Source organism: Eptatretus burgeri, chromosome 1 (genome assembly GCF_056783735.1).
Source record: "Eptatretus burgeri isolate ZD-2024b chromosome 1, Ebu_testis_v1, whole genome shotgun sequence".
Classification (NCBI taxonomy): Eukaryota; Metazoa; Chordata; class Myxini; order Myxiniformes; family Myxinidae; genus Eptatretus; species Eptatretus burgeri.
Window position 1 is genome coordinate 102,313,708 of NC_140961.1, and position 69,758 is coordinate 102,383,465.

Sequence of the window (69,758 nt, forward strand, 5' to 3'; positions counted from 1 at the left end):
GCAAGGCAGGGGTGGGGGCCGGGGGGGATGGTAAATCTGTGTGCAATCAAATTGATGAGGGGTGTGTGTGTGTGTGTGTGTGTGTGTCGATCAATGACATATCTCTATTCATTAATTATGCACCATTGGTAGGTACCTTTTGACCCTTCAAACTGCTGAGACCCCTTTAACCTTTGAAGACCCTTTAGACCTCATAAGACCCAGATGGCCCAAAAAACCATGAGGACCAAAAAGACCCAAAATAACCTGAGGACCCAAAAGACCCTGAAGACCAAAAAGACCCAGAGGATGCAAAGGACACAAAATACCCAAAAGACCCAAAACACCCAGAATACCCAAAATACCCAAAATACCCTGAAAACCAAAAAGACCCAGAGGATCCAAAAGACTTGTTCACCATCTATCTGTTCTATTCACCTTCTCATTTTCTCCAGGTCACCTGCCATCTGCATGGAAATCAGCAAACATTACCGCTCTGCATAAAAAGGAGCAAAAACTGATCCCTACAACTGCAGACCAATCGGCCTTCTCTCAATCATCAACAAGGCCATGGACACAATCATTGCTTCCGACATCAAATCCTTCCTCTTCTCCAATGGCTTGATTTCCAATCATCAATTCAGACCAGGTCAGCCAACACTGGACAAGCTACTTCTGCATTCCCAACAATGGATGGAGGTCCTAAATGCCAAACATGAGATCAGAGCCATCTCCTGAGACATATTGTGAGCTTTCAATATGGTCTGGCATCCCGCACTGTTCACCAAACCCTCTTCTTGTGGTATCCAACGCAATCTCCACTCATGGCTCACAGACTTCCTCTCCTGTCACAGTCAATGCATGGCTCAATTGAATTCTCTCATCTCCTCTTCTCGACAAGGCTGGGGTTCATCAAGTTCGTGTTCTTGGCCCTGTGCTTTTCTGGTTTTCAATGATTTCTCAGATTCCTCAGAAAATCCACTTTATCTCTTTGCTGATGACTCCACCCTCTGCTGTACCATGTCATCCCTCAGATCAGCAATCAGCAGCCTCATCACTCTCTGCAGGCCTGGATAAAATCAAAAGCTGGTCAAACACTTGGAATGTCTTTCAATCCTGACAAATCTCACACCCTCACCATGTCTCTCTGAAAGGACAGTCTGCAACGCCACCCCCATTTACTTTATCAACAATCCCCTTGAAGATGTCCTTTCATTCAAGCTTTTGGGTCTCACTGTCTGCCACTATCTTTCCTGGGAAAGCGACATCTCCAAGCTGACCTCCAAAGCCAGTCACCGACTGGGCATCCTTAGTCATGCAAAGTCCTTCCTTGGCACTCCTGAGCGTCTAACCATTTACAAAGCTTTCATCCGCAGTCTGATGGAACACTGCTCCCGCCTCTGGGTGGAGCTCCTGCCTCACAGCAAGCTCGATTTCGCACTGATGAAACCAAGGCTTTTATGATCATTGGTTTTTGGGTCTTGCACTTCTCCTGTCTCCTCTCTGCCCCCCCCCCCTGCTGCTCTCTCTGTGATCTCCCATCCACTATATTTCCTCAGGGCGCTCAAGGTCTGCCAGCAACCCCCTTCTGGTAAAACTTTCAAAATCACGAATCACTGCTCACCTTCACTCTTTTATTCCTCTTCTTTCCCGCCTTTGGAATAAACTCCCACACTCGCTTCAATCCCTTTCTTCCCTCCAAGCCTTCAAAACAGCCATTCACTACCACCTCTTATCTCCCCCCATCCAAAACTATGATCTCTTTACCCCCCCATGAATCCCCCCAAACCCAACTCCTTCAAATTCCCTGCTTTCCTTCCTGAAAGTCCCTGTACTGTCCATCTTGTATACCCCCATGTTCCCCGCTCCATCCCTCACCATTCCACAGATCTCCTAATGTCTCTGTTCCCCACTGTTTTGGCCTTGCCTCTCCCGCCTCTCTTGTCTCATGCCCCCCCCCCCCTTGCTGTGTGTTGTGTGTTAGTTCTCATACGAGCCTTCACAATGTAGACAAAAAAAAGTGAAAGTGTGAAAAGTGAAAGTGAAAAAAACGAAAATTACAAAATTTCCATATTTTCACCTTTCACCTATAAAGGCCAATATTTCAGATTCGACAAAATCGATCAAAATTATACACATAAAAAGGAAGATAAGACTTTTGAGTTGTTCTGTCACAAAGAAATTCAAAAAACATATTTTACTGTTAGAGGTACTGTATACTTTTTAAAATCTGTACTGAATTTTAGGGTGTTGTCATGTTTTTTGAAAGAAAGAGAAGTTAAATGCTGATTGGGATATTAAAAAAAATTGAATTGCTTGTCTTCGTCAAGTGGGAAAGACATATTCTGAAGTCCACAAGCTCCTGGAGGAGAAAATCACTATTTCTCTGCCTACCTCAAAGAGAATACATCTACAGTTCCAGAAAACTGGTTCGACTGCAAGGAAGAAGGGATCTGGAAAGCCTTGAGCCATGACAAGTAAAGATGCCAGGCGACTGAAATTCTTAGTTCTCCAATAAAGAAAGAAAAGCCTGCAGAAACTGTCAGAGGAGTTCAGAACTGCTGAAAGCAAGATTTTCCAGAAGGACTACCTCAAGAATGTTGACTGATGCTGGTTTTTCCTCAAGAAGATGCGCTAAGAAGCCCCTATTATCGAAGAAAAACATTCAGGACATATTTCACTTTTTGGCTGAATATGGGAATGTGATTCAGACTGGTTTTCAACAACTGTGAAGCATAGACGAGGTGGAATCATGGTCTGGGGTGCATTTTTAGCTGCTGGTGTTTGTGAGCTGATAAGGCATGGTCATTTACTGCCAACGAATAGCAGAAAATATTTCACAAATGATTACTTCCCGGCCTCCAAAAGTTATTTCCTGGAGAGAAAAGCAAAGAAATCATTTTTCGACAAGATAATGCCCCTGTCAAAACTGCAAAAGCCACCAAAAAGTGGTTGAAGAAAAAGTTCCTGACACTTATTTTCTCGCCTAGTCAGAGTCTTGATTTGAATCCCATAGGGAATCTTTGGGCCAATATTCAGTCAGAGAGATCATTTTTGAACATCAGGAATAGCACTGGGCCCAGCACACTGCCTTGGGGGCACTCCAGCTTTGACAGGGAGATGAGATGAAAGGATTCTGTTGTTCCTCGTTTCTCGATAAAACTAAGTTTTTCCTTGAACATAAACTGATGATCATAAACTCATAAGACAGACAGACGGACGGACATGAATCAATTGCTGAAACCCACTTTTCGCTTCGTGTGTGTGGGATAATTAGTTTGAAAAAATATGTGGAAACATCATTAAAATTAATTTTCTGGACAAAATAATGCTTCAAAAGAAACCTTCATTTAAAAGCAAAATCATTGTTAACAACTATTTTCTGAAAAAATAAGAACTACAGAAGCCATGCCTGGGAGAAATCACATATGAGGGCCCAATATATAAGTTATAAACAATTCATATACAGTTCACATATTATAATCTGATGTCAATAAAAATCCGTTTTGTTTGAGTTTTGGTGTTTCCCTGTCGGTGGACCAATCACTCGCACTCATTGATTTGCATCAGTGAAAGTGTCACATTTCAGTGAAAGTGTCAGTAAATACTCCAACAGACTGTCACATTGGGAAAAACAGCTGACAGTTTGGCTGCCTTTTGCTGTCTGACTTGCTTCCTCAATGGAATAATTTGGAGACTGGTTTCATGCAGAACCATTGACTAATCCAGAGATATACAAAGATTGGTGGAAAGGTTTTGATCATCAGGCAATCAAATAAGTTTCTTATATGGTGACCCATCGATCCATATTTTGGGACCACACTCTGTGCAGAGCATTGGTGCTGCCTAAGCAGTCTCCTTGACTATTGGGCATAATCCTGGACAGGTCGCCATTCCGACACAGGATACCAGCAAGCTGGCACTCATTTTGCCGACCTCGGAAGGATGACAGGCAGAGTCAACCCCAGCTGGTATTAATTAAACAGCCAAGTGGGATTTGAACTCAGGATCCTAGGATTCCAAGCCCACCACCCAAACCATTAAGCTAACACCAGGCATATATTGTGATGTTCGTTTTAAAATATAATCTCAAATTATTTTGTAGTTCAGAAAATTATCAGTAAAAGTTGAAAAAACAACTTTGAAAAATAGGATTTAAAAAGAGTAAAATAACATGAATTACTTGAGGTCCTCTGCCTTTTGGGTGGTACGAGGAATAGATCTGTGTAATATGAAAGCGCTAAATCTTTAATGGTTTTTGAAATATCACTTACACAAGCCAAGTTACCAAAATGATTGGCATGGCAACATAATTCAGCCTATCACAGCCATGACTTAATCATGTTGAGATAATGTCATGAGGAAGAGATAACTGCAATATAAAAGCTAAATGTTCAACATTTTTTGAAATAGTGCATATACAAAAGTACAGCACATGGATGGATTATCGGTCCCCCCACCTCCCCCATCTCTGACACCACAAGTCACTGTAAAAACGCATTTATGGAGGCTCTGATGATCCAGCCATGTTGTACATGTGAAATAGCATCCATCTCTGTTTTTAATTGATGCCTGAAGCATTTCACTGCAATACATGGTGGTAAACATTCTTATGCTCCATATTTTGAAAATAAGACCTGATCATGAAATACATTTAATGCATTATGACTCCAACTGAAGTTAAGCAATGACCAATATGGTTACTTTATCCTGAAAATTTGTACATTTGGAATAGTGAATTCCATTGCAAAAATTAGTTTTTAGCCTGAAAAGCGTTAAATTTATAATTAACAGTTATACACAACATGAATTACATGGGTCAGAACTAAGATCCAGGCTTTCAATGACATCTTCGATGCTGCTGTTCTGTCTGTGCCTGTTTGTGGTGAGGATGTTGAGGTCGTGGAGAGAATCACTTACCTTGACAGTGATATTCATGTCTCTGCTGGCTGTGAGTTAGAGGTCAATAGACGTCTGGGTCAGGCCTGGGGAGTTATGGATTCACTGTATCATGGGGTGTGGCGCTGCCGGTACCTATGCGGGAGGACGAAAGTCCGAGTCTTCAGGGCCTTGGTGCTTCCAGTCTTGCTCTGTGGATGTGAGACTTGGACTCTGACCAGGGTCTGAGATGGAGACTTAATTCCTTTGGTACCAGGTCTCTTCGGAGAATCCTTAGCTATTGCTGGTCGGACTTTGTGTCCAATGAGCGGTTGCTGAGAGAGACTCAAATGAGATTTGTTACCTGCATAGTCCATGAGCGTCAGTTACAGCTGTATGGACACGTGGCTCGTTTTCCTGATGCTGATTATGCTCACCAGATTCTATCAGCGAGGGAGACTCGTGAGTGGAGGAAGCCAATGGGCCGACCACGTGCCTCATGCTTGCAGCAGGTTGATCGGCATCTCAAGGAGATGGACATGGGCCAGGCATCTGCCATGGGGAAGCCCCTGGAATACCGGCAGAAAGTGGACACAGCGGCGCGCTGCTTTGGTGCATGCTCCCATACCTGACCTGACAACATGAATTAGTAAATATTTACAATGACCTCAAATCAGCTTAGAATAAATTTATAAGAATCTAACTTCAGGTTTGTATTGAATGAAGTTTATACAATAATAAAAAAATTATCAGCAATGTACTTTTAAAAAGCAGAATAAAAGAAGTAAAACGAAAATTTTCATACTTACTCACGGCAAGCTCGAGGAGGAGGACGTTTGGTTAAAGTCAGATGCTCATCTGAACCAGCCATTGACACAGGGCAAAATGCTGCAAGAACGATATCTCCAGACAATGACAAATCACGTATACTGTTTGTTATCAGTTGTGCGCAGGATCCTTTACATGCATCATGCATGAGAGAAAATAACAGCACAATTACCAAAAGCATATCAAATGCAAAATTACAATTTATATGTTTATATAATGATATACATTTACTCTCACGAGTATCGTGCCTCTTTGAGGATATATATATATATATATATATATATATATATATATATATATATATATATATATATATATATATATATATATATGTATATAATAAAGTTATATAATTAACAAACTGCTTTGTAGATTACATGTTTAGAATTTGAAAAAATATTATCACATGATTTAGTCAATTTTGTACTGAATTAAAATATGAATTAACGAAGAAAATTTATGCATCCCTAATGCAAATGAGAGCCAATTGATCTGCATCATCAAACTTAAATGCGTATCAGCACTTTGAAGTCAGATAGGATTTCAGAAAAGTTTATTTCTCCATTTGATAAGGTTGAGTCTTTCTGTTTAAGGTTTATAACATTGGATTTTGTAATCTTTTTTGCAAAGGATAGCTACATGTTAAAATATTTCAATTTTCTTCATATTGAACTAGTGTTAACATATTAATGATATATGTTGGTCATAGCTCAGGTCGATATTAAGTTGTTTGTAGCTTGTGTTATGAGCGACGAGGGTGAGATATAGCGTGTGATTTGACATATATATATATATATATATATATATATATATATATATATATATATATATATATATATATATATATATATATATATATATATATATATATATATATCTTCTTCTTCTTTCGGCTGCTCCCGTTTGGGGTCGCCACAGCGGATCATCCGAATGATCCGCATAGTGATTTGGCACATGTTTTACGCCGGATGCCCTTCCTGACGCAACCCTGGTCGCCTCTTACGACACAGGGATATGGTACAACTATTTTAACCGGGGTATACATCGGCCCAGTATACTGGTATTCATTTCGCCGACCTCGGAAGGATGACAGGCTGAGTCAACCCCCTGGTGTATTAATTCAGTGGCCCAACGGGGCTTGAACTCAGGACCTTTTGGATCTCAAGCCGCTGCCCTAACCACTGCGCCAACACCAGGCTATATATATATATATATATATATATATATATATATATATATATATATATATATATATATATATATATATATATATATATATGTGTGTGCTCTTAAAATACATGTACTATACTCTGTAGGATTTCCTCCATTTGTTAAACCATACCTTTGTCTTGTCTATATCATATTTTGGCTGAATCTTAACGTGCAAATACCGAAAAAATTGGTAAATGTTAACCACATTAAATTTCAGCCATTGTTGTGGTAATGGCTTGTTACAGCGAAAACTTTTTCCCCAAGACAATAGCTAAACAATCAGGCATTGCTCATCAGGCATTGTCACAAATTCTAACAAGAAAAAGAGCAACCAGAGATCGCAGACCCTTGCCAGGACTTCTTTTGAGTGATGTATTTTTATAGGTTTTGGGTAAATCCAATATTGCTGGCAAACCATGTGACATATGACATCATATGTGTGAAGCTTTTGTTCCTCATGGACAGGCGGCCATACGTGTAAAGTTTCATCTCGATCTGTTCAGCCATTTCAGTGAAGATTTTTGAAAACATGTAACCGATGACATCATCAATTTTCTTTTCTGTGGACCATTTTATCCCGAGATGACCCTCGAAAATTTTCATACTGATAGGATGTGGCGTTCTACATATGCAATTATAACATCATAACAAAGGCACCTCTGATGTCATGAAAAAAAATCACTCATTCCCCATGAGGAGAACTTGCCATGTGCTAAGTTTCAATTTTTTCCTTGGTGCGGTTTCAAATACAGAGATCCAAAGTTTTCCGTTTTTCCAATATGGCTGCCACAGCACGTGACCTATGACGTCATAATTATCTCTAAACATGACATATGAGTCGCCGCACCAATGGTGGAAATTTAGTCTTAATCCGACAAGCGGTTGCCTAGAAAAACACAAAAGTTCTGTGCGGAAAAACAATCAAATAAACAGACAAGCCAGTAGGCGGCGATGGGTCGCCGAGCAGGACTGTTAGTATTGCGACAATCGTAGGTGTCGAGAAACGGTGTTTGTATGATCATGTAAAAATACACTTATTGACCTTTGACCGCTGACCTAGTGGAGATAGGTCATTATGCAAATGAGCAAACTTGTACTACTCATTGGGGAGTATTCAGGTGCAAAAATTTGTTTGGATCGGTTGAGCCGTTTTGCCGGTCGGGGGACTTGAATAGACATTTTGACCGAAAAATGCACTTATTGACCTTTGACCCCTGAAATAATCGAGATAGGTCATTATGCAAACGAGCAAAGTTGTTGTACTCATTAGCGTCTCTAAGTATGTAAAGTTTCATTCAATTTGGTTCAATCATCTTGGAGCTAGAGTACTTTGAAGTTTCAGCAGGAATACTCAATGGCCCTCGGACACCCAAGTTGAGAGGGTTGCCATTTGGAAACTATAAGATATAGAGCAAAATGGATGTCATATAGCGGATTGGGAATCACCTTAAGATTATGCATATAAAATCTCATCCAGTTCCATCTACTGATAACTACTCGGTATCCATTTGAATGAAAAGTACCGAAAATGCGGTTTGAAATCGGAAATCCCCAAAGTTCGAGAGGGTGCTGTGGGTGAACAAAGATCTAAATCGAAAATCCGGCTCGATCGTTTGTGCACAATGTATTCCGGACGATGAGTGTGAATTTTCATGACCATCCGACCATAACCCTAGGAGGAGTAACATTTGACGCGAAGGCACCTCCAGCTCTCGCATATTATCGATTTTTGCACTAATTGACCTTTGACCCCTGACCTAAGCGAAATCAGTCAATATGTACTGAGGCAAAGTTTTAGTACCATTGAGTACCAGGAACCTGCAAAGTTCCATTCGTATCGATGCACTCACCTGGTCGCAAGGGGGCCTTCAATTTTCGCCAATTTTCGCACATACCCTAATTGTAGGGGGTGCTGCGGGTAAAGTATTCCATATATCACAAAAACACGGAATATATTTGATAGAGCATCACCTGTAGATCATTCGTGGCAAATTTCATAACCCTACGTGGGATAATGGCTTTCGGAATTGATTTCGCATGAACGGTACCAATTTTGAAGGTTTTTCGGTTGTTGCTAGGGACAAAAAGCGTCTCTAGCAACCATCACAATTTCCAAAGCACGATGTCCTAAGATGTACCTACCACCCGAATTTGGTCAAAATCGGCCCACGTTTACTACCAATTATGCTGATGACAAACGAACAAACATCCAAACAAACAAAAAGACAGAATTACTGACAATAAGGGTCACCTATTTCGGCGACCCAACAAACAAACGGACCCAAATGCATCACCCTCTCCTTCGGCGAAGGTAACAATAACGACACTCGGGGAAGTGCATACCTCCACCAGGCTGAACAGTTTACATTTTGTATCAAACTGAAAAGTTGCATCTGCATTCAGACCTCAAACAAAATCGAATCGACTTCATCCTGTTACCTACCCAACTCATCCACCAAGTTTTGTTATAATCCATCCACAGCTTTTTAAATATTTTGCTATATAACGTTTTCGGCACTATCTCTAAATTGTGAAGAATAACTTAATTTCTCGGATCAGGATCCTCACCAAAATCTAATCAAATCGTCCTTTCACAAATCCAATCTGTCCTCCAAGTTTCATATGAATCAGTCGATAAACTTTTGAGATATTGTGTTATCCAGTAAATGCTTAAATATCGTAGGAAGTTACGTCCCTGGAAAAGGTTTTTGGTATGGTTGGGTGTCCCAGGGGCAGATTTTGATGGGTTTACCAGGGACGGGTGTGGGTGGAGGGTACCAGTGGTGGGTGGAGGTGGGGTGTACTGGGATAGGTGTGGATTGGGTGTACCAGAGGTAGGTGTGGAGGGGGTGCGCTGGGGATGGGTTACCAGGGGTGGGAGTATACCAGCGGTAGGTGAAGGTTGGGTGTATCGGTAGCTGGTGGAGGTGTGGTGTACTGTGGATGCAGTGGTGTACACCAGAAGCAGGGCACTTGGGTACCAATGGGGATGGGATGAAGAGTGCACAGAATTGGGGTGGTGGAGTGTCCTGCTTGAGTTTGAGGCTATTTATTTACTTGCCTGGGGAAATAAACGTTGAGGGTGATGGTTAAAGATGAAAGTTGTGGGCTAACCAACTATTGCGTGAAACTCCCTGTCGTATTATCTTGAGCTTGGCCCTCGAGTGCCCGCTGTTGTTTAAAACACAGGAAGGTGAAGTGCCCACCCATTCCCTTCAAGTGGATAGATAATCTGTCAGGGGCAGGTGTGGATAGGGTGTACCGTAGGTGGGTGTCGAGGGGTGACCTGAAGAGGGGAGGAGGTGGTGTACAGAACTATGTGGGGTTGGGAGGTAACAGAATGGGAGGGTTGGGAGAACCAGGGGAGGGGGGACCAAGGGTGGAGCTGTGCCAGAGGGGAGCAGAGGGAGCGCTCCAATGGGAGCGGGAGGGGTGAGTTTTGGTGTTTCAAATGTGGGGGTGGTGTGTGGAGTGTACAGGGAGTGAGGGGAGGGGGGTGGAGTGTGCGGATTTGGTTTGATGCTGTTTTTTTTACTTGATGGGATAATAGTGGTTAACGGTGAGGATTAAAGGTGTGGGCTAACCAACCATTGCACAATGCTCCCTGTTATATCATGCCGGGCTTGGTCCTCGAGTGCCCACTTTTGTTTTAACAGAGGAAGCTCAAGTGCCCACCAACCCCTCCAAGTGAATAATCTGTCAGGCGCAGGTATGGATGGGGTTTACAAAATGGTGAGCTCAGGGGACCTTTGTCAGGTGTACAAAGGGTGGATGTGAGTGCAACAAAGGGGAGGGGAGTGTACGAAGAGGGGAAGGAGGGGGTACAGGTGGATGTAGGTGTTCTGAAATAAGAGGAGGGGGGAGTGGAGTGTATCTTCTTGGGTTGAGGCCATTAATTTAATAAAGAAAATTTGTTAGCACACACCTTGAAGTGTCACCCTCAACCTTTTGAAATTAAGGTTGCAGGTGAGGGTTAAAGGTGTGTGCTAATCAATCCTTTAATGATGCACCCTGTTATATCATCTGGGACTTATCCCTCGAGTGCCCACTGTGGTGTGTCTCTGGGTACCTTCATGTATGGCACTGGTTCGAGCAGTTCCTCCCACCAGCTTATCAAAGCAAAGTTTCCTGGATCAGATGTTTTTTTTTTAAATCAGATCAGATACTGTTTTATCTTAATTCCCGTGTTGTTGATTGTGTTTTCGTCCAGTTTTTTGTGTCAAACCACACATTGTTGTGTTCATTTGTCAAATATATGTCCCTGTTAATTCTGGCCCGCTTTCCGAGGGCTCGGCGAGTCGGCTTATTCCTTCTATCTCTGCTTTCACCCCAGATTATTTGTTATGGCTTCCCTCCCCCTCCCTCCACCCCCCCCCGAGTATTTGTAGTTCGGGGTTTTCTCCACATGGTGTTGGAAATCTGAGCTCCTCATTTCCACTTCATAAAGCTGAGTTTGCTGAACCAGATTTGTCATGTTTTAATGTTGTTTTGTCGTCTCGGTGTTGCTGTTGTACCCTGTGCAATATTGTGCACCCTCCATATTCCATCTCCAGGCGCTGCATGACGTCATGGCCCGCCCCCCCGAAGGTGCATAATCAGTTTTCATTCCGGTTGTGTTCTTGATGTTTTTGTTTGTCTGGGTGATATCTCAGCCATCCTTTGCGCTAAGAAGCTGAAATTTGGGCACAACAGTACACAAGTGCTTTTACAAAATCGTATTTTTTATGTTTTTATGAATCAATTAATTATCAATTTATTAATTACTTATATATTTTCTTTCTCATCTGGGCAATATATTGGGCACTTTCTGAGCTAGGAAGCTAATATTTGGACACAACAGTGACCAAGTGATTTGGTCACAAAGGGTATTTTTGATTGATTGATTACTCAATTAATTGATTGATTATTTAATTTTTCGATCACTTAATTTTTAAAAACTTTCAGATTACAATGAAACAGTGGTAGTTTAGGATTGCTCTTAGCCAATTAATTTTAATTATGCAATTAATCAATCAATTATTGTATTCCACTCCCTCCCTATTCCGTCTCCATACGCTGTACGGCCTTTTCTGTGTCCCTCTCAATGCTTCCCCATCAATCCACCTTCTCAAACCTTCCCCTGCATCCCACACCATAAATCCTTCACACACACACACACACACACACACACACACACACACACACACACACACACACACACACACACACACACACACACACACACACACACACACACACACACACACACACACACACACACACACACACACACACACCCCGCATTGCTCATACTCAAACCTTCCCCCGCATCGCTCATTCTCAAACCTTCCCCTGCATCGTTCACCTCAAACATTCCCCTGTACCTCTCACACTCAAACCTTCTCCCTCACCTCATCCTCCCACCACCCTCCCAAAGCCTCACCTTGCCCACACAAAGCCTCTCTCCCCATTTTGCACCCTCTCAATGCCTCCTCCCCATATCTCTAACTGTGTGGACCTCAAACATCCGAGGTCTCCACTGTAACCAGACAGATCTCTCAATCCAAGCTGCTGGCAATTAACCAGACATCATCTGTTTAACAGAATTCTTCCTCCCACAGGACACCCTGATAACCTAGTCTCTCCCCAGTTATTGTCTCCTCAGATTTGTTAGGCCTGAATCACGCCCTGTGGCGGAGTTGCACTTTACATCAATTACATAATTTCTCACTGCCCATATACTGACATCACACCACCCAACCCCCAGCCAACTGACAAAGCCTCCCTTTTGGACTGTTGATGACTGACTCAATCTGTGAACGATGTGAACCCCTGTCCAACACAGCCCTCTCCCAGGAACCATAGGATTCTGGGAAGTTTCTCTTTTGGGAACCCAAGATGCTGGCCTTCACACACCAAATTAAGTTATTCATTAATTAGAGAGGGCTGTAGGAGGTAGTTAACTTTTATAATTACCCTTTACAACCCTTTAGAAATACCCTTTACAACACTTTATAATTACCCTTTATAATGCTTTAGAATTACCCTTTGGAACACCTTGGAATTATCCTCTAGAGCCCTTTATAAATACCCTTTCAAACCTCTTAGAATTACCATTTAGAATCCTTCAGAATTACCCTTCAAAACTCTTTAGCGCCCTTTAATATTGCACATTAGAGACATTTATAATTACCCTTTATAATCCTTTGGAATTACCCTTTTGAAGCCCTCAGAATTACCCATTGGAACCCTTTAGAACCCTTTAGCATTACCCTTTAGTGTCCTTTGGAATCCTTTATACTTACGTTTTAGTGCCCTTTAGAATTACCCTTTTAAACTCATCTGTAGTGCCCATTGGAACCCTTTAGAATTACCCTTTGGAACCTTTCAGAATTACACATTAGAACACTTTAAAATTACCCTTTGGAACCGTAAAGGAATACCCTTTACAACCCTTTAGAAATACCCTTCATAATCCTTTAGAAGCCTTTAAAATTGCCTTTTAGAACCCTTTATAATTACCCTTTAAAATGACTCTTTAGAACCCTTTAAAAGTAGTTTAGAACCATTTATATTTACCCTTGAGAACCTTTTAAAATGAACCTTTAGACCCCTTTATAATTATCCTTTAGAGCTCGTTATAATTGCCCTTTATAATAATTTTGAACCTTTTGGAATCATGCTTTAGAATTACCCTTTAGAATTACCATTTTGAATCACCCTTTAAAAATCACCCTTTCTATCCATTTTGAATTACCTTTTGGAATGCTTTAGGCTTAGAATTACCCTTGATAATGCTATATAATTACCCTTTTTAACCATTTGGAAATACCCTTTAGAAATACCCTCTGTCATCCTTTAGAATCACCCTTGATAATCCTTTCGAAGCATTTAGAATTACCCTTCATAATTACCTTTTATAATCCCTTAGAACCATTTAGAATTCTCTTTGGAACTCTTTAAAATGTACCATTCAGAAAAATTTAGAATTACCCTTTGAAACCACTTAGAATTACCCTTAGAACCCTTTAGGATTACCCATTAAAACCCCTTAAAATGTACCCTGTAGAACCACTTATAACTACCATTTATAATTACGCTTTAAAACCCTTTAAAAATTAACCCTTAGAACGATTTAGAATTACCCTTCAAAATTAACCTTTAAAACCCTTTAGAATTAACATTTAAAACCCTTCAAAGTTTACCATTTATATCCCTTTCCCATAAAGTTTACCATAATCACCCTTTGGAGAATTTTGAATTACCCTTTAGAATTAACATTTAGAACACTTTGAGATTTACCCTTCAGAAGCATTCAGAATTACCCTTTAGAATTCCCATTTACAACCCTTCATAATTCAGAATTACCCTTTAGAATCCTTTGGAATTGCCCTTTAAAACTGTTTAAAATTTACCCTGAAATCCAGATGGTCCGGAAACTTGATGCAGATGGGGGAAGAGAGAATGGCAAAGAGAGCAAGTAGGTTGAGGGAGAAAGGTTGGAAGAAAAGAGGGTGACCACAAATGAGATGGGAGGATTGTGTGAGAAGGGATATCCCTAAAGTAGGGGTGGTTGGAGAGTGGCGAGAGCTGGGTAAGGACACTGGGAGATGGAGGATTATCATGGTCAAGACAGGGCAGAAGCATGATGCCATTGGAACTCACCCCATTTTAAAGGGAAGAGAAGAAGAAGAATTACCCTTTATAACCCTTTACAATTACCCTTTCAAACCCTATAAGCCTCGAGCATGTATGAACCTCTCCACAGATAGAAGACATACTTGGCGAACATGATGACCCAGCAAGGACTCAACAATTAGTTTGTTACAACCATCCACAATAATTTAAGAGATAACCGTGATTGAAGAGTTGCGGCCAAAGAGTTCCTCAAGCAAGTGAAACACAAATACGTTTTGGGTCATTTGTAAAAGATTGACTAGAAAACTGGTAACTGTCTCTCTGTCCTCCCTGCACTGCACTCCACAGCTCCCAACTCAAAACATCTTCCTCTGCTAACATTATAAATCTGTGAAGAAAAAAAAATGCCAGATCAAATTTAAACAACCCGATTATTATAACTTGACTTGTGAGAAGAGATAATTTGAAAAGTCAAGGAAAAAAAAAAACAATTTGTGTGAATGGATTTTTATTTCACAAAGATCATGTAAAACTTTGGCAAAAATATGCAGCCGAATATACCATAAGCTGTTATAGTCACAGCAACCACTTTGACAGCAACAGCCATCTTTCCATGAATGCTGTTGTAGGCTGGTACAAAAGCTAAGCAAACCAAGAAACAAAATAAAATGCTGAAAGTTATGAACTTTAGCTCACTGGAATCTGTGAGAAGCTTACGAGCACTCAGAGCCAAGTACAAGCTGAGAAACATCATCAAGCCAAGATAGGACAATGAGCAAGAGAGCCAAATGGTGGATGTCCTTCCACATTCCAGAATGAGAGAACCTGGGCTGGAAATTTCATCCTTAGCAGTTTTTGTGCTTCCAATCAAAACCCAAGCCACACACAACAACATTTGTGGCAATGCACAGATGGAACACACACCCTTTTGCTGAGTAAACCAAGATAGGACAACATAGCTTGATGATGAACCTGCAAAGAGAAATATTTGTTGACTGTTTGAAAGAATTGCACGAAATTACTTTGAATGTCACATGCAACCAGAGTGTGTCTGAAAAGAATGTCTTGTGTTTTGACACCCTGTTCAAATTCTGAAATATTACTGAATGTTTTATCTGTAACTTGTGCATCGTCACCAGAGATACAATAAAAAATAGCGGCAATACCAGGGCACTCACCTAGTAGCGGCTGGATAAGATAGCCAGGGAACCACTGGTAGGCATGGATGACCCACAAAATATGTAACGGAGAACAAAGTAAATACCTATTTTGGGAGGGAAACGGCTGATTTTTTTTTTTAATGCCATGAACAAACTTGGGTACATCACAGTTGATGAAGGCTGTGGTCATGTTTCATCAAAATTGTGTGTGCAGATTCTGAGAAGAAAGCAAACACCTATTTGGGGGAGCAACCACCTCCCCTCATAGACCTCTTTGAACCTCGATTTTTAGTCCCCATTGGACTTAGTCCGAAATGGAGGCTTATGGATTTGGTCTCAAGTTTTGTGTTCGTGCATCCGCAACCATCTCTCGGCCATGTATTGAGTGATTTAATTCGTACTCAGCAGAAAGACAACACATGATGGTATACATATGCACGTGATTTTGTTTTGAGATCATATCCAAGATGGCCAACTGGCAGACATTTTAGTTGTAACCCCCCCTCCCCGGATGTTGAACATGTCCTCAACCAATTCTCGGACATGCATTTACTGATGTTATTTAAACTTGGCACCTGCATAATGAACTAGAACGGGCACTCATAGAGCGCATACCTTCGCCGCCACTACTTTTTTTGTTCTTGGTATGAGTGTGGGGAACTGGTTTCATATGAATGGTCTTATGACACAAACCACATATCTATAATGTCATGACCCCCCCCGAATTTCGGGGCTACGGGCTAAACAACAATCAACTCACGTCGTTTTGGTGAGTCTTCACTCGCAAGCTCGGTGAATACAACGTTTCAACAAGAGAAGGTAATCTCGTTTGATGCTGGTTTCATGCAAATCGAATAAGAATTGACTGAGTTATGCCGAAAACTGAATATTTTTCAAGGGCGTGACCCCCCCCCCGAAATTTTACCCCAACCGGTGACATGTGTTACGACGTCATTGTGTCACAAGATTGGGCATTAAATTCTGAACATTTTGGTGCTGGGTTCATGTAAAGCGGACAAAAATTGAACACGTTATGACAAAAAACGCATATTTTTCAAGGTCGTGACCCCCCCTGACCTTTGACCCCTAACCGGTAACAAGAGTATGGGCGTCATTGTGTCATATTGCATATCGCAAGATGAGGCGTTGAATTCTGAACATTTTGGCGTTAGTTGCATGCAAATTGAATAAAAATTGACCGTGTTATCGTAAAAAAGACGATTTTGACCTTTTCGTGACCTTGACCTTTGACCCGAATGATCCCAAAATCTAATCGAATGCTTCCTGGCTAATAACCAATCATCCCACCAAATTTCATGCAATTCGGTTTAATACTTTTTGAGTTATACGAATCACAAGATTAGAAATAAATAAATAAATAAATAAATAAATACACGCCGACCAAAACATAACCTTTCGCAGAATGCGAAGGTAATGATGGTTTACATATGCACATCATTTGTTTTTGAGATCACATCCAAGATGGCAGACTGGTGGCAATTTTGTTAATTATATGTATCCCCAACCATTTCTCAGACATGCATGGTCTGATTTTTGTTCAACCTTGACACAACCAGACCAGACGATGATATACATGTGCTCCTCATTTTATTTTGTGATCTGATCAAAGATGGCCGACTGGTAACCATTTTAGTTGTACATAAATACGAGCTTGCCCTTTAACTCCATGCAGCAATAATACTAAAGCAAAGGGGGCTATGATATTTTTTGTCTTTTTTACTTGTTTATAATGGTTGAACAAACTTTGGTACATTACAGGTGATGAAGGTTGTGGTGAAGTTTCATCGAAATTGTTTGGGTAGTTTCAGAGAGGAAGTTGCATGTGATTACGGATGCATAGACAGATGGATGGCCGCTGCACCATCCCATAAGCTCCCCGGAACTATGTTCCAGGTGAGCCAACAAGTGTTATCTGTGGTGAATTGAGGTGAATTGAGGGACATGACGCGGGATCACATGTTGTGCGTCTCGCGTATAAGGGGAGGTCTCCGCGGTGCGGGGTGATCGTCCCCGGGGCATTGCCATTTACATCGGCTGTTCACTTGATGCTCGTTAACTGAAGGTGCTCATTGACTGGTGAGAATGGAGATTATATCGAACTCCGTGCTTACGCGGATTTATTCTGCGGTGATTAATTGCACATGTATACGTTACTGCTTATGTACTCCTAGCTGAACCTGTATTCCCCGGTGTGCCCACAGAAGCGGCTCCAATCAAATGGAATAAAGCCTAAACTCTGAAGGTTCTTCTCTCGCTCTCATTTCAATTTATTCCATTTAGTTTTCTCGGTTCTCTCAACCAACGATGGACAAGATCTACAAACCAGAGAGGTTCGACGCAGACCCAAACGCGACTGACGCAGAAATGAAATGGTCGCATTGGTTCTGTTCCTTCTCACACTATCTGACCATCATCGAGGAAGGAGCCGACAAATTTGCCGCTCTCGTGAATCATGTCTCGCCCAGCGTGTACAGGCTCTTCTCGGAGTGCGACACTTACGAAGCAGCGATTGACGTGCTGCAGGCGCTCTACGTGAAGCCCAAGAACGAGGTATACATACGACATCTTCTCAACACACGCAAGCAAGCAGCCGGGGAGACAATCGATCAGTTCCTGCAAGCTCTGAATCAGCTGGGAAAAGACGGCAGCTTCCGGGCCGTAAGCGCCGAGGAACACCGAAAGGAAGCCACACGGGAGGCATTCATCCAAGGACTCAGATCAGCCCACATACGGCAACGCTTACTAGAGAAAGCGCAACCCACTCTTGACAAGGTAGTCGATCAGGCACGAGCGATGGATACGGCTCAGCAGCAATCTGAGTCATTTGGGACACCGATGCTGCTAATGAACGCTGCTACGGTGGGAACTCAAGGAACCCCACTGGCACAGACACAGCCAGACACAGGGGATGGAGAAACACCCGAGGAGCCGGATACACAGGCCACGTCAAACTCCTCAGCAACTGCTCCGGTTGGTAAATGCTTCTTTTGTGGGTACAAAAGGCATCCTCGTCAAAAATGTCCCGCCAGAGATGCCACATGCATGAATTGCGACAAGAAAGGGCATTATGCCAGGGTATGTAAATCTACTCTAAGGAGAAATAAACCCACTTCTGCGGCTCTCTACTCGCAGAATAAATTAACTGCAGCCTCCCCGGGGAATCTATCCAAGGCTATCATCAACGTACGAATTAACGGGCATATGGCTGAGGCACTGATTGATACCGGTAGCTCTGAAAGTTTCGTCAACAGCTCGCTAGTGAAGGGCAGGAAATGGGTAATCCACCCGACTGACAATACGGTATGCATGGCCGCCACCTCACTACAATCCCGCGTACGAGGGTACTGCAATGTTGAATTGGACGTAAAAGGGTACACGCATCGGGATGTAAGGGTACTGGTGCTTCGTGATTTGTGCGCAGACGTAATTCTGGGTCATAATGTCCTCAAGCAGCACACGAGCGTCGAAATACCCTTTGGAGGAAGCAAACCTCGTCTAATTTTAAATGCGTTGACCACCGCGGAGGTGACGTCCCCCCAGCTGTTCGCTAACTTGTCGCCGGTCTGCAAACCGATAGCGATTAAATCGCGGCGATATACCACTGCTGACATGAATTTCATCACTTCAGAAACCAAGCGATTACTGGAAGAAGGAATTATAGAACCGAGCGACTCGCCATGGCGCGCACAGGTGTTAGTAACCAGCAGTCAGAACCATAAGAAACGAATGGTTGTCGATTATTCCCAAACGGTCAATCGCTTCACCCAACTCGACGCCTACCCCCCTGCCGCGCATAGATGAGATGGTCGAACGCGTGGCCAATTATAAGGTATTCAGTACCATCGACTTGCGAAGCGCCTATCATCAAATTCCCATCCGAGAGGAAGACAAACCTTACACTGCATTCCAGGCAGGGAGGCGCCTCTACCAATTCAGGAGAATACCTTTCGGTGTCACGAATGGGGTAGCTTGCTTCCAACGGGTTATGGACGACATCATCTCAGATGAAAACCTCAAAGACACTTTTGTTTACGTGGATAATGTCACAGTGTGCGGTAGGGATCAGAGGGAACATGATAGGAATCTAGACAGATTCTTGAGCATTGCTAGAAAATATAATCTGACTCTCAACTATGAGAAATGCGTATTCTCGGCAAGGTCAATTGACCTTCTCGGCTACACGATAGCCGACGGCACAATTAAGCCTGATCCTGAACGATTGCGCCCGCTCCGTGAGCTTCCACCACCTCAGGACTTGCAGACAATGCGCCGGGTGATCGGGATGTTCGCTTACTATGCGAGATGGATTTCGCAATACTCCGAGAAAATACATCCCCTAGTGCATTGCAAAAACTTTCCACCAGATGCCGCTGTTGTAAGAGCTTTCCACAACCTCAAGGATGATATCAGTAAGTCCGTGGTTTTATCGATCGACAGCTCGGTGCCCTTCGTGGTGGAAACCGACGCTTCAAATCACGCCATAGCTGCTACACTTAATCAGTCTGGGCGGCCGGTCGCGTTCTTTCTCGAGAACTCTCTCTAGAAGCGAGCAGAGACACTCAGCGATAGAGAAGGAAGCGTACGCCATCGTTGAAGCGCTGCGGAAATGGAGACATTATTTACTGGGAAACCACTTCACGCTCGTTACGGACCAACGATCCGTGGCATTCATGTTTGATGGGAAAAATAACGGGAAAATTAAGAATGAAAAAATTATGAGATGGCGGATAGACCTAGCTTGCTACAGTTACGACATTGTTTACCGGCCCGGGAAAGAAAACCCTGCTGCAGATACCTTCTCTCGGGTCTACAGTTCGGCAACAATCAGTCAGGCTTTGCAAGACCTCCATGTGTCTCTGTGCCACCCGGGGTAACCAGGATGGCACATTTCGTGCGCAGACAAAATCTTCCCTATTCTGTTGAAGATATTAAACAAATGAATGCTTCATGCCCTGTTTGTGCTGAACTAAAACCCAGATTCTTTGGCGCGGCATCTGGCAGACTGATCAAGGCCACTTCCCCCTTCGAGAGACTAAACATCGACTTCAAAGGGCCCTGCCGACCGAGACAGACAACAGATACATATTCACTGTTGTTGATGAATATTCAAGGTTCCCTTTCGCATTTCCGTGCTCGGATATGACCTCGGGCACTGTCGTGAGATGTCTCTCTGACCTCTTCGCTATGTTTGGGAGACCTGCATACATACATTCAGACAGAGGGCCGTGTTTCATGTCGGCCGGGCTAAAACAATTCCTACTAGAGCTCGGCATAGCAACTAGTCGAACGACGGGTTACAACCCACAGGGAAACGGGCAGGTGGAAAGGTATAATGGAGTTATTTGGAAAGCCGTAACTCTGGCGCTGAAATCGAGAGGACTGGGCCCCGAGCGGTGGGAGGTTACTCTTCCCGACGCTCTGAATTCCATACGCTCTTTGCTCTGCACGTCCACCAATGCAACTCCTCACGAACGAATGTTTACTCACCAGCGACGTTATGTTGACGGTCAAACGGTGCCCAACTGGCTGACCCATCCCGGTACAGTGTTCATGAAACGCCCGGTACGACAAAGCAAGTATGAACCCCTGGTGGAGGGGCTCGAACTCATTGACACTAATCCAGAGTATGCTCATGTCAGGCTCCCGGATGGCAGGGAGACCACTGTGTCGGTTCGCCATCTGGCTCCCTCAGGTACTCCTCCCGCCGGTACACCACCTTCTGGCACTCCTCCTTCTGACATTTCCCCCCCAGGAACTCCGCCGGGCGACGGGGCTGCCGCGTTCCACCCGAGAGCGATCGAGGAGTCATCCCCGGCACAAGTCGAGGCTCACCAAGAGGATCGGGAGTCTCCCTCAAGTGAAACTGCCGTTTACTCCCGGAGAGGTCGACGAATAAGGCCCCCTCGACGACTCAATCTGTAAAGGGGATTATCGGCATTCTCGCTGCTCATGCTCTCATATGCTCATTATATCATATATCGATGCTCATTTCCATGCTCCTACAACTCAAAATAATCACTGCTTGGCATGTATGCTTCTGTAGACCTATTAGTCCGCATTGCTTGAAATGTATACTCCTATAGTGCTAAAGCAATCATGGTGTGTAAGATGGGCCCCTAGTTACATTTTAAAGGTGGGGAGAATGTGGTGAATTGAGGTGAATTGAGGGACATGACGCGGGATCACATGTTGTGCGTCTCGCGTATAAGGGAAGGTCTCCGCGGTGCGGGGTGATTGTCCCCGGGGCATTGCCATTTACATCGGCTGTTCACTTGATGCTCGTTAACTGAAGGTGCTCATTGACTGGTGAGAATGGAGATTATATCGAACTCCGTGCTTACGCGGATTTATTCTGCGGTGATTAATTGCACATGTATACGTTACTGCTTATGTACTCCTAGCTGAACCTGTATTCCCCGGTGTGCCCACAGAAGCGGCTCCAATCAAATGGAATAAAGCCTAAACTCTGAAGGTTCTTCTCTCGCTCTCATTTCATTATCCAAACAGTACATGGCATGTGTGCAGTGATGGGAACTGAGTACTGCATTGGAACAGGTGGCCCTGAAGGGCAAATCGCTAATTCAAGAGCCAATACTGTTACGGATTTGGAAAACTTGTGCACACAACAGCCAGGTCCTATAGATCAATTATATTGGTAAGTAAGTGTTTCTAGGTAGGGTTCTGTCCTCTGTTTAATGGGTGATTAAGTGTACGTGCGCAATGAAGTTATTTTATAGATAGGATTTTTACCCCAACAACAACACTCTGCTCATGGCATTCTTCGCGTGCTCACCGGCATGCGGCGTATGCATGGGCAGAATTCCTTTGAAATGGATTTCCATTCCAAATATGGTCACAAAGCGTTTCGCTTTGGCTGCATGCCAAATAAGGGTATGCATCATTTTCCGCCCAATGGGCGATGAGCAGACCAGAGCCGGGGCGGTCCTTGGCAAGAAGGCGGAGCCGTGACATGCCGTCCACCCAATGGGAGCAGGCCACGGGGGAGCGGACCATGCCCCGAAGGACGGAAGAAAGGATTGATAATTACTTTCCATCTGGACCAGAGTGCTTCTGTCTGGGTCTGCGGCGGACTGCATCCCGCGCATCGGAGGTGTCTCCTCTGGCGCATTACAGCGAGCGGTCGACCATCTCATCAAGGGAGACCACCTCGTCTCGCCTTCTCTGGGTTCGGCTGCCCTGGTCCGTGCTTTTGGCGACTGGAGCTCCGGTAAGGTGTGGACGTCGAGCCGCGCAAACGCGGCCAGGTAGCCAGCACATTCTCTCCCCTCAGCTCGTCTTCCATCAGAGCTGAAGGGGGCAATAAAAGACCCGACGGGGTCCATTTCTTTGGGTGTGTGTCTGAGTGTGGGCCTGTCTCTAAATATAATTGTTAAGTGCTTTTGTTGTACATTATTTGCATTGCTGAGTCGGATAACTCTGCCCTTATGTGCTCCCCTCGTTCCCCAATTATTGTTGTAAATAAATTCCCCATTTGTTGAATGTACCAGCTCGTCCTTGTCCTTTCTACCATTGGTTTTCCATGGTGCGTAATGGTGATTTGGAAGGCCGATGCTGCCGTAATTGTGCATTCAGACTGATGGACCTCGTAAACATCCGCTCGGGTTACACACGGTTCGAGCACGGTAACGGCTTGTTCCGCTCGAGGCCTGCCGAGGGTGTGGTTCCCCGGTAGTTGGACTGCGTGGGTACTTAGGTATATTCAAGTTGGCAATTAAGGCCTAAGTCACATTTGCCACAGCGGCCGTGGGGTCTCCAAAATCTACGGCCACTAGCAATTATACGGCGGCCGCAGTATTTCCATGGTCACACAATGTAGCAGTCACATATGTTTTTATTTTTCGGGGAGCCGCACGGCGTATTTAGGCCTAAGTCACATTTGCCACGGCGGCCGTGAGGTCTCCAAAATGTACGGCCATGAGCAATTATACGGCGGCCGCAGTATTTCCACGGTCGCACAATGTAGCAGTCACACATGTTTTTATTTTTCAGGGAGCCGCACGGGATATTTATAAATTGTGGAGACCGAAAACGTGGGGGTGCCGTACGGTCTTTGATTTGATGTCGCACGGTGATCTTAGGGCGTTCCTGCGGCGGCCATAGAATTTTCAAGGCAGAAGCAAGGTGCCCACAAGGCGACCACAGGGAGGCCCTAAGGCGAACGTGCGGCCAGACGGACGGTAAAGAATGGGTTAATTTTTTAATTTTTTTTTTCGGCTTGTCGAATTGCTACGGCAAACATAGAAATGAAAAAGTTATAACTCCGCGTTAAAATTCCACGGCGACCTTACGACCTGTAAAATATAGCCAAACAGCGTAGGGCCACCCTGAGGCCACCGCAGAAACTCTGCGGCCGCCGCACGTTTCCGTCAATTCAGAGGGCGTACGGCCGCCGTATCCTCACCGTAGAGCAAATCTGACTTAGGCCTAGGTCTCAGAAATTGTGGAGACTGAAAACGTGGGATTGCCGTACGGTCTTTGATTTGATGTCGCACGGTGACCTTAAGGGGGCCCTGCAGCGGTAATAGAATTTTCAAGGCAGATGCAAGGTAGCCTCAAGTGACCCGCAAGGCGACCACAGGGGGCCCTAAGGCGAACGTGCGGCCAGACGAACGGTAACGAATGGGTATTTTTTTTTTTTACCAGGTTTTTTTTTTTCTTCAGCTTGTCGAATTGCTACGGCGAACGTAGAAATAAAAAAAGTTATAACTCCACGTTATAATTCCACGGCAACCTTACGATCTGTAAAATATAGCCAAACGGCGTAGGGCCACCGCAGAAACCCTACGGCCGCCGCACGTTTCCGTCAATTCAGATGGCGTACGGCCGCCGTATCCTCGCCGTAGAGCAAATGTGACTTCGGCCTAACCCTACTCCATGCGGTCGAATTATTGGCGATTCATAGTCCTGTAAGGGACCAGTACCTTCGGACTTATCCGAGGGTCTTGACCTAAATTCCGGTGTGTTCGGTGGAGCCGACTCTACTGCTCCCCCTAGTGGTCGTGCTCGCCACCAATACCCGGCCCCACAACAATACTTCTCAAAGACCCATAGAAGACCGAGAATACAAGACCCATAGTTTCACTGATGGAAATACCAATCTTTGCCTTGATGACTAATCAATAAGGCAAGAAGAAAAATGATTTCTGGGAGTGCAGGGATAACCAGCGTCGCAAGTTGGTGTTTGCAGTTTTGCCTCGTGTACCCATGTATGCAATAAAAAAAATCAATAAAAAATTCATCACAAACCTTGGGAGTTCTCTGATTCCACCGTAGTTCGATTTATTGAAATCCATTAATCTGCTCTCAAGTTATAACACAACAAACAAACAAACAAACAAACAAACAGATACACAAACATGGCTCCTGTTATAATATAGATTCAGAGAAGATACAATTTTTTTTTCATGCTGAAGGCTATGGTCACAGACTGTGGCATCCTAATTGAGGGAGGGCCTTAAATGAAACAAAAAATAACTGAAGAAATAGAGAATTCAAAGGATTGAAAAATAATCTAAGAGATTTTGAGGAAGTGGAAAACCCACCTTTGGAAAAGGAGGAAGATTGTAAAGATTAGGAAAGACATGCGAAGGTAAATAATGCCAGAGCTTAGCGGTGAAGGGAAAGAAACAAACATATCATAACGGCCCACCCTTGAGTTTCCAATGGCTGCACAATTTTCTTGCGACATCGTGGCTTGCCGAGTATTTCTCTGGTCTAGCTCATGTCAGCGGTATACTAGCAGCCAGTTCTCAGGAGCAGAAACCAAAATAATATCGAAAGAAAAGGGGGAAAGAGCCAACTTATGGCACAATTCAAGCAAGTTGAGTTTTGAGGTCAGATTGGGAGAGTTAATCAGTTGGATTACTTTGGACTCAATTCTATGTTGAGCTGGGACCTCGCTAGATGTGTGAGCAGTACAATATACAAGGACGAATCAATACCTTATATAATCGGAGCAACTGTTCAGACGAGAAGACTGACATCTGAACAGGAGTTCTTCAGAGGCAGACTTAGCTGACTATTTATCATGTGAAGTTTCCAAGATATATTTGGTTTGGTGATATCAAGAATGTTTACTGCATTGAGTGAGCCTTCAAAGGAGATGGGAAAGTTGAGAAGAATTTTTTTAGATGTAGAAATGGAAAGAAATTGAATTTTAGAAGCAGGAAATTAAACGTAATTAAATTTGTCCCAATGACAAATCCTGTCCAAATCTGAACTTATAGAAGTAGTTGTGAAAAATTGAGATGTAGATGGATCAAGAGAAGACGGAATAGATGTGAAAACATAGAGGAATGTAATATTGAGTTGCCATCATACAAATGCATTTGGTTATTTGCAGAAGAAAAAAGATCATTGATAAAGAGAAAGACAGATGGTAGACAGCAGACCTCCACCATACAACACCTGATCTACAAGAACATATCAGGCCAAATACATTTTTGAAATACAGTATCATGCTATGTATAATTTCTGACCCAATCTTTCAATGGTAAAGAAGCACTTAAAAAAAACAAAATGTTCGTATCCGGATTCGGATCTTCACCAAAATCGAATCAACTCATCCTTGTCACAAACCCAACCTGTCCACTAAGCTTCATCCAAATCCGTCCAAAACTTTTTTAGATATCGTGCTATATATTGGTTTAGCCAAAACTCTCAATGGTGAAGAATCACTAAAAAATTATCGGATCTGGATCCAGATCCGGATCTTCATCAAAATTGAAACAATTCTTCCTTGTGACACATCCAACGAGTCTACCAAGTTTCATCCGAATCCGTCCCTAACTTTTTGAGGTATCGTGCTCTATATCATTTTTAGCCCCATCTCTCAATGGTGAAGAATCACATAAAAATTCTAGGATCTGGATCCAGATCTGTATCAACACAAAAATCGAATCAGTTTGTACTTGTCACACACCCAACCTGCCCATCAAATTTCATCCAAATCCATCCACAACCTTTTGAGATATTCTGAACACAAACAGACAAATAAACAAAAAAGTTGTCATGCATTGTATGACACTTGTGAAATCCATAAAACCAATTTGACCTCAAAAAATAATTGTTACTTGAATTCAATGACAAGATACACAATTCCTCCTCAACCGGGCGTCGTGGCGTGCGCCTGTAATCCGGCTACTCGGAGGCTTGGGTTGGAGGATCGCTTGAGGACGGGAGCTCTGTGCTGGGCCGCACGATGAGAGTGTGTAGGGCAGCCCGGAATCATGGCGAAACCCAATCCTTATCCCTGTGTCGTAAGAGGCGACCAGGGTTGCATCAGGAAGGGCATCCGGCGTAAAACCTGTGCCAAATCAGAATGCGGATCATAACGGATGATCCGCTTAGGTGACCCCTAACGGGAGCAGCCGAAAGACGAACAACAACATACACAATTCCTCCTCAAATTTCAAGTCAAATGGATGAAAATTGACAATTTCAGAAATGACTACGTTGATTTTTGGCTGATTTTGACCTTTTGGCTAATGTTGACCTCAAAAATACTTCGTTGAATTCAGTAACCTGACAAGCAAATCCTCTTCAAATTTCAAGTCAATGGGATGAAAATTGGGGATTTTAGAAATTTCAGCTTAGTTGTTGACCTTTGGTCCATGTTGACCTTTTGGTTTATGTTGACCTCCAAAACTAGTTGGCTGGTTGAATTCAGTGACCTGGAACATAAATCCTCTTCAAATTTCAAGTCAAACGGATGAAAATTGAGGATTTTAGAAATGTCACCTAAGTTGTTGACCTTTGCTGTATGTTGGCTTATTTGCTGATGTTGACCTCAAAAATAATTGGTGGTTGAATTCAATGAGCTGATGTGAAAATCCTGTTCAAATTTATTGTCAATCAGATGAAAATTGAGGATTATAAAAATTTGAAAAATTTATTGACCTTTGGCCGACGTTGACCTTTTGACCTCAAAAACAATAGGCTTCTTGTTTATCAAAAACTTTACCATGTGGTGAAGTTTCATGAAGATCGGTTTTAAATTTTGATCTATAGGTGATAAACATAGAAAAAACAGACAAGGAAACAAGAAAAATACGCTATGCAGAGCACGATAATTGCAAAATCCACCCCCTTCTCAAAAGGTTGCCATGGTTACATCAAATTGTCCATTTTATTGAGATTAAAATTGACAATCTTAATCAAAGCTCAGGCCAATTGGATGAAAATTGCTTATTTTTCAGATTGAAATTTAAGATTTTAGAAGGTTGACCTTGAGTTGACCTTTGACCTTTTCCCTGAAAAATAGTTGGTTTCCAAATTCAGTGATGCTCTATGCAATGGCTGTTTAATTTTCAGGTTAATTGGATGAAAATTGATTATTTTTCAGATTGAAATTGATGATTTTAGAAGTTTGACCTTAAGTTGACCTTTGACCTCATAAAATACTTGCTTTCCCAATTCAGTGATGGACTGTGCAAATCTTGTTCAACTTTCAAGTTAATAGAATGTAAATTGATGATTTTTCAGTTGAAAATTGATTTTAGAAGTTTGACCTTTCGATCTCAAAAATAGATGGCTTCCCGATTCAGTAATGCACAACGCAATTGCAGGTTAATTTTCAAGTCAATCAGATGAAAAATTACGATTTTAGAAATTCGACCTGAAGATGACCTTTGACCTAAAAATCAATTGGCTTCTCAGTCAAGACTACCTCTACAACTTGATGAAGTTTCGTGAAGATTGGTTTAAAATTGTGACCTGTAGGCAATTGTCAAACAAACAAACAGACAGATAGACAGATAGAATAACAAAATCGACTGACCAATATTATTGAAAAATCTTCCGATTTTGCAAGTAACAAACAGACAGACAGAGGTGAAAACACAATCTCCTTTCACCTTCGGTGGCAGAGGTAAAAATAAGGAAAAGTTTCAGAGATGAGACTGAATCCTGTGAGACATTGCTGTTGGTAGGAAAGGAGGGAGAGGTTGAACCATCAACCATTAGTCCATTATGAAAATAGAACGGCTTGCTGCTATGAGAGAACAGAGTGAAGGAGGAAAGCAGAAAGGGGGCAGCTTGGATATCAGACCCCAATGACAAACTCTCTCAAAAGATTTTGAGATATCAAGAGCAACACCAAAGGATTCCCCAAAGTCTCTCAGAGAAGAAGACCAGACATTTGTAATATGAGAAAGGATATCACCGGTAGATCTCGTCCGATTCCCCAAATGATGGCCACAGAGAAGGCTGTGAGATTCAAGAAGCTTGAGGAAATAAGAATTGAGAAGACATTCAAAAACCTTGGAAATAGTACAAGTTAGAGCAAAAGGATGGCAGTTGGAAGGATTTAAACAATCACCCTTCTTTAGAAGATGTTGTATAAATGCATGTTTCCAAGAAGGAGGAAAAGTTTTGGTTTTAAAACAGAAGAAAAACGAGAGGGGGAGCACTCGGTAGAGTGCAAAACCTCCGCCGCCAATACTGCTGGGTCACTTAAGTGAACCTGATAACCCATTCATTGTAGATCAAAACGGATCAGAATCTACTGAACCATGATTGAATAAACTAAACTAGATCGACGCGCATGTAGAAATGCCCCCCCCCCAAAAAAAAAATCGAAATTTTTTTGAAAAAAAAGGTGCAAAATTTCTTTTTTTCTCTCACAATTTTTTTTGGGGGGGTTGGAAATCACTTAAAACATGTAGAAATGCAAAAAAAAAAAAAATTCAAATATTTTTCAAATAAAATTGAAATTTTTTTGAAAAAAAGTTGCAATTTTTTTTTTTTCTCCAACAAATTTTTTTTTTTTTTTGGTTGGAAATCACTTAAAACATGTAGAAATGCAAAAACAAAAATTCAAATATTTTTTCAAAATGGCTGCCATAGGGGCCATATTGGACTTTGGACCAAGTCCAAAATCTAATGGCATGATCCTTGGACCATACCTAATCCCCCCCCCCCCCAACAAGTTTCGTCGAAATACGTCCAGGAGTTTTTCCGTAATACTGTTCACAAAGAAACAAACACAAACAGACAGGGGTGAAAACAGTAACCTCTGTCCATCTTCGATGGCGGAGGTTAATAAAGGAGCCAGCATAGGTGCAAGTTCTGAAGCACTCGCCTTCAAGATACGAGGAGGAATGCCATTTCGTCATTACACCTTGCTTGCATCAACAGAGAGAAGTACTTTTTTGACAGTATGAAATGAGATTATCGGAAGAGATAGGATTGGTAAGGGGTACATCAGGGGTGTTAGAATGGTAGTCTTCCAATATAAAATTAGAGGAGAAAAGAGAAACGAAAAGAGTTGCTTTGTCAGTCAAAGAGACAGCCATCGTGTCATCGGAATGGAAAAGCAAAGATACTGAATCCAACAAATTAATACAGCGAATATCAACTTACACACAGTGTCTGGGTAAGTGGTTCAGTCTTCTTCTTACTCGATCACCACGAAATGTAGCACAATAAGAAAGTACAAATTCACTGACTTTAGCAAATACAGAAATAATCTTACGTTTTGAATTATTTACAAGGTGAAGTGTCATGTTCATTACACAGATAATGGCCAGTGTGAGGCAGGCACAAGTTGTAGCTTCATTGAACTTGCAAGAAACTTCACTGGGCTGGCCCATGAAGGACAAGCTGCTTAGAAAACAAGTAGATATTGCTAATAACAGTGGTATCCAAACAGTCAAATCTGTATCTTTCATGATGTGCAGGTTACGATTCAGAAACATTTGAAATCCAATTGCCATTGTTAGTACATTTCCCAGCAAAGCAAAAGTCAGAAGTGCAAGAGCCAAGGGGTCAGAGAAGGCCAAAAAAACCTCTGGCATTGGGACACAACCATCATGCATCTCTGTAGACCAATAGTACTGCACACACTTGTGGCATTCAGTGGAATCTGCAGTGTAGCGGTAAATTATACTTTGACATTCAACCACAGAAATGCTTACAACCTTTTAAGAAACAAAAGTCCAGGTAACATTTGAACAACTCATTTATTATATCTTGTCCTGTGGATGAGTGAACTTGAAATGGCAAATAAACACGTTTTGGAAATGCATTTTACAAAATATTTTTATGTGGTGTCGCTCCACTTTATGGAGTGTCGTAACTACCCTAAAATATCACGAAAAAATAGCTCCATAAAATATCACTTTAAATTCCTGTTGGTAATCACATAAATTATTAATTCTCAACTTTATCGAGACCAACAACTTACATAAAGATTCATTCTCTATGTCTTCTTGGCTTCCCCATAATGTGTGGCCTGTTCTGGAAAGACTAACTCCAGATCGGCAAAAATGGATGCTGCCATCGTGTAACCGGAAGAGGTGGGGAACTATCCTGCTCAAGTTGGAGTCATCTGGTAAGTGATACAATGCAACTTCCAGTGATTATTACATGTTAGTAATCCATATCACGAAATCTCATGAGATTTCAGAGGATGTTCAGTTCATCACAAAACGTTCGACAAAAAAACAACACATGCCGAGATGAGGAGCTGGTGGCCTAATGGAGTTCAACCAAGTGCATAGAATGACGACTGCGGGATTTCCCAATTATATGAAAAGCTTACCAGCCTAATGAAGCCAATTTGTACACAAACATTTAGACAACAAGATATAAAAGATGTCTCTAACTCACCTTGTAAAATATTTCCAAGAACAGGTGCAAATAGAAGATGCTACACATAAAATATAAAGAGCAACAAATACAGCCCCAATGAATGCAAAGCAGACAAAGAACAAGTATAAAATGAAATATCAACAAACATACACTGACAATGGGGAAACAACAGAAGAGCAGGAAGCTTCAAAGAAAGCTGGACAGATTGGGGATCGACAATAAAAAGCTCATTGGAGTGCGAAGAAGAGATCAGCAAAAGTGGAATGGAGAACAAGTCATATTAAATGCCCAAGACCAATGACACTATAGCAAAGGCTTCAAGAAGATGTCGGGATGAAGTCCATCAGACAAGTCGTCGACCGAGAATTAACAGGGTCCAACTACTCTTTTTTAAAGTTTGAGAAAAATGAAATCAAAAATTCAAAGTGGAATTGCCGCTATCTCATAACATTTTATTTTCATATCATGTGCTACATAACAGGTACATATAAAGGTTACATAAAATAATCTTACTTAGTTTCCTCTGTTGCCCTTCTACATGGACTTCTTCTAAATTTGAATGAAATGTCAGATAGACCCTGTTAATTCTCGGTCGACTAAGTGTAGGTTCTGTTAGGTAGAAACAGAGAAACAGAATGCACCAATCATCTTCCCTCAGGATGTAAAAAACGAAAACACGATGTCAAAACAGCTGTAGACGTAAAGGAGCAACAATTTAATCAGAGTAATCCACTGGCACATCATCAATACCTTTAACACCTGTCTCGGAAAAATCATGGAAGCACAACCCAAAAGCAATCATTGAAAATGAAGATATAGTGTTAACGTACATCCTGACCATCACATCAAGCGTAAACATAGACAAGTCTGGAGACAGCGATGGTTCACGAGCAATGTACACAGTTCGCCTTTTTTATATTTTTGGGACGCCACAGACAAACTGGTGGGAAACGGGAAAAACGTAAATGATGAAAGTTGTAGTACTCCAAGATCACGACTTGAATACCAACTTTCATTCAAAACAGTTGAAAACCCTAGGAGCTCGATGCCCAATTCATTGATTTTTTTTTGACATTTTCTAGGTTCGTGAACTTGTGACCTTGACCTTGGGATGAAAATGAAAAAAAAAAAAATCGAGCTCCGTGGGGCTATGCAGGTGCCATTGGGCTAACCAAATACCGAAACCCCTGCCAGATTCGACAAACCTCCTTGGAGAAGAAGTAACTTGAAATTGGCTACCCCCTAAAAACACGTTTTTGGGGCGTGGCTCTGCCATAATGGGCGCAGCATGCCCATTCTCAGGAAAACAACTAGATCATGATATAAACCCCCCACCCAAATTTTATCAGGATCGGATCAAAACCCACGGAGCTATGCTCTGGACAGACAGACAGAAAAGCCGGTAGGCGGACATGGGTAGTCGCCTACCCAATAGAACCTGACACGATGGGCACGTTCGATGGGGAATGACCTGAGGATTAAGCACAAGAAAATTCATGATTCTAGCTTCAAGGGTTAATGTTGCAGATTGTTTTTTCGTTAAAATACCCCCCACATTGAGGTTTTTCGGCCGTTGCTAGGCAACGGAGGGGTCCATAGCAACAGTTCTTTCTCACACATAACTAGGACATACCATGAACCTACCATACCAGTTTCATGTATATCTGACCCATAGTCTCTGAGATATAACAAACTTTGTTGTTTTTTTTTGTTTTCGACCAGGGTTCATTCAAAATCTATCTTCTCCGACAGTTTTCATAGGATCCGGCTGGAAATTTTGACAATATGGCTGAATGTACTGCCCAGAGTCGCTCATGGCCCGATTTTTGATTTTCAAAAAAAGAATTTTTTTATGATTTTTCAAAAATTTCAACGCAGTCCATAGCAACGGTTCTCAACGCAACGGTGGTGTCCATAGCAACGGTTCTCATTTGCACACAACTAGGTCATGGTATGAACCTACCAACCAAGTTTCATCGAAATCGCCATTGTATTAACGGAGCACTGTATCGAACAGAGGGACAGACAGACAGACAGACAGACAAACATATCGACGGGAAAAACTGATAATAAGGGTAGAACAAATTTCAAAAAAAAAACATTTTTTTTTTTTTTCCGACTGGATCGACTACCCAACAGACAGACAGACACACACCCATGACGAATATCGTGGTCACTTACTGACTCGTGAGCCAAAAACAAAGTAGTGCGACCAGATATAGTACTAATGGAGGTGTCAGTACCCACCGACTGGTTTAAGTAATACGGAAATCAGGAAAATAACCAACTACCAGGATTTGAAAAGTGAAGTCAAAAGAACCTGGAAGATGAAGCATGCTGACATTGTACCAGCGATAGTTGGAGCAATGGGAGTAATATAGAAGAACCTCACTGAGATCTTTAGCTATACCAGGGAAAACTACAAGAAACAAACTACAATTGAAGGCTTTCTGGGGTTCAGTGACGATCATGAAAAAAGAAACCTCAGAATAAAGATTTACTAGCGATACCCGTGCACATGCACGGGATAGCAGTATAACATAGTTGGTAGCAGACGACAGACCGCACATGGGAATGACAAAAATACGCATTGTGCAAAATCCAAGTGGTACTATGGAATGCCAAGACTTCCCAAACATTGTCAGCATGTCCGCTAAGTGCCACAGCAATTTCATCGGGATCGTGTGACGGCGAGCCGAGTTTTTAGTGTGCAAGCTTGGTATTATAACAGAGATAAACAACAAAACATCACAATTTGGTTGTTGAAATGTGATCCTTCACCGCAATGGAGCTGGATACTTTCAGTCTTGGAGCACACTATTCCACCTTCTGAAACCTGAAAAAGGGGAATAAAAACGATATAACAAAGAAGTGATTTGTATTTCATAGTATTTGCTTTCATAACTTTGTTTCAGGAGTGGTGCAGTCATTATTGCTAAATTCGCAATTGCATCAGTAGCAATTTAGTGGGTAAATGTAGTGATGGAGATGCACTTGTTCTTAGGGCTACCTCAGATGTGGTGACCAAAACGGAACACAATATTCTCAATGAGGCCTCCCAAAATTTCTGTACAGTGTTAGCTATACCTACAGCTCCCGGCACTGTGGTTTCTGCTTACTCCACTCCCTGCATCTGCCAATCTTTTGTCCAATCTATTAAGGTATTGAGCCTTTTCTGAATCTGATCACCACCTTCTCTGCTGTCTAGTTCCGGGCCTTATGGCCAAAAAATGGGTCCAAGTCTGCCTCTATCTTGGTCTTCAACTCTGCTGTTGGTGTTTCCCCCCATTCTACTATTACTTTTGTCCTGTTGCATCCTAATCCATTCAGTGTACTAGAACTAGCTCTTCCATGAGCCTCGACAATGTATACAATTTTGTTTTGTTTTTCATCGGAGTTGGCAGTCTTGATTGACATTTGCGTGTTCCACAAGCCCGACTTGCAAAGCGGATTACAAGGCAACAGATAATCCCAGAGTGTTGGAGTCTTTACAGGGTGTGGAAAGCAATGCATTCAAACACAAAAATATTAAAAAAAAATCATGGCAGTCATATATGATATCAGATAAGGGGATGAAGGCCAATTGAATAGTGTTTTTCAGGAGTAAATGATCAACATTCTTCTTACGGGGGGGGGGGGGGTGAGGGTGGTGATTGATAAGAATTAATCGAGTAAAACACACTTGTCTTATTGCTTACACCTCAACGTTCATCCCCTAAATGTTTCATCAAATCCAGTGAAGGTGATCCTAGTGAAAGATACATTCTTGATACCCATGCACCTTGGTGGTGATGAGGAGTTGTCTACCAGAAGTTCCAACAAGCTTGAATGGGCAGACAGAATGTCATTGGTTTTCGTACACAATATCATGCATTGGAGATGGGGAAACTGACAATAATACTCCACTTACAATCTTCAATCCTCTGTCTCCGAATATGCCTACTCTTCATCCGACTTATTCTTGCAGGTCAATTTGTCACATTTGTAGGCGTCAGAACATGGCACATGATGTTTTTCTGCGTTTACAGAAATTGGTGCCACATTGGGATGATTTACATCCACAAGTAATTTGCAGAGAGGAGTTGATAGCACTCCAATCACACATATTTGGTTTTTAAGCACCGTCTTTCAACATCCATCCATGCACAGCAGGTGATAGAATGTTCATCTGAGATTGGAAGGCATTTTACCATGTGTTCACTTGAAATGCTGCTCGTTTGATATGGTATTGAAGAGTATTATTGCTGGGTGGCAGTTGCGCATTCAATGCATTATCCACTGCCAAGATATGATATTAAAAGCTGATTTCACATCTTGGAAGTCACCATTGAGACCAACGTTGAACTTCTCACAGCTGAGGCAAACATCTTCCGTCGTTTGAAATCAGAAGGGATCGCCCAACAAACTAATGCACACAGTGTTTTGGGCTGGCCGATTGATAGATTTCTCTTTTGTCATCCTAGTTAGGCTGCTCACAGTGTCACATCCCGTCATTGCATGCGTAAATTTATGGGAAAAACGTAAATGATGAAAGTTGTAGTACTCCAAGGTATTGAGCCCAAGGTATTTATGGGAAAAACGTAAATGATGAAACTCCAAGGTATTGAGCCCCAAACACGTGTTTTTTATTAGATATATTTTGGACTTTCCTTTGTTTAACAACATCAGAATAATTTGATCTCCCTCCACAATGTACCTCACATCGGATGGCAGGATGGCCTAGAGGTATGCACAAGAGCCTGTAATCTGTTTCAGTTTGAATCCCAACCCAGTTTTAATCTGTCATCCAGGTTTTTCACAGGCAGGGTGATTCATCAATGTGTGCCGTTCCTCAGATGGACGTTAAACTGGGTGTCTCCTCTGCCTGCATTTGATGGTGGATGTAAAAGGTCACGAGTGCCCTTCATGAAGAGGAGGTGAGCTATCACCAGAACCCTGAAAGAACGACAAATTCCTGCCCTAACCTACAGAGGGGCATTGAATTAGCTTCATGGCACAGCCATACCATCAGCCAATGATGCCACCTTTAAGCCTTGTGCTGCATATAAAATTAGATTGGTCCATCACCTGATAAGTAGAAATTACCAATACATCTGTGTCAACGCAATCTGATGATGAAATTTTTGTTGTTTGAAGTAATGTTGAGCATGGAGAATCAAATTGGTGTCTGCCTCATCGTGTTTGGAATGGAGCTCTTCTACATCTTGGATGGATATACGGATCAGTCGGCATGGCTGGGTGGAGCTGAGGAATAGTTCCACTGATTCGGGAAGCAGATGAATCTTCATCTTCCATCTCGAGATAAGGTATCTTACAAGCTCATGCTTATTGTTGATATGTGCATGGAAATTGATCCTGCTTGCTGGAATCTCCATCTCATCACATCAAATGTTGGAATATATATATATATATATATATATATATATATATATATATATATATATATATATATATATATATATATATATATATATATATATATATATATATATATATATATATATACACACACACACACACACACACACACACACACACACACACACACACACACACACACACACACACACACACACACACACACAGTGGGGAGAACAAGTATTTGATACACTGCCGATTTTGCAGGTTTTCCCACTTACAAAGCACGTAGAGGTCTGTAATTTTTAGAATAGGTACACTTCAACTGTGAAATACGGAATCTAAAACAAAAATCCTGAAAATCACATTGTATGATTTTTAAATAATTAATTTGCATTTTATTGCATGAAATATGTATTTGATACATCAGAAAAACAGAACTTAATATTTGGTACAGAAACCTTTGTTTGCATTTACAGAGATCAGACGTTTCCTGTAGTTCTTTACCAGGTTTGCACAGACTGCAGCAGGGATTTTGGCCCACTCCTCCATACAGATCTTCTCCAGATCCTTCAGGTTTCGGGGCTGTCGCTGGGCAACACAGACTTTCAGCTCCCTCCAAAGATTTTCTATTGGCTTCAGGTCTGGTGACTGGCTAGGCCACTCCAGGACCTTGAGATGCTTCTTCCGGAGCCACTCCTTAGTTTCCCTGGCTGTGTGTTTCGGGTCGTTGTCATGCTGGAAGACCCAGCCACGCCCCATCTTCAAAGCTCTTGTTGAGGGAAGGAGGTTGTTGGCCAAGATCTCACGATACATGGCCCCATCCATCCTCCCCTCAATACGGTCCGGTCGTCCTGTCCCCTTTGCAGAAAAGCATCCCCAAAGAATGATGTTTCCACCTCCATGCTTCACGGTTGGGATGGTGTTCTTGGGGTTGTACTCATCCTTGTTCTTCCTCCAAACACGGCGATTGAATTTTAAACCAAAAAGCTCTATTTTGGTATCATCAGACCACATGACCTTTTCCCATTCCTCCTCTGGATCATCCAGATGGTCATTGGCAAACTTCAGACGGGCCTGGACATGCGCTGGCTTGAGCAGAGGGACCTTGCGTGTGCTGCAGGATTTTAATCCATGACGGCGTAGTGTGTTACTAATGGTTTTCTTTGATACTGTGGTCCCAGCTCTCTTCAGGTCATTGACCAGGTCCTGTCGTGTAGTTCTGGGCTGATCCCTCACCTTTCTCATGATCATTGAGGCTTCACGAGGTGAGATCTTGCATGGAGCCCCAGACCGAGGGAGATTGACTGTGATCTTGAACTTCTTCCATTTTCTAATAATTGCGCCAACAGTTGTTGCCTTCTCTCCAAGCTGCTTGCCTATTGTCCTGTAGCCCATCCCAGCCTTGTGCAAGTCTACAATTTTGTCCCTGATGTCCTTAGACATCTGTCTGGTCTTGCCCATTGTGGAGAGGTTGGAGTCTGATTGATTGAGTGTGGACAGCTGTTGATATTGACCTCACTGTTATTAGTTTCTGGCTTGATTTTTTGAGATTGACACAGCACACACATGTTGATCTTCACAGGTCGTTCAACACTTTCCAGTGGAGCAAGCTCTATCTGAATATTACAAATAAAATCTCTGTACACACAATCAACATGATTAGAAAGAGTGCGATTCCCTGCTACCAGTATTGCTTACCCCGTGTGTTTGCACTGTTCTCCATTCGGACAAATAACCTGCTTACCAACTGCTACTGCTCTTCTTTAACTCATGATATGGGCAGATATTCACACAATTATGATGACTCTGTGTCATTATAAAATGTCATCATATCATGACCTCATTATCTCACTTTGTGGAGTACTCATCTTGGGTGATCATTGTGTGCTCTGTGAAGAGACAACTTCAAATTTCTATCAAACCATTTGGTTCTGGTGGAACTGGAATTACTCAAGAATAATTGAATCTGTTCTGATGAAGCTTGGAGAGAATGAATATTACGTACAACTATCTTCAACAAAATACCTGGGAGCAGGAATAACTGATAAACCTTATTATGAAAAATGCGAACATCTGTTACCACTGGAAAACATGACATCATTGACCTTTGACCCTATATCTGACTTCATGTATAAATTATTTTCAACTCTTGAGTTGCCGTACATTGTTTTATACATGCTGTAAAAGTTTCAATTCACTGGAATGATCCGTCGCCTTGTAATCCACTTTTCAAGTCAGACTTGTGTAGCCAAGAAAAACATGACCCCCTGCTGTATTCGCCCCCATAATTTGAGAATGCCAGTTACAGATTCTGAAAGAGCATATTCTCAGCTTAATTTTTGTGTTTTTGAAAATTGGTATACTCCATTGTGGAGTGAAATCAAAAACCAATAGAATTTTGGGACCTTCGTTCCCCCACTGTAAAGGACACATGTGATTAATGTTAAATGGAAGCACTTCATATGCATATGGATTACATTCTATAATTCTGCCCAGGTTGGTTGAAATATCTTCAGTGGTTCATGAGTTATCGCAGTAATAAAGATTTCCAATTAAAGCTCACATGGATTTCGACTATCGACCTTTTGAACCCAAAAGTCAATGAGAAAGCATCTAAAAATGTTAAGTCCATCCATGTCCACTTTGTAATCAGACTTCTTCTTCTTCTGTATGCTAAACATCACAAAAACAGCTAAACAAGAAGGGCACTCGGTAGAGTGCATACCACTGCCACGCAATGCCTGATCCAGTAGAACATATCAGACGCAATACATTTTTATGCTGTATATCGGTTTAGCCCTATTTCTCAATGGTAAAGAATCACTTTTAAAATGTAAAAATTCTTGTATCCGGATCTGAATCCAGATCTTCACCAAAATCTAATCAATTCGACCTTGTTGCACACCCAAACTGCCCACCAAATTTCATCTGAATTCCTCCACAACGTTTTGAGATATCCTGCACACAAACAAATAGACAAACATGGAGAGGGATGAAAACGTAGCCTCTTTCCACCTTCTGTGGTGGAGGTAGAAAGACAACAAAGTTGACGATTTTAGGAGACCTTGTCCTTTTGACCTCAAAAGCAACAGGCTTCAGTGACCTAATATGCGAACCCTCCTGAAATTTCAAGTCAAGCAGATGAAAATTGACAATTTTGTGACCTTGATCTTTGACCTCAATGCAATTGGCTTTGAGCGTTTTATTGGTGAACAAATTCAGTGACCCAATATGCAAACCCTGTTCAAATTTCAAGTCAATCAGATGAAAATGGATGATTTTATGCAGCCTTGACTTTTGACCTTTTCATCAAAAAAAAAAAATTGGCTCGAAGATTTTGATTGGTGAACCAATTCAGTGACACAATGTGCAAATTCTTAAAATTTCAGGTCTATTGGATGAAAATTGATGATTTTGTGTGACTGACCTTTTCAACAAATTATTAATTTGACCACCATATTCTCATAATAAAGGTTTGCTGAAAAGTTGATGACAAAAGCTCAAATGGTAAAAAAAAAGTTTAGGCCTGGACAGACAGAAATGCAGAAGTGATTTCTAAACTCCATCTCCCACTGTGTGGGCGATGGGCCAACAAGGTCTTCTTTCTTTGACAGTCCATACTTTTGCCAAGTTGAAAAGCTCTATAATGGTTCACAAATTACCATGGTAATAAAAACTGATGGTGGATGGATGCACAGTCGGAGAGACAAACAGACAACATAATGCCTCCAACCTTTGGCTGTGAAGGCAAAGTAAAGTCGTTACACATTAAGGAAAGTGGTTGAAACACAGGAGATGCTGTGATATTATGATGAAAAGTGAAGGTTCCGAGACCGTCTCTTAGCGAAGGATTGTGTCAACCCAAACAATTTTGGGCCTCCGAGATATCCAGCCATATCTCTTGATGTATATTGGTTTGAGGAAAAAAAGAAAAAGGTAAATGAATAAAACCAAGAACATGTCCCAAAGGATATAATGATAAAATTTATCGCACAAGAAAATTACCTTACCAGTGACATTGGAATATTCCATTGTTGTGCAGGGTATACAGTCAAAGCAACAAAATGGTTCTCCTTTTCGTTCAACCTTTCGTGTGCCAGGCTGACACGACTCACTGCAAACGGAGTGTGGTTTCTGCAACAACATTTTTCTGTGATAATTATTTGAAATATATTTTTCAATACGATTGAAATTGCTGGTGTGGACGAACAGCGAGATAATCCCTCAACAAGAGAGAGAAAAATAGAGAAAGAGAGAAAGAGAGAAAGAGGGAAAGAGGGAAAGAGGGAAAGAGGGAAAGAGGGAAAGAGGGAAAGAGGGAAAGAGGGAAAGAGGGAAAGAGGGAAAGAGGGAAAGAGGGAAAGAGGGAAAGAAAGAGAGAGAGAGAAAGAGAGAAAGAGAGAAAGAGAGAAGGAGAGAAAGAGAGAGAGAGAGAGAGAGAGAGAGAGAGAGAGAGAGAGAGAGAGAGAGAGAGAGAGAGAGAGAGAGAGAGAGAGAGAGAGAGAGAGAGAGAGAAAGAGAGAAAGAAAGAGAGAGAGAGAGAAAGAGAGAGCATGATCTTGCCAAGCTAAACCTTTCTTTGACCCATTTGATTTTTGTTCAAAAAATTAAATTTTGCACAGCATTGAGATCTCATCTTTATTCCTAAGCTTTCAATTTTACAATGCAGAGGAGTCATTTTATGCACATCTTTATTTCTAAGTTTTCAATTTTACAATGCAGAGGAGTCATTTTATGAACAAGTTGAGGAAACTGTTTATGCATTTCAAACTCTTTTTCACTTTGTTTCTCATCTTAGTCTTGCATGACAGACTGAAAGACACCTTTCAAACAATCTTCCATTTGATTGTGTCCTTAATTATTATCCCAAGAACATTGAAAACATATATGTCTTATCTGCTGAAGTTTGATGAAAGAAGTAGTTTATTTTTAATTCCTCCTTCCTCCCCTGGAAAAAGCTCTCGACATCATCTGGCCAATGTTAAGTTCAACTGCCACCAAGTTCGTTGTAAAGTTCTCCCGCTCTCCTCCAGTCATCGAACAGCAGCCAAGGTCTTCCATCGCACCCAGTCAGTTTCGCAAAAATGATTAATCAAAGTGGATCATCTACTCTTTTTTTGATCTGGCAATATCCAACCCATGGTCAAACCTCACTTGCTAATCTCCCGCGAGTGTGAGATCCCAAGACAAATATGTGACCCTCCAGTACAAAACCAGTCGGAAGTCGCAAAAATTCAATATTGAGTTATTGGGTTTATTTTTTTGATTTTATTTTTTGTATTTTTTGAATTTTTGCGACTTCCGACTGGTTTTGTACTGGAGGGTCACATGTAATCTCCATCTCTTTGGCCATCTCTAGAGACCTATAAAAGAGAAAAGTACTGCACCTGTTCAATGGAGATCATTTTCCGTCTGAATTCAGCGTTATTTCTGGAGGACTGCGACAACTTCTAAATTCTCTCTCATAATGGTCAAAGCTTGGTCCCTCTTTCTCAAGTGCATATTTTATTTCCCCTTCCTAAAGTCGCTACCATGTAATGTACTAACCACCAAATCAATCTCCTCCCACATGCAGTTCCTCACCATCTTCTCAGCCACGACATGAAAAAGGTTTCACATTGAAATTATTGTTCCTAAGAAATTGCTGTTTCGATTGGGAAGGCAAATTCAATACAGGGTAAAACCATTGGATTAATTTTAAGACAGCCAATGTCACCATCACCAAAAAGCCACAACATTATTTAGCTTTATTTTCATTGTCAATCTCCATTATACGGCAGTAAATGTGTGACATTAATCATTGATTGTGCTCCTCCAGTGCTCCTCCGCTCATGAAATGGAGAGTGCTTGCAATAAAGCTGATTGTATAATATTTGTTTTTCACAGAAAACCACAAAATATGAAAAAAACTTCTGAGACAACATGATAATTAACTGCAAATGGATCTCAAGGCATAATTGTAACCTTGCCTTCAATAAGCACTCATTCCACCCCTCTCATGATACCCCATTTCACCTCCCGCCGCACCCACCCATGCAAACAGCCATCTCACTTCAGGAATGGTTTCGAATGACCAACACCCCTGATATTAACTCAGTCTGGGAATTATTTAGCAGAAAATTCTGCCTCTTATGCAAAGATTCATCCCATCTCGTCTTCAGTTATCATACCTCTCACCCATGATACATTGAATGCTGCAGTGAGGCAGACACCTTGAAACAGTTGTCTTCTCTTCCTTGAAGGAAAACCTGACCGAAAGGAACCTCAGATCACTGAAAAAAAAACCCAAAACGTTTGTGTCCACTCTCAGGTGAGTTAGAAAACAACATCTGGCCAAACTCAAGACTGAACTTTCAAACTTGTCTCCTTTCTCAAAACCTTGTAGCATCTTGCAAGTGGATCACCACAAAGTGGATCACCTACTCTTTTAGATCTGTCAGATGGACCAGTGGTGGACATATGAGACAATTCCTGAAGTAAGATGGCTGCTTGCAGACACTACCAGTCAGCCTGAGTGAACTCCCCAGACTCACTGGCACTGAGGCAGCTCTCTGAGTATAACCAGAAATGTTGACTCTCACAGTCATGTGATCAGACTAACCAATTGAAGCAGCGGAATAACCTGAGACTTTATCAGGAAAGTTGGTCATTACCATTTACAGAAGGGGGATTTGAAATTGGCAGAAATCTGGGTTGGAAAGTTATGGAGTCTGTTTTCCCACCAACCCATCAGTCACTTCAAATGACGCCACAGTAGACTCTACTTATGAGAAGGCCGAATGTCTCATTTCGATGTTTTCTTCCAGATGCTATGTTTCCAACCCCTCTCTCCCTGAACTCATCATATCAAGTCACACCCAACTCCTCCTGGACTCTGTGTTTTTAACATGAGAAGGTGAAGTTCCTGGCAACTATAAACCCCGATTCTGCAACTGCTCAATATAGAATCAGCGCAGGGGTCTGAAGAACCTGTTCTACTGCTCTTGCACATCCTCTTTCTTCTCTTTTCACCCTAACATTTGCCCTCAGTCAACTTTAGTCTGCTTTGAAGTCAGAAAACATCATTGTTTTACATAAACATGGTGCAAGAATTGATCCCCTTACCTAAAGACATTGTTTACTTCAAATCATGAGTAAGATGATGGAATCCATCATCAGATCATCAGTTCGGATTAAGGCCTGGTCATTCTACATTGAACACGCTCCTTCTGATATCACTCAATCACAGACAATATATGGAGGCCCTCAATTTCAGACATAAGATCAGGGTCGTCTCTCTAAACATATCTCGAGCATTCATTGCAGTCTGGCACCATGCCCTGCTCCCCAAACTTTGCCTATGGGATCCAAGGCTAACTCAATACATTGCTTACTGACTTCCTTCATTTGTGTAACCAATGCAAGACTCTTAACGGGATCCTCACATCTTTCTTCTTGCCAAGGTATGGAGTATCAAAGGCAGTGTCTTGTGCCCAGTCCAAATTTTCATCAACGATTTTTCTGACTCAAGAAAATCCTCTTTATCTCTTTGCTGATGACATTACCCTCTGCAATTACATCCCTCATCCTCCAAATAGGCTGTCAGCAGTCTCTTTCCTCTCTGCAGAACTTGAATGAATCATGAACTGGTCAAGCACATGGAATATGTCTTTGAATCCTGATAAATCACACACTCTCAGATTCTTTCTATACACAAACTGCACAGTCAAATAGAATCACAATGATTGTGTTCAAAGCACAATCAAATGGAATCACATGAAAAAAATAAAATAAGGATAGAGAATAACCTGCAATTCACAGCGTTGGGTTTGGAAAGGGTTAATAGGAGTATAAATGCTCAGGGTTCGGGTAGAAGATGAGAGGGAATGGCAGCACATGCAATCTTATAATGCTGGACAGAAAATAAGGATTGTACTCACTTAAGGAGGCTATTCCATATATCTGAGGGGGGGGTGGGGTTGGGGGATAATGGAGTGGAGGTGAGCAGTAAGGTTGTATTTTGAAATCTTAAGGAGGATGGGGTTACTGTAAGATTGTGTCCTGACCAGGAAAAGGGTGGTTGGGGATCTGAAAAAGCAGGGGGCAGTACTGGATTAATCATTAGGCAGACAAGGCATGTGCCTTAGGGCCAGCCAAAAATTTGGGCCAAAAATTATTTTCACATTAAATATTTGTCTTTTTTTGTAGTAAATATTTTGTTCTTGAATCAGTTCATCTTTTGTCTGGGGTCCATTTCCATGAGCTCGAGATCCAATGTAAATTTTTCAGGCCATTCTGTAAAATTTCAAAATGTGCCTTCGGGCCAGCCGAGGCTTAATCCGGCAATGACAGGGGGGCAAGATCAGAAAAGACATGCTGTAAAACAGACATGAATAACGTTTCTGTTATGAAAGAGCAACTGGCCCTGAGCCTCAAATGTGGGGGGGGGAGGGGGAGAAACGAATTATTTACACAGCAAACAGGATTGCAGAGTGTGAGGTGGGACACCAATGCATCGTGGAAGATAGTACTGTATTTCATTGTGATACAAGCACAGGCCATGTAAGTTGTAAGAAGTTGAGATTTACGGAGGAAAGGTTTGTCATGGTGAAAGATACACATTCTGGAGCTCGCTTTGGATAATTGATTTGATATATGATCTGCCCATAAATTATCTTGGCTGTTTATGAGGTCCAGAATTTCAAGGGAGTGAAAATCTTCCATTTCCTGATCAAGGAAGTATTGCTGCACCACAAAGCAAAACAAGCATAATTGCGTGACTAATCATACATCTGGGAAGGAAAGAAGATTATTCTGAAATTTTGAAATTTCTTTCAACCCAAGCTATTTCTGAGAATCCAAAGCTGCAATTAAATGACTGTATCAGAGTTGTTTAAATTAACCAATCATTATTTTCCATAAATCCATACTTTTTGTTCACTACCACTGAATTTTATGCTCCATAAAATTAAGTGAAAATATATTAATTTGATGAAAAGGTAATTGCACTTACCACTCCTGTACCCCCATTCCACCGTATGGCACTTTCATTGATTTCAAGCTTCCTCCCTTGAGAAGCTGATGAGTTGAAAATTCCAACAGCAGAGGTGTGCAGCTTTCCATCAACATCCAAATGCTTGTTAAAAAGCTCATAGATTGCAGGAGGGTCACCATTATGATCAAAATATACAGTATTTCCCATGTTATTAACAAAACGAACTTTCCTCAGATAGAAAAGCAGCTGAAATGAAAATAGAAATCATATTATGACAAAAGTAATGCATTTGTACCCCTGTGTCAAGTAACTCATCATACTTTTGTTGAAAATTTTCTTTAAACAAACAATTCATGGAAAAAAATCTGTCTGATTGACAGAATATGCTCTCTGTTACACACAAGAAAAGATGCAGTTGCTCAAACCCTTTCTAACTCTTCCACGAGCTTTCACCACGTATATAAAAGGTGAAACAAAAAGCACATGATTGAGAGTATTTCTGCCAGACAAACACAAGGGACCTGCTGAGTATAAAAAAACAAAAAAAATGAAATCAGGAAATGTTGCAAACTGGACTAGCATTATGTTTCATCCTTGTAAAACACAGGGAATATTGAAGAGAGGGACACATCGAATGGATGGAGATGACAAGACTTAAGGCAATTAATATCATTCGACTGTAATTTAACTGTTCACCATTGAACATCATTCTTATTAAAGGTGGTTAAACAGATTCAGCATGGGAGATGAATGTTCGTGAACAAAACGTATCAAAGGTTAAAAGTACTCGAGGATGCATACATCACAAGAACAAGGTATGATGATTAATACAAGGATAAATAAGGATGGTTGGCACAGGAGAAAGCTATTCGGCCCATAATTCCTGCACGAAACCAAGACTAGATACCATCAATAAATGCACACACAAGCCAGCAGAGTAACCTGAAATTCACAGCTTGGTTGGTTTGGGGAGGGTGAACAGGAGTATCAAGGCTCAGGGTGTTGGGTCGAAGATGACAGGAAATAGCAGTGCATGCAATCTTAAAACCCTGGACAGAAGATCAGGATTGCACTCTTTCAGGGAGGCAATTATATCTCTCTGGAGGGGGGGGGACAATGGATTGGAGGTGAGCAGTAAGCTTGTATGTTGAAATCTTAATGAGGAGGAGACAACACGAAGATTGTGTCCTGGACAGGAAAGGGGTGGTTGTGGATCTGAAAGAGCAGATAAATATCTGAATATATATATATATATATATATATATATATATATATATATATATATATATATATATATATATATATATATATATATATATATATATTCACACATATACACACACGATGACCCGTGAACCCGTTGTGACAGCGGTTGATGAAAAAAAACATTTCATGAAAAAAAAGATAGCTCCAGCGAACTATACCACTGGGGTTGTTTGCATTGATCAAATACTCCCGAAGAGTACTTGACTGAATCGGGAATTGATTTTTTAAATATTTTTCGTTGTCCGTCTTGAACGAAACTTGAGACTGCACACCACAGGTGAATGATGAGTAAGGTGGCTCGAAAATTTTTGCGCTATCGTGTACGGTTTGGCTGTATTTTGGGAAAATACATACAAGATGAGAGTTTTAGTAATATATACATATATATATATATATATATATATATATATATATATATATATATATATATATATTGTTGTGGTTACCAGATTCGCAAACCACCATTCAGGTCCCTTAGGTGAGGTATCTCGGTAAGTGCATGTGTAGTTAGGCCCAAACCCGTTGTCTAGTGGGAATACATGTCATTTATGCGAGCTGCGACTCTTCAGGATAGCCGTTTTTCTTTTACTATCTTTATTTTGGACCAACCGCCATGATCACAACCACAACATCAACCACCGACCACAACCACCGCTTCACCACAACCGCCACGACCTTCACGCACACCTCACAACCGTAGCATCGCCACCGTTCTTGCCCCGCTGTGGGTACCGGTGTTGGACTCATGCAGAACGCGCGTCGAACAGCGTGTACAAAATCACGGATTTTGTGCTTCAAAAACGGATCAAAAACGACACACGCCCACTTTTTGCCGTCCAATCGGTGAGCGAGGGGCGATTTGGCCCCGCCTCCAGAACGATCGATATATGCAAATTTGTGGATCAAAAAGCCTTCACGCCCACTTTTTCTCGGGCCAATGGGGAGCGAGGTGAAAGGTCAAAGGGAGGGGGTCAAAGGCGAAGTTACGGGGGGATAAAAGGACGGTGTTCGTCAGTCAGAAGAGTCGCGAACGCGAACGCGAACGGGAACGGGAACGGGAACGGGAACGGGAACGGGAACGAGAACGAGAACGAGAACGAGAACGAGAACGAGAACGAGAACGAGAAGGAGTCGAGAACGAGAAGGAGTCGGAACGGAGGGGACGAGTGTGGAAGACTGGAGCCCGAAGCCTGCAGTGGCTGGAGAAGCTGAAGAGAGCCGGACGAGGGGGTGCTCGCGTCGGTGCCAGGAGCTGCACGTCCGCGGGAGGCCGGCAGTGCGACCTGGCCGAGGTGGAGACGCACACCAGGGATAATAAAGATCCTCTATACCACGAGCATCAGCAACCCCCTCCTGTTTCCCCCCGCGCTGAGATAGTGCGACCAAGGGGGCCCCGTTCCCACCCCCTGCCAGGCACTGTCCACGAGGCCCGCGGGTTGCGGGGCCATCGCCGCTCCGCGTCTCATCACCAGACGGGTAGGCCCGACCCGGTCTCGGCCTCAGGCCTGCCCCATTCTTGGGGGATTTCTTTTCCTTGGTTTTGGGTATGTGTTGTCGGCGCCGTCTGTGAAGTAGAATTGTATAAGTGTTGCCGTGTGCTCGGTAGTCGGTATTAGCTCTGCACTGTGTTTTCACTTTTATGTTTGCTTTTTGTGTAAATGGAAGTGTGTTTTCTTTTTTTTGTGTGCATTTGGTGGAATTGTATTTGTGTGCTTCCCGTGTGCCGAGAATAAATGTGCTTTATTGTTGAACTGTTTCCCGCTTCGCTTCGTCATCTCTTTCTTTGAATCCCCATCTTGCTTCACGTAAAGGGTTGGTAGTGGGCTGAATACGCCCGATAATTAATCGAACCGTCGAGGTCGACGATAACACCGCTCGGTTATTCTGATAGTACGGAACGGGTCGCTTAAGTGGCCCGTGTCCGAAGTCGACCTGCGGCGAGGTGCGATCGCCCGGTCTACCCTCCGCGTGGGTACTTAGGTAGTTCGAATTTGGCGAGCAACCCTATCCCACGCGGGGGCTGATTGGCTCGATCGCGGTGAGACCGAAAGGTCCACCCGTGACTGGTTCCCGGCGTTAGTCCGAGAGGGTCACGACTGGATTGTCCGTCCGGTGGGCGACGTGCCGCGATTCGAGTTACGTGGCCGTCGCACGCCGGCGGGCGCGAAAACCGCAACACTGGTGTCAGGTCGTGCGATACAAATTCATCGCCCTCCTCGCGGCACTGGTATCGGAGAACAGGAAAACGGGCTCTCCTGTCTCCGGCTAAATTCACGGGAATCGGTCCAGGGGTGAGAGAAGCGACCCCCGATTCCCTCCAAATTACGAGCGATTCAAATTAACCCTTCACGAGAAGCAAGATGGCGTCTCAAGGCGAGCGGGAGCCGGGGGTATTAGAAATGGATGTAGAATGTGTAGGATCCATGGTCCAGGATGGAATCCCCGAGCAGGAAATGTTGATTGTGCAGGAACACGGACTCGCCCAACTGAACCCAGGGCCCGAGGTGGGTGCGGCAGCGGCCGCGGTGTATGACACCTCCCCCCCCCCTCTCCACCAAGACCCTTCCCCAACCCTTGCCGAAACGGCTCAGCTGAGTGCATCCAACATGGCCCAGCTATGCGCCATGCTGGCGGCAATGAACAAACAAATGAATGAAGTGAAAACGACGATGGATACAAATATAAATGAAATGAAAAACGAAATGAAAGGCATGAACAAACAAATGAACGAAAAGATGGATACAAATACAAATGAAGTGAAAACGACGATGGATGCGAATACACAGCAAATGAGGGAAGAAATGAAAGAACTACGGGGTGAGACGCAGAACATGGGCCGATGCCTGCAGGCGGGCATGAAGGCCGTGACCAGGGAGCTGGGAATGGCGACTCCACGTGTGGGAGCAAACGAGCTGGGTGGGGGTGCAACGGCTGACAGGCCCGCGGTGGAGGGGGGTGAAAAAATAATTCGTGGAACGTGTTGGGCGAGGGTCGTGACGATGACCGAAAGGGAAAAATTAAATGGGGAGACCAAAACGTGTGAGACGAGACACGAGGTGACGACAACAGAAATAATAGTTGAGACAAGGGAGGTAAAGGGTGAAGAGTTGGCAGTGACGGTAGCCGGGAAGGGAACCATAGAGGAGAGACTACACGAGGAAGACGGGGTAAGTGACGCACACACACACACAGAGGTAGCGGAGAGAAAATTGGGGGGTGAGCTCGCGGAGCGTGCAGGGACCCGGTGCGAGCACCTGGATGGCCTCCTCCAGGAACGAGGGGAGGGAGTATGCCCCCTTAAGGCGAGTCACGACCAGGTGAGTTCGGTCGTGTTTTGCGAGGTTGAGGGGACGGGTGCTGTGGACGGGTGCACGGAGAGCTTGGGGGGTATAGAGGCCCCGGAGACCCTTGTGGGGACACGAATCCCCAGTATGGTTGTCCCTGTGTGTGTGGTGCAAGGTGTGAGTGCGTCCCCGTGTGTGGAAGCGACCCCGTGTGTGATTGGTGTGGTGGCGATGGTGCCGGAGTACGTGCTTCCCAGCACGCCGTGTGTGGATGAGGCACCGTGTGTGGAAGAGGCCGTGTGTGTGAGTGAAACGGCCAGTGTGGATGAGGCACCGCGGGTTAGTGCCCCCGCGTGTGTGGGTGAGGAACCGTGTGTGGATGAGGCACGGTGTGTGGATGAGGCACAGCGGTTGAGTGCCCTCGCGTGTGTGGGTGAGGCACCGCGGGTGAGTGCCCCCTCGCGAGTGAATGGAGCACCACGTGTGAGTAGTATGGTTTGTGTGAGTAGTGAGGCACGCGTGAGTGAACGGCCGTGTGCAAGGTCGCTGTGTGCCAGGGAGACCGTGTGTGTGAGAGAGCGGTATGAGAGGAAGATGTCGGTTGGCATGCGGGAGCACGCAGCCGCGTCTCCCCGTGTGAATGTGATGGTGTGGACTGTGTGCGTCGTGACGCGCAGGTATGCGTGTGTGGAATGGAGACGACGAAGGCGACAGAGGAAAGAAAGCCGAGTAGCGGCTGTAGCTATTTCGTGGACCGTGCCGGGTTCACCCAGCAGTGAGCACGCGGTTCGTGCTGTGCAACGCACGAGACCGCCACGTGCTCGCTTGCGAGAGTGAAGTCCCGGTCCGGAAACGCACGCGGTGGATTTGCCGATCCCGCGGACGGACAAAGTTTAGGCAGGTAAACGGATTTGGACCGGACGGGTTCTCCACGCGATCGTGTGTGTTAAGCTCCAACGGGCAAAGCACATGTGTTCGCGTGGGGAACCCCTCGAGACGTGGGGCTTGTTTTTTTTTCTGCGCACGGTGACGTCATGGCTGCACGTGGGGTTGGAATCCGGCAGGAGGGGTATCTCTGCCGGATGGCACCGTCCAAGGAGGGACGAGGTACACGTGCAGCTGCATGACGTCACGGGCAGGTGCAAAGTGCGCGAGCTCTGAGTTGCCGCGCAGGTGCTGCGCATGAAAAAAAAAAAAAAAACAAGCCTCACTTTCGGGTGCACAGGATTCCTGGGCAAGGGGTGAAAGACCCCCTTACCCTGGGCACAGGATGGAAACTAGTTAGGGGGAAGGGTTAGCTTAGTTAGACCGACTCCATGGGGCAGGGGTAAGTCCTCATGGGGTCCGTGGAATGGATTAGTTAGAGGGATTGTAGCGAGATTTAGGTTGGGAAATTTATTAATGATTTATTTGGAGACAGAGACAGACTTTGGATGTGTAGAGGGGACGTAGCTTAGCTACGTAGGTTAAAAGGAACGTGCTTTAGAGTAAGGGACGACGTGGGAGCACGAGTTAGTTAGGGGAGGTAGTTAGAAGGATGGCAGAGTTCAGTGGTGTGTGTGTTGAAGAGTTGGTGAGTTGTGAGGTGAGTACTTGTTGAGTGAGTGAAGCCAGCGGGTCTGTGTGAGTGGAGCGAATGGGGAATGCATGGTGCGATGAGTGATTGGGGGGAGGAGTGACTCCCGCCCAAGGGACCCCGGGGTCAGTGTAGAGTGAGTTAGCTGGGTTAGTCAAATTGAAAAATGGAGGTCGTTTTGCTGTTGGTGGGAATGTAGGCTCGAAACCCATTTGGAGGGGTGCAGGAGCCCTGTTGACGGGCTTGGGAGCGTGGCTGCGAAAGGTGAGTATCGCTGAGAGGGTACCCCGGGCACCAGGCTAGTCGGCCGCGGTAGGCCATGGGCCCATGGGGGGCCGGGATAGAGTAGTGGGCACGGGTGCGCCTGCTTGGTGCGGGGGCCCGGGGCGCCATTAGCCGCGTGGGCAGTGTAGTGGGCACGGGTGACCCTCGGAAAGGGGCCCGGGAGGCCGGCCTGCCACGTGTGCGTTTCAGGGGAGGTGCCATGGGGGGCACTCCCCGGTGTTGGGGAGCTGGTAGGCTCGGAGGCAGTGTAGTGCCCGGGGGTGCCATAGCGGGAGATTCGGCAGAGGGTCGTGCCTGCCAAAGGGAGCCACGTGTCCCAGCCAGGAGACCGTGTGAGGGCACGGAGAGAAAATTGGGGGGCGAGGCCCGAAATTGTAAGGACACCAACACAGGCGACGGGAATCTGGGTTGTTAGAACCAATAGTTTAAGCGAGAGGCGCTTGTTGAAAGCCCCGGGGTAGTTTAACTGTTAAATGGATAGGGTAGATTAGGAGATGTACCCCTCCGCACCATCCATCCCCTCGCTGTCGTTGTGGGCCGCTGGACCCACTTTGGGTTAAGATCGCCGAACTCTGGGGAGGCCATTCTGAGGCTTCGTTGGGCCTCGACACAGGACGTCAGCTCTCCCTTGTTCCCCTCCGGGAAGAGAACGTAGGGGTTGGGAGTAGGCGAGGTGACAGGATAGGTTAGCCGAACAAGGACGATAAAGGGGGTTAGGGGACGATTTATAGTGGGGAAGTAAAAATAGTAAAAAATAAAAAAATAAGTTGGGGCTAAATTGGGGTTTGACAAATTAAGGGAGTGGGTATAGACAGTGACAGGCAAAGGCGATAGGGTGGGAGGGAGACAGGTAGGTAGGTCCGAGCCCACCTTCCAAGTGGCCAGCACCACCGCACTCCCTCCACCAACCTCCACGGAATGGCAAAGGCTGGCCAACTTCATCGGCAGCTGTTCTGTTGCGAGGCCTGTGCCGGCTGGATCGTCTGCAGCTGCTGTGCTGCAAGGCCTGTGCCGGCCAGTTCATCTGCTGGCTGTTTTTCTTCAAGGCCTGTGCCGGCCAGTTCATCTGCCGGCTGTGTTTGCCTGCAGCGGCCTTCTTCTGCGGGCTGTGTTTGCCTGCTGCCTTTGCCATGCCATGCCCACTGCCCACGTTCACCAGCCCCGTTCAATTTTGCTTTGCCCCCCCCCTGTTCATTTCCATGTGCGCCAGGATCAAGGCAACAGTTTGCAAGCTGCAAGAACTGCCCTGTTGGCAGCTACAACACGGGCCTGCAGTGGCGGCCCGTGCACCGTGTTTGCGTCCATCCGTTCATGCATCCATTCGTTGTGTTTATTGCGTGTGCCACTTGAGCTGGCACGGAGACTGCGTTGTGCAGCCCAAGCACTGTTGTGGTTCACTGAGTTCAGTTCAAAAGGGAAGGCCTTGGACTGCGTGTGAGCAGCCAGCCACGTTCCCTGTCACCTGCATTGTTTGAGCCAGAGACTGCATGCGGGCAGCCTGGCTCCCTGCTAACTGTTTTCTTTTGCAGAGTTCAGTGATCCTGGGCCATGGTTTAGTGTAAAATTTGTAAGTTAAGGTAAGATGTACTGTACATATGAGTGCGCCCCCGGCCTGTATGTCTTAGCGCCGGCAATTTTATTTAAGTCGTCCGTGTGAGTGAGTTTGTTTAGGTAGTTACGCAGCCCTCAGGTTATTTATTTTGGGGACACGAATACCATGAATGTCGCACTCAGGGATCCGTAGGTAAAATGTACTAGGGGAAAACTACACATGATGGCACACGAAAATTTGACGACTCGGGACGAGTCTGTAAAAAGGGAAGGGGGTAGTGTTGTGGTTACCAGATTCGCAAACCACCATTCAGGTCCCTTAGGTGAGGTATCTCGGTAAGTGCATGTGTAGTTAGGCCCAAACCCGTTGTCTAGTGGGAATACATGTCATTTATGCGAGCTGCGACTCTTCAGGATAGCCGTTTTTCTTTTACTATCTTTATTTTGGACCAACCGCCATGATCACAACCACAACATCAACCACCGACCACAACCACCGCTTCACCACAACCGCCACGACCTTCACGCACACCTCACAACCGTAGCATCGCCACCGTTCTTGCCCCGCTGTGGGTACCGGTGTTGGACTCATGCAGAACGCGCGTCGAACAGCGTGTACAAAATCACGGATTTTGTGCTTCAAAAACGGATCAAAAACGACACACGCCCACTTTTTGCCGTCCAATCGGTGAGCGAGGGGCGAATTGGCCCCGCCCCCAGGGCGATCGATATATGCAAATTTGTGGATCAAAAAGCCTTCACGCCCACTTTTTCTCGGGCCAATGGGGAGCGAGGTGAAAGGTCAAAGGGAGGGGGTCAAAGGCGAAGTTACGGGGGGATAAAAGGACGGTGTTCGTCAGTCAGAAAAAGAGTCGGAGAGTCAAGAAGAGGAGAGTCGGAAGCAGAGGGTCAAGACTTCGCGGGCGGTGGAGCTGCTCGTCGTGTGCGTTGGAGTCGGAACGGAGGGGACGGAGCTGTGGAAAGGCGGCGACACCAGACGAGGGGGTGCTCGCGTCGTGCAGGAAGCTGCACCCGAGGGAGGCCGACAGCGCGACCTGGCCGAGGTGGAGACGCTCGTCGCACATAATAAAGATCCTCTATACCCCGAGCATCAGCAACCCCCTCCTGTTTCCCCCCGCGCTGAGATAGTGCGACCAAGGGGGCCCCGTTCCCACCCCCAGCCAGGCACTGTCCACGAGGCCCGCGGGTTGCGGGGCCATCGCCGCTCCGCGTCTCATCACCAGACGGGTAGGCCCGACCCGGTCTCGGCCTCAGGCCTACCCCATTCTTGGGGGATTTCTTTTCCTTGGTTTTGGGTATGTGTTGTCGGCGCCGTCTGTGAAGTAGAATTGTATAAGTGTTGCCGTGTGCTCGGTAGTCGGTATTAGCTCTGCACTGTGTTTTCACTTTTATGTTTGCTTTTTGTGTAAATGGAATTGTGTTTTCTTTTTTTGTGTGCATTTGGTGGAATTGTATTTGTGTGCTTTCCGTTCGTCGCGAATAAATGTGCTTTATTGTTGAACTGTTTCCCGCTTCGCTTCGTCTTTTTCCTCCATTGAATCCCCATCTTGCTTCACGTAAAGGGTTGGTAGTGGGCTGAATACGCCCGATAATTAATCGAACCGTCGAGGTCGACGATAACACCGCTCGGTTATTCTGATAGTACGGAACGGGTCGCTTAAGTGGCCCGTGTCCGAAGTCGACCTGCGGCGAGGTGCGATCGCCCGGTCTACCCTCCGCGTGGGTACTTAGGTAGGTCGAATTTGGCGAGCAACCCTATCCCACGCGGGGGCTGATTGGCTCGATCGCGGTGAGACCGAAAGGTCCACCCGTGACTGGTTCCCGGCGTTAGTCCGAGAGGGTCACGACTGGATTGTCCGTCCGGTGGGCGACGTGCCGCGATTCGATTTACGTGGCCGTCCGCACGCCGGCGGGCGCGAAGACCGCAACAATATATATATATATATATATATATATATATATATATATATATATATATATATATATATATATATATATATATATATATATATATATATATATATATATATATATATATATATATATATATATATATATATATATATATATATATATATATATATACACATATTGTTGTGGTTACCAAATTCGCAAATCACCATTCAGGTCCCTTAGGTGAAGTATCTCGGTAAGTACATGTGTAGTTAGGCCCAAACCCGTTGTCTAGTGGGAATACATGTCATTTATGCGTGCTGCGACTCTTCAGGATAGCCGTTTTTCTTTTGCTATCTTTATTTTGGACCAACCGCCATGATTACCACCACAACCACAACATCAACCACCAACCACAACGCCGCTTCACCACAACCGCCACGAGCTTCACGTCACACCTCGCAACCGTCGCATCGCCACCGTTCTTGCGCCGCCTGTGGGTACCGGTGTTGGACTCGTGCAGGGCGCGCGCCGAACAGCGTGTACAAAATCACAGATTTTGTGCTTCAAAACGGATCAAAAACGACACACGCCCACTTTTTGCCATCCAATCGGTGAGCGAGGGGCGAATTGGCCCCGCCCCCAGGGCGTTGGAGGGCGATCGATATATGCAAATTTATGGATCAAAAAGCATTCACGCCCACTTTTTCTCGGGCCAATGGGGAGCGAGGTGAAAGGTCGAAGGGAGGGGGTCAAAGATGAGAGGGCGAAGCCACGGGGCTGATAAAAAGCGACCGTGTTCGTCAGTCCAGAGAGTAGGAGAGTCGGAGAGTCGAGAGGGAACAGAGAGTCAAGACTTCGCGGGCGGTGGAGTTGGCAAGAAGGAGCTGGTCGTCGTGTGCGTTGGAGTCGGAACGGAGGGGACGGAGCTGTGGAGAGGCGGCGAGGGCAGACGAGGGGGTGCTCGCGTCGTGCAGGGAGCTGCACCCCAGGGAGGCCGACAGCGCGACCTGGCCGAGGTGGAGACGCTCGTTGCGGGGCAATAAAAATCCTCTATACCCCGAGCATCAGCAACCCCTCCTGTTTCCCCCCGCGCTGAGATAGTGCGACCAAGGGGGCCCCTTTCCCACCCCCTACCAGACACTGCCCGCGAGGCCCGCGGAGTTGAGGCACCATCGCCGCTCCGCGTCTCATCACCAGACGGGTAGGCCCGACCCGGTCTCGGCCTCAGGCCCGCCTCATCCTTGAGGGTATTCTTTTCCTTGGTTTTGGGTATGTGTTGTCGGCGCCGTCTGTGAAGTAAAATTGTATAAGTGTTGCCGTGTGCTCGTGTAATCGGTATTAGATCTGCATTGTCGCATTTGCTTTTTGTGTAAATTGAATTGTGTTTTTCTTTTCTGTGTGCTTTTGGTGGAATTGAATATGTGTGCTTTCCGTTTGTCGCGAAAAAATGTGCTTTGTGTCGAACTGTTTCCCACTTCGCTTCGTCATTTCCTTCATTGAATCCTCATCTTGCTTCACGTAAAGGGTTGGTAGTGGGCTGAATACGCCCGATAATTAATCGAACCGTCGAGGTCGACGATAACACCGCTCGGTTATCCCGATAGTACGGAACGGGTCGCTTAAGTGGCCCGTGTCCGAAGTCAACCTGCGGCGAGGTGCGATCGCCCGGTCTACCCTCCGCGTGGGTACTTAGGTAGGTCGAATTTGGCAAGCAACCCTATCCCACGCGGGGGCTGATTGGCTCGATCGCGGTGAGACCGAAAGGTCCACCCGTGACTGGTTCCCGGCGTTAGTCCGAGAGGGTCACGACTGGATTGTCCGTCCGGTGGGCGACGTGCCGCGATTCGAGTTACGTGGCCGTCAGCACGCCGGCGGGCGCGAATCCGTAACACTGGTGTCAGAAGTGGGATACAAATTCATCGCCCTCCTCGCGGCACTGGTATTGGAGAGCGGGACAACAGGCTCTCCTGTCTCCAGCGAAATTCACGGGAATCGGTCCAGGGGTGAGAGAAGCGACCCCCGATTCCCTCCAAATTACGAGCGATTCAAATTAACCCTTTAAGAGAAGCAAGATGGCGTCTCAAGGCGAGCGGGAGCCGGGGGTATTAGAAATGGATGTAGAATGTGTAGAATCCATGGTCCAGGATGGAATCCCCGAGCAGGAAATGTTGATTGTGCAGGAACACGGACTCGCCCAACTGAACCCACAGCCCGAAATGGGTGCGGCAGCGGCCGCGGTGTATGACACCTCCCCCCCCCCTCTCCACCAAAACCCTTCCCCGATCCCTGCCGAAACGGCTCACCCAAGCGCACCCGACATGGCCCAGCTATTCACCATGCTGGCAAAGATGAATGCGGAAATGATCGAAAAGATGGAAGCGAATATGAAAAACGAAATGAAAGGCATGAACAAACAAATGAACGAAAAGATGGATACAAATACAAATGAAGTGAAAACGACGATGGATGCGAATACACAAAAAATGGATGAAAAGATGGATACAAATACAAATGAAGTGAAAACGACGATAGATGCGAATACACAGCAAATGAAAAAAGAAATGAAAGAACTACGGGGTGAGACGCAGAACATGGGCCGATGCCTGCAGGCGGGCATGAAGGCCGTGACCAGGGAGCTGGGAATGGCGACTCCACGTGTGGGAGCAAACGAGCTGGAAGGGGGTGCAACGGCTGACAGGCCCGCGGTGGAGGCGGGTAAAAAAATAATTCGGGGGGCGTGTTGGGCGAGGGTCGTGACAGAGGAATCGACGGTGACCAAAAGGGAAAAATTAAATGGGGAGACCAAAACGTATGAGACGAGACACGAAATGACGACAAAGGAAATAATAATAGTTGAGACAAGGGAGGTAAAGGGTGAAGAGTTGGCAGTGACGGTAGCCGGGAAGGGAACGATAGAGGAGAGACTGCACGGTGAGGACGGGGTAAGTGACGCACACACACACACGGAGGTAGTGGAGGACAGTGAGGTTGAGCTCGCGGAGTGGGTAGAGACCCACCCAGTGCGAGCACCTGGATGGCCTCCTCCAGGAACGAGGGGAGGGAGTCTGCCCCCTTGAGGCGAGTCACGACCAGGTGAGTTCGGTCGTGCTTTGCGAGGTTGAGGGGAGGAGTGCTGTGGACAGGTGCACGGAGAGCTTGGGGGGTATAGAGGCCCCGGAGACCCTTGTGGGGACACGAATCCCCAGTGTGGTTGTCCCTGTGTGTGTGGTGCAAGGTGTGAGTGCGTCCCCGTGTGTGGAAGCGACCCCGTGTGTGATTGGTGTGGTGGCGATTGTGCCGGAGTGCGTGCTTCCCAGCACGCCGTGTGTGGATGAGGCACCGTGTGTGAGTGAGGCACGGAGTATGGATGAGACACCGCGGTTGAGTGCCCCCGCGTGTGTGGATGAGGCACCGCGGTTGAGTGCCCCCGCGTGTGTGGATGAGGCACGGAGTGCGAGTGAGGCACCGCGGGTGAGTGCCCCCGCACGCGTGAGTGAACGGCCGTGTGCAAGGTCGCTGTGTGCAAGGGAGACCGTGTGTGTGAGAGAGCGGTATGTGAGGGAGATGTCGGTTGGCATGCGGGAGCACGCAGCCGCATCTCCCGGTGTGAATGTGATGGAGTGGACTGTGTGCGTCGTAACACGCAGGTGTGCGTGGGTCAAATGGCGACGACGGCGACATGGGAGGAACGAAAGCCGAGTAGCGGCTGTAGTTGTTTCGGGGACCGTGCCAGGTTCACCCAGCAGTGAGCACGCGATTCGTGCTGTGCAACGCACGAGACCGCCACGTGCTCGCTTGCGAGAGTGAAGTCCCGGTCCGGAAACGCCAGCGGTGGATTTGCCGATCCCGCGGACGGACAAAGTTTAGGCAGGTAAATGGATTTGGACCGGACGGGTTCTCCACGCGATCGTGTGTGTTAAGCTCCAACGGGCAGAGCACATGTGTTCGCGTGGGGAACCCCTCGAGACGTGGGGCTTGTGTTTTTTTATGCGCACGGTGACGTCATGGCTGCGCGTGGGGTTGGAATCCGGCAGGAGGAGTATCTCTGCCGGATAGTACCGTCCAAGAGGGACGAGGAACACGTGCAGCTGCATGACGTCACGGGCAGGTGCAAAGTGCGCGAGTTGCCGCGCTGGTGATGCGCATGAAAAAAAAAAAAAGCAAGCCTCACTTTCGGGTGCACAGGATTCCTGGGCAAGGGGTGGAAGACCCCCTTACCCTGGGCACAGGATGGAAACTAGTTAGGGGGAAGGGTTAGCTTAGTTAGACCGACTTCATGGGGCAGGAGTAAGTCCTCATGGAGTCCGTGGAATGGATTAGTTAGAGGGATTGTAGCCAGATTTAGGTGGGGAAATAAAAGTAATTTTTGAGTTAGGAGACAGTGACAGACTTGTGGATGTGTAGAGGGGATGTAGTTTAGCGACGTAGTGTTAAAAGGAACGTGCTGTAGTATAAGGGACGACGTGGGAGCACGAGTTAGTTAGGGGAAGTAGTCAGGAGGATGGCAGAGTTCAGTGGTGTGTGTGTGTTGAAGAGTAGTTGGTGAGTTGTGAGGTGAGTACTTGGCGAGTGAGTGAGGCCAGCGGGTCTGTGTGTATGGAGCGAATGGGGAATGCATGGTGCGATGAGTGATTGGGGGGAGGAGTGACTCCCGCCCAAGGGACCCCGGGGTCAGTGTAGATTGAGTTAGCTGGGTTAGTCAAATTGAAAAATGGAGGTCGTTTTGTTGTTGGTGGGAAAGTAGGCTCGAGACCCATTTGGAGGGGTGCAGGAGCCCTGTTGACGGGCTTGGGAGCGTGGCTGCGAAAGGTGAGTATCGCTGAGTGGGTACCCCGGGCACCAGGCTAGTCGGCCGCGGTAGGCCATGGGCCCATGGGGGGCCGGGATAGAGTAGTGGGCACGGGTGCGCCTGCTTGGTGCGGGGGCCCGGGGCGCCATTAGCCGCGTGGGCAGTGTTGTGGGCACGGGTGACCCTCGGAAAGGGGCCCGGGAGGCCGGCCTGCCACGTGTGCGTTTCAGGGGAGGTGCCATGGGGGCACTCCCCGGTGTTAGGGAGCTGGTAGGCTCGGAGGCAGTGTAGTGCCCGGGGGTGCCATAGCGGGAGATTCGGCAGAGGGTCGTGCCTGCCAAAGGGAGCCACGTGTCCCAGCCAGGAGACCGTGTGAGGGCACGGAGAGAAAATTGGGGGGGCGAGGCCCGAAATTGTGAGGACACCAACACAGGCGACGGGAATCTGGGTTGTTAGAACCAATAGTTTAAGCGAGAGGCGCTTGTTGAAAGCCCCGGGGTAGTTTAACAGTTAAATGGTTAGGGTAGATTAGGAGATGTACCCCTCCGCACCATCCATCCCCTCGCTCTCGTTGTGGGCCGCTGGACCCACTTTGGTTATAGATCGCCGAACTCTGGGGAGGCCATTCTGAGGCTTCGTTGGGCCTCGACACAGGACGTTAGCTCTCCCTTGTTCCCCTCCGGGAAGGGAACGTAGGGGTTGGGAGTAGGCTTGGTGACAGGATAGGTTAGCCGAACAAGGACGATAAAGTGGGTTAGGGGACGATTTATAGTGGGGGAGTAAAAATAAAAACAACAAAAAAAAATTAAGTTGGGGCTAAATTGGGGTTTGACAAATTAAGGGAGTGGGTATGTACAGTGACAGGCAAAGGCGATAGGTTGGGAGGGAGACAGGTAGGTAGGTCGGAGCCCGCCTTCCAAGTGGCCAGCACCACCGCACTCCCTCCACCAACCTCCACTGAACGGCAAAGGCTGGCCAGCTTCATCTGCTGGCTGTGTTACTGCAAGGCCTGTGCCGGCCCACTTCATCTGCCGGCTGGCTGTTTTTTCTTCAAGGCCTGTGCCGGCCCACTTCATCGGCAGCTGTTGTGTTGCTGCAAGGTCTGTGCCGGCTGGATCGTCTGCAGCTGCTGTGCTGCAAGGCCTGTGCCATCGGCTGGCCGTGTTTTGCGTCAAGGCCTGTGCCGGCCAGTTCATCTGCCGGCTGTGTTTGCCTGCAGCGGCCTTCTTCTGCGGGCTGTGTTTGCCTGCTGCCTTTGCCATGCCATGCCCACTGCCCAGGTTCACCAGCCCCGTTCAATTTTGCTTTGCCCCCCCCCCCCTGTTCATTTCCATGTGCGCCAGGATCAGAAAGCAACAGTTTGCAAGCTGCGAGAACTGCCCTGTTGGCGGCTACAACATGGGCCTGCAGTGGCGGCCCGTGCACCGTGTTTGTGTTCATGCATCCATTCGTTGTGCTCATTGCGTGTGCCACTTGAGCTGGCACGGAGACTGCGTTGTGCAGCCCATGCACCGTTGTGGTTCACTGCGTTCAGTTCAAAAGGGAAGGCCTTGGACTGCGTGTGAGCAGCCAGCCACGTTCCCTGTCACCTGCATTGTTTGAGCCAGAGACTGCATGTGGGCAGCCTGGCTCCCTGCTAACTGCTTTTCTTTTGCAGAGTTCATTGATCCTGGGCCATGGTTTAGTGTAAAATTTGTAAGTTAAGGTTAAGATGTACTGTACATATGAGTGCGCCCCCGGCATGTCTGTCTAGCGCCGGCAATTTTATTTAAGTCGTCCGTGTGAGTGAGTTTGTTTAGGTAGTTACGCAGCCCTCAGGTTATTTATTTTGGGGACACGAATACCATGAATGTCGCACTCAGGGATCCGTAGGTAAAATGTACTAGGGGAAAACTACACATGATGGCACACGAAAATTTGACGACTCGGGACGAGTCTGTAAAAAGGGGAGGGGGTAGTGTTGTGGTTACCAAATTCGCAAACCACCATTCAGGTCCCTTAGGTGAGGTATCTCGGTAAGTACATGTGTAGTTAGGCCCAAACCCGTTGTCTAGTGGGAATACATGTCATTTATGCGTGCTGCGACTCTTCAGGATAGCCGTTTTTCTTTTGCTATCTTTATTTTGGACCAACCGCCATGATTACCACCACAACCACAACATCAACCACCAACCACAACGCCGCTTCACCACAACCGCCACGAGCTTCACGTCACACCTCGCAACCGTCGCATCGCCACCGTTCTTGCGCCGCCTGTGGGTACCGGTGTTGGACTCGTGCAGGGCGCGCGCCGAACAGCGTGTACAAAATCACGGATTTTGTGCTTCAAAAATCTTCAAAAAACAGCTTTTTGATCAAAAATCTTTGATCTTCAAAAAAGATCAAAAACGACACGCCCACTTTTTGCCGTCCAATCGGTGAGCGAGGAGCGAATTGGCCCCGCCCCCAGGGCGTTGGAGGGCGATCGATATATGCAAATTTATGGATCAAAAAGCATTCACGCCCACTTTTTCTCGGGCCAATGGGGAGCGAGGTGAGAGGTCGAAGGGAGGGGGTCAAAGATGAGAGGGCGAAGCCACGGGGCTGATAAAAAGCGACCGTGTTCGTCAGTCCAGAGAGTAGGAGAGTAGGAGAGTCGAGAGGGAACAGAGAGTCAAGACTTCGCGGGCGGTGGAGTTGGCAAGAAGGAGCTGGTCGTCGTGTGCGTTGGAGTCGGAACGGAGGGGACGGAGCTGTGGAGAGGCGGCGAGGGCAGACGAGGGGGTGCTCGCGTCGTGCAGGGAGCTGCACCCCAGGGAGGCCGACAGCGCGACCTGGCCGAGGTGGAGACGCTCGTTGCGGGGCAATAAAAATCCTCTATACCCCGAGCATCAGCAACCCCCTCCTGTTTCCCCCCGCGCTGAGATAGTGCGACCAAGGGGGCCCCTTTCCCACCCCCTACCAGACACTGCCCGCGAGGCCCGCGGAGTTGAGGCACCATCGCCGCTCCGCGTCTCATCACCAGACGGGTAGGCCCGACCCGGTCTCGGCCTCAGGCCCGCCTCATCCTTGAGGGTATTCTTTTCATTGGTTTTGGGTATGTGTTGTCGGCGCCGTCTGTGAAGTAAAATTGTATAAGTGTTGCCGTGTGCTCGTGTAATCGGTATTAGATCTGCATTGTCGCATTTGCTTTTTGTGTTAATTGAATTGTGTTTTTCTTTTCTGTGTGCTTTTGGTGGAATTGAATATGTGTGCTTTCCGTTTGTCGCGAATAAATGTGCTTTGTGTCGAACTGTTTCCCGCTTCGCTTCGTCATTTCCTTCATTGAATCCTCATCTTGCTTCACGTAAAGGGTTGGTAGTGGGCTGAATACGCCCGATAATTAATCGAACCGTCGAGGTCGACGATAACACCGCTCGGTTATTCTGATAGTACGGAACGGGTCGCTTAAGTGGCCCGTGTCCGAAGTCAACCTGCGGCGAGGTGCGATCGCCCGGTCTACCCTCCGCGTGGGTACTTAGGTAGGTCGAATTTGGCAAGCAACCCTATCCCACGCGGGGGCTGATTGGCTCGATCGCGGTGAGACCGAAAGGTCCACCCGTGACTGGTTCCCGGCGTTAGTCCGAGAGGGTCACGACTGGATTGTCCGTCCGGTGGGCGACGTGCCGCGATTCGAGTTACGTGGCCGTCAGCACGCCGGCGGGCGCGAATCCGTAACAATATATACACATATACATATATACACATATACACATATATAAGGTCCATACAAAAAGTAATGGAACTGACTTCACAGAAATTTTATGACAAAAAAATATATTGAAATCACAGCTTTTCCGCTTCAAAATAGTTTCCCTCCAGTCTCACACACATGTCCATCCTCTTCTTCACGATTTGATGCACCCCCGAAAGGATTCTTCTGGAATCTCTGACGTTATGGCCCTTTGATGGCCTCCACATCAGGAAATCGGATCCCTTGATCGCCCACTTCAGCTTGGGGAATAGGAAAAAATCACAAGGGGCCAAGTCTGGTGAATACGGCGGTTGCTCCAGAGTTGACACGTTCCTCTCCGCCAGAAACTGTCGGATGCTCAGGGCACTGTGAGCAGGGGCGTTGTCATGGTGGAGCACACAGGCATTATTCTCCCACAGATCCCTCTTGTAAAACTGTTCTACCATGGTGTGGATGGGAGGAGAAATGGTGTCGGGGTAATCCTGAAGGAAGATTATGTCAAGAGGGTATTGGAGGTGAGGAGAGTGTCGGACCGAGTGATGAGTGTGAAGTTGGAAATTGAAGGGGTGATGATGAATGTCATCAGTGCATATGCCCCACATATGGGGTGTGAGATGGAGTATAAAGATGATTTCTGGAGTGAGTTAGATGAAGTGGTGGAGAGTGTATCCAAAGATGAAGGAGTGGTGATTGGAGCAGATTCCAATGGGCATGTTGGGGAAGGGAATAAAGAGGATGAGGAGGTGATGGGTAGGTACGGTCTCAACGAGAGGAATGTGGAAGGGCAAATGGTGGTAGAGTTTGCAAAAAGAATGGAAATGGCTGTGGTAAATATGTATTTCAAGAAGAAGGAGGAACACAGGGTGACGTACAAGAGTGGAGGAAAGTGCACACAGGTGGATGACATCTTAAGCAGGAAATGCAATCTGAAAGAGATAAGAGACTGTAAGGTGGTGGCAGGGGAGAGTGTAGCTCGACAGCAACGATTGGTGGTCTGCAGGATGATTTTGGAGGTGAGGTTGAGGAAGACGGTGAGGGCTGAACCAAGGACCAGATGGTGGAAGCTGAAGGAGGAAGACTGTTGCGTGGAATTTAGGGAGGAGGCGAGACAGGTGTTGGATGGTGGTAAAGATGGGTGGGATGATTGGGCAACTACAGCAGAAGTGGTGAGGGAGATAGCCAGGAAGGTACTTGGTGTGACATCTGGACAGAGGAAGGAAGAAAAGGAAACTTGGTGGTGGAACGAGGAAGTACAGTAAAGTATAAGGAAGAAGGGGTTGGCGAAAAAGAAGTGGGATAGTCAGAGAGATCAAGAAAGTAGGCAGGAGTATAAGGAGTGGCGGTGAAAGGGAAAGAGAGAGGTGGCAAAGGCCAAGGAAAAGGCATATGGCGAGCTGTATGAGAAGTTGGATGCAAAAGAAGTGGAAAAGGATTTGTGCCGATTGGCAAGACAGAGGGACCGAGCTGGGAAGGATGTGCTGCAGGTTAGGGTGATAAAGGACGCAAATGGGAATGTGCTGACAAGCGAGGAGAGTGTGTTGAGAAGGTGGATGGAGTACTTTGAGGAGCTGATGAATGAAGAAAATGAGAGAAGGTTGGAAGAGGTGGAGATAGTGAATCAGGAAGTGGGGTGGAGCAGTAAGGATGAAGTGAGGACTGCTATGAAGAGGATGAAGAGTGGAAAGGCAGTTGGCCCAGATGGTATACCAGTGGAGGCATGGAAGTGTTTAGGAGAAATGGCAGTGGGTTTTTCAACCAGATTGTTTAATAAAATCTTGGAAAGTGAGAGGATGCCGGAGGAGTGGAGATTAAGTGTACTGGTTCCGATTTTCAAGAACAAGGGTGATGTGCAGAGCTGTGGTAATTACAGAGGGATAAAGTTATTAAGCCACACCCTGAAGTTATGGGAAAGAGTTGTGGAAGCTAGGTTGAGAGGAGAGGTGATGATTTGTGAGCAGCAATATGGTTTTATGCCAGGAAAGAGCACCACTAATGCAATGTTTGCTTTGAGAATGTTGATGGAGAAGTATAGGGAAGGCCAGAAGGAGTTACATTGTGTGTTTGTGGATTTAGAGAAAGCTTACGATCGGGTGCCAAGAGTGGAGTTGTGGTAATGTATGAGGAAGTCAGGAGTTGTAGAGAAGTATGTGAGGATGGTGCAGGATATGTATGAGGACAGTGTGACAATGGTGAGGTGTGCGGTAGGAATGACAGACCGGTTTAAGGTAAACGTGTGATTGCACCAAGGATCGACTCTGAGCCCTTTCCTGTTTGCAATGGTGATGGACAGGTTGATGGACGAGATCAGACTGGAGTCTCCATGGACTATGATGTTCGCGGATGACATCATGATCTGTTGGGAGAATAGAGAGCAGGCTGAGGCGAGCCTCAAGAGGTGGAGGTACGCACTGGAGAGAAGGGGAATGATAGTCAGTAGGAGTAAGACAGAGTACATGTGCGTAAAAGAGGGAGGGTGGTGGTATGGTGCAGTTGCAAGGAGTTGAGGTGGGGAAGGTGGATGGGTTTAAATACTTTGGATCAACTGTCCAAAGTAACGGAGAGTGTGGTAGAGAAGTGAAAAAGAGAGTGCAGGCAGGATGGAGTGGGTGGAGAAGAGTTGCAGGAGTGATTTGTGACAGAAGGGTAGCTGCAAGAGTGAAGGGGAAAGTATATAAGACGGTAGTGAGACCAGCTATGTTGTATAGTTTGGAGGCGGTGGCGCTGACAAAAAGACAGGAAGCAGAGCTGGAGGTGACAGAGTTAAAGACACTGCGATTCTCGTTGGGAGTGACGAGGATGGACAGGATAAGGAATGAGTATATTAGAGGGACAGCGCAGGTCGGACGGTTTGGAGAAAAAGTGAGAGGCGAGATTGAGATGGTTTGGACATGTGCACAGGAGGGAAGTGGAGTATATCGGGAGAAGGATGCTGAGGATGGAGCCGCCAGGTAGGAAGAGAAGAGGAAGGCAAAATAAGAGGTTCATGGATGTGGTGAGGGCTGACATGCGGGTGGTTGGAGTGTCAATGGAAGATGTGGAGGATAGAGCGAAATGGAGACGGATGATCCGCTGTGGTGACCCCTAATGGGAAGAAGAAGGAGGATGAGGATGAGGATGAGTATGAGGATGAGGATGAGGATGATGATGAGGATGAGTATGAGGATGAGGATGAGGATGAGGATGATGAGTTGGATGAGGAGGATGAGGATGAGGATGATGAGGATGAGGATGAGGATGAGGATAAGAAGGAGAAGGAGAAGGAGAAGGAGAAGGAGAAGGAGAAGAGATCCCTCCTCTTGTCCCAGACTGATCTCATGAGGGGTCGGAGGATCTCCTTGAACACGTATTGATTCACTGTTTGACCCTGTGGTTGAAACTGCAAGTGGACCATGCCCTTGATGTCAAAAAATGCGATGAGCATCACCTTGACCTTCGACTTCAACGTCCTTGCTTTCTTTGGTCTTGGTGATGCCGGACTTTTCCACTGACGACTCTGCTGTTTGATCTCGGGATCGTATTCAAATGTCCACGATTCATCGCCAGTAATAACTCTCCCGAGCAGGTCTGGATCGTCCTCGAGGCGCTCGATAATGTCTTGACAGCCAATGACTCTTTGCTGTTTCTGGTCCTCGGACAACAGCTTGGGGACCATCTTTGTGCACACCCTGCGCATTTCGAGATTTTCAGTGATGATGCTCCATACTGTTTCCTTGTTGATGGAAAGTTCCTCAGCAATCATCCGCATTGTGAGTCGATGATCTGCGCAGACCATCTGCTTCACACACTCGATGTTGTGCGCCGTTCTGCTCGTTGAAGATCTTCCAGACCATGGATCGTCTTCAACCTCCTCTCGTCCCTCTTTGAACCTCTTGTGCCATTCAAATGCAAGTGTACATGACATCACTTCTTCCCCATAGACCTGCTGCAGCATTGCAAAGGTGTTTTCGGAAGGTGTTTTGCCAAGCTTGGTAATAAACTTCAGATTGGCTCTCTGCACACGACTCGTAGCGCGAAGACTCAGACAAGACAACGTGTTAAGCAAGACCTGGAAAAATCACACAATGAGTGCAGTCAACCATCACTAATTATTTATATTGCTGGAATGTTGTGAAAGTCTGTGACGCAACCCGTTCATTCAAGTTGTGTAAGTGTAGCACACAGCAGGCTCAGTCCCGTTACTTTTTAGACAGACCTCGTGTGTGTGTGTATATATATATATATATATATATATATATATATATATATATATATATATATATATATATATATATATATATATATTGTTGCGGTATTCGCGCCCGCCGGCGTGCTGACGGCCACGTAACTCGAATCGCGGCACGTCGCCCACCGGACGGACAATCCAGTCGTGACCCTCTCGGACTAACGCCGGGAACCAGTCACGGGTGGACCTTTCGGTCTCACCGCGATCGAGCCAATCAGCCCCCGCGTGGGATAGGGTTGCTCGCCAAATTCGACCTATCTAAGTACCCACGCGGAGGGTAGACCGGGCGATCGCACCTCGCCGCAGGTCGACTTCGGACACGGGCCACTTAAGCGACCCGTTCCGTACTATCAGAATAACCGAGCGGTGTTATCGTCGACCTCGACGGTTCGATTAATTATCGGGCGTATTCAGCCCACTACCAACCCTTTACGTGAAGCAAGATGGGGATTCAATGGGAGAAAAAGACGAAGCGAAGCGGGAGAACAGTTCAATAATAAAGCACATTTATTTGCGGCACACGGGAAGCACACAAATACAATTCCACCAAAAGCACACAAAAAAAAGAAAACACAATTCCATTTACACAAAAAGCAAATATAAAAGCGAAGACAATGCAGAGCTAATACCGACTACCGAGCACACGGCAACACTTATACAATTCTACTTCACAGACGGCGCCGACAACACATACCCAAAACCAAGGAAAAGAAATCCCTCAAGGATGAGGCGGGCCTGAGGCCGAGACCGGGTCGCGCCTACCCATCTGGTGATGAGACGCGGAGCGGCGATGGCGCCTCACTCCGCGGGCCTCGCGGACAGTGCCTGGCAGGGGGTGGGAAAAGGGGCCCCCTTGGTCGCACTATCTCAGCGCGGGGGGAAACAGGAGGGGGTTGCTGATGCTCGGGGTATAGAGGATCTTTATTATCCCTGGTGTGCGTCTCCACCTCGGCCAGGTCGCGCTGCCGGCCTTCCTCGGGCGTGCAGCTCCCGGCACCGTCGCGAGCACCCCCTCGTCTGCCTTCGCCGCTGCCGCCTCTCCGCCTCTGGACTCTCCACCCTGGACTCCTCTTTGGGCTCTCCTCGTTCGACTCTCTTCAGCTTCTCCAGCTACTGCAGGCTTCGGGCTCCAGACTTCCACACTCCGACTCTCCACCCTTCCGACTCCTTCTCGTTCTGCTGACTGACGAACACCGTCCTTTTATCCCCCCGTAGCTTCGCCTTTGACCCCCTCCCTTTGACCTTTCACCTCGCTCCCCATTGGCCCGAGAAAAAGTGGGCGTGAAGGCTTTTTGATCCACAAATTTGCATATATCGATCGTTCTGGAGGCGGGGCCACATCGCCCCTCGCTCACCGATTGGACGGCAAAAAGTGGGCGTGTGTCGTTTTTGATCCGTTTTTGAAGCACAAAATCCGTGATTTTGTACACGCTGTTCGACGCGCGCTCTGCACGAATCCAACACCGGTACCCACAGCGGGGCAAGAACGGTGGCGATGCTACGGTTGCGAGGTG

The 69,758-nt window shown here is 45.6% G+C and overlaps 1 protein-coding gene across 1 annotated transcript; it reads right to left on the reverse strand.

The window, feature by feature from the left end:
• Positions 1-15,022: 15,022 nt before the first annotated feature.
• On the reverse strand, positions 15,023-45,880 carry LOC147035076 (extracellular calcium-sensing receptor-like). Its single transcript, XM_085862572.1, has 5 exons — positions 45,661-45,880; positions 40,679-40,802; positions 30,190-30,579; positions 22,489-22,569; positions 15,023-15,156 (listed from the first exon to the last, which is right to left on the reverse strand). The coding sequence occupies exons 1-5, from the start codon at positions 45,847-45,849 to the stop codon at positions 15,023-15,025; spliced, it is 918 nt and encodes a 305-aa protein (XP_085718698.1). The 5' UTR covers positions 45,850-45,880.
• Positions 45,881-69,758: the final 23,878 nt, after the last annotated feature.

Excerpts from the sequence above, each read along its gene's own strand:
- LOC147035076 (XM_085862572.1), bottom strand. The coding sequence starts at position 45,849 with ATGGGAAATACTGTATATTTTGATCATAATGGTGACCCTCCTGCAATC. Across the intron at positions 40,803-45,660 it reads GGAATGGGGGTACAGGAGTG|AAACCACACTCCGTTTGCAG; the intron begins GTAAGTGCAATT and ends ATGTTGTTGCAG. Across the intron at positions 30,580-40,678 it reads GGAATATTCCAATGTCACTG|ATTCCACTGAATGCCACAAG; the intron begins GTAAGGTAATTT and ends GCTACACTGCAG.